At 40.4% G+C, this 63,650-nt stretch overlaps 3 protein-coding genes across 3 annotated transcripts; 2 read left to right on the forward strand and 1 right to left on the reverse strand.

Moving 5' to 3' along the window:
• Positions 1 to 3,403: 3,403 nt before the first annotated feature.
• On the reverse strand, positions 3,404 to 10,809 carry nmbr (neuromedin B receptor). The gene is made up of 3 exons (XM_018742396.2): positions 10,394 to 10,809; positions 5,523 to 5,868; positions 3,404 to 3,787 (listed from the first exon to the last, which is right to left on the reverse strand). Exons 1-3 carry the CDS (start codon positions 10,807 to 10,809, stop codon positions 3,404 to 3,406), a joined length of 1,146 nt encoding a protein of 381 aa, XP_018597912.1.
• Positions 10,810 to 18,078: 7,269 nt separating this feature from the next.
• gje1a (gap junction protein epsilon 1a) lies at positions 18,079 to 19,998 on the forward strand. Its single transcript, XM_018742456.1, has 3 exons — positions 18,079 to 18,117; positions 18,599 to 18,781; positions 19,603 to 19,998. The coding sequence occupies exons 1-3, from the start codon at positions 18,079 to 18,081 to the stop codon at positions 19,996 to 19,998; spliced, it is 618 nt and encodes a 205-aa protein (XP_018597972.1).
• Positions 19,999 to 27,424: 7,426 nt separating this feature from the next.
• On the forward strand, positions 27,425 to 60,120 carry vta1 (vesicle (multivesicular body) trafficking 1). The gene is made up of 8 exons (XM_018742544.2): positions 27,425 to 27,638; positions 36,845 to 36,939; positions 45,447 to 45,574; positions 47,145 to 47,220; positions 49,420 to 49,531; positions 54,971 to 55,156; positions 57,031 to 57,108; positions 59,580 to 60,120. Exons 1-8 carry the CDS (start codon positions 27,548 to 27,550, stop codon positions 59,723 to 59,725), a joined length of 912 nt encoding a protein of 303 aa, XP_018598060.1. The 5' UTR covers positions 27,425 to 27,547; the 3' UTR covers positions 59,726 to 60,120.
• Positions 60,121 to 63,650: the final 3,530 nt, after the last annotated feature.

Here is a 63,650-nt window from a genome sequence, read left to right on the forward strand (position 1 = left end):
ATGCAAAGGACAATGCCAGAGGGAAGTTTAAGCACAGTTGCAAAACAGCCCCACCTGGCAACAAATACATCAGACAACAAATACACCACAACTACGGTGAGGCAGCTCAAAGATGATCGGATGTTAACTTCAGTCCTGACCGGTCATGCGCGTGGCCCAGTTAAAGTAACATCATCCCCTTTTAAAGAAAACAATAAAGGGATGAAAAGCAAGATCTCCCAAATGTTATAGCCCTCATTTTCAAAATCAAAGAGAAATGAACAAATGAAACAAAAACAGTTGTTTTTCTTACTGAAAATGTTATGTAAATGAAAAAAAAATGTTTTGATTAAAATAATGTCATGGTACATGCAGAACTGTGTCTGTTTTCCACAGCAACGAGAATAAGCCTTTGTTGCTGCACAGTAAAAAGATGAAAAGTGAAAAGGTCTGCCTGCTTTTCAATTATATTAAATTTTTCATTTTTTGTTGCAGAAAAAAAAAAACCCAGCTGTGCATTCCACTGTTTCAGCATATGCAGCACTTTATGGTCTGTATATTTGCATGGTAGAGTAGAGACCATCTGCACCTAAATGATTTTTCACCCTTTAAAACAAAAATAGATTAACAAATTAAGCACATTGAAAAGTTTGTTTTTAGCAATAATCAAAACTGAGCAGAAGTTAAACGTTTTCCTGCAAGGAAGAATTGTATAAGAACCAAGAATCTTTACGGCAAGATCAAACATTTTTATTAATATATTTACTGATTTCCAGTGGTTTTTGAATCAAGGAACACCAGCTACATTTCAGTGTCCTGTATTAGAATTATTGGAATATATTCAGTTGAAGGAATACACTCCTTTAAAATCATGTTTAATAAACCTTTCCTTTTAAATAATAAGACATTTAAAAACAAATTTTGTAATGGACAAAAATATTTTATTAATGCAAGTTATGAGTTTATATGTTACAGTTTCAAAACCATTTTTTTTTGTATTTTTTATAAAGTCTACGAATCATAGTGATAGTTTGTCACATGGCACAACAAGTTTATGATTTCACAGACAACAGGCACTTGCAAGAAAAACACAGAAGCATTTAATTCAACATATAAGGATGTTCATATGAATGTAAAGATGTATAAATGCATAAGTATTGAAGAATATTTTAATATTTTATTTTAATATCAAATCATGCATATTTCTCTGAACTCTGAAAAAAAAGCAGACAGAAAGCCTTGTATTAAACTGTCAGTTGACAAACATGAATGATTCAACACAAGAAAATATTCAGCAAGTGTCAGCGATGGTTCTGAGCACAGTCCAGGCAATACAGCTTTTAATCACGGCTTGCCAACTTTGAAGAAATATTATGTTATGAACTTAGACAACACAGTATGCATCAGAACATTTTCAAAATGCTGCCAATATTTTCTATTCAGTAAGAAGTCTATGATTAATTAAAGTCTCCTCCTCAGTGTTTGTGATACCAGACAGATTGGCACCAAGCCACTGTGAACACTGTCATGAAAATATATCCTCATTTTTCCCCTCATCTGAGTCATGCTAAAATGATACAAGGTCATAAATTTGTGAAGAAAATAAATGACTTCCTTTAATAATGGTAGAAATTCAGTGACATCTCATTATTTATGTCGAGTAATGATATGTCATCACATTGACCTTGGTTACAGTTGGTGGAAAATGGAGAGTTACATTTCCCAAACTTGATGAAATATCACTTGTTCCTCTCAATAACACACACGAGAACAAAAATGAAAATGGAAAGCATTTATGAAGATTGATTTCTAATGGTTCTCCTCTCACGTTGCTACTGCGTTGCTGCTTGATGTATTTTGATTTGCAGATGCATGAGAATGAGAAAAGAAAATCTCGATCAAGGAACATGCTACACAAAAGCAGAGGACTGTGGATATGCTGAGGACTGTCATGATGGCAAATCTGATTGTCTTTGCAAATCAATAAGAGCAAGCCAGCTTGGATCTTCATCTGTATAACAGAAGTAGAGGGTACGTGTAAGCAAGACATTTATTATTTGCATGCAAAACTACTCTGCATAATTTTTGAGGATCGTTTAATTCATCCTTCCATCCAGCTGTCTGGTGTTTTAAACCAGACCTAAAACATATCTTACTTACTTACTAACTCATACATTTATGCAGTGTTATCACACTTCACACCTTTGTGAAAGTGAAGTTTAAGAACTCTGAAAATAAGTATGGTAACATTTATCATAATGCATGAAAAGTACACACTGTAGCATTAATTAAAACTTTAGGATTTAAAAGGAAAATGTATATTGTGCTCTAGCATGAAAAAGCAGCAAAATATCCCAAAAGAACATTTGTACATGCATACAGCTGCATTATAAATATTTTCTGACATGTTACAGCAAGAAATTGTTTTCAACCATCTTTCCTTAACACAAGCAATTTTATCAAGGCAGGAATTATAAGACAACAATTTCATTTTTAAAAGTAACAGGAACCAAATATATACACATGTGCACAATGCATTGTGTCTACAGTCCTTTCTTTAAATACTTTTAAAGATGCTGATTTTAAAGGTGTTTGTACTGGTTTGTACAGAGAAATGGTGAAAATTCCATAAATCACTTATACCTTCCAAGGTTGTATAAACGGCAGTGACAAAGTACCACTGTGCGGGACGGTGTTACTTAAAGCTGTTTACAGAATATTTTATCTCTGGCTGAAAAAACATTTCTCAGCCAGTATCTCCAGGCATTTGCATATAAACATACTGCTGAGATTCAATGCTGGTGCCTCTGTGAGCTTATCTTACACACGTCATGGTCCTTTCTGGGACATCGGTTCAGTCTCAGTATCCAGAAAAGTCAGCAGTGTTAAATCCACACTTGCAGAGTCAATATAGTCTCTGCCAACTCCACTCAGAGTTCATTAAATACCTCCAGTTTTACTGCATACTCTATGCGGTGTTCTTCTAAGGCATGAAAATGGTATGTCCTGATGTTACTGACTTTTTTCCACTGTTGATGGTGAAGAACAATGAACGGAGCAGCCGCACACTTACACACGTGAGTGTAGAAAAGTGGTAGGAGAGGGAGACATATAGCCCCACGGCTGTACTTTAATAAAGGGGTCCCCTGCTCCACTGTTGATATGAGAATTGGCGCCTTTGCTGTAAGCAATCCATTACTTCCTGCTTCTGGTCATGGCTGCTGGTCATGCTGAAGGTCATGTTGATGTAGACATGCTCTACAAGTAGACGTCCTGCTGACTGCCATAGCCATTACCAGTGGTTGGGGCATTGGAGGTAATGAAGATGCGAGAGAGGTTTATAAGGTACTTCTTGTTTATTACCCTTGACTCTTGACAGTGGTTAGGGTATTCTTCAAGGAGGTCACATGGATGTGAAGTTACTCTACAGATAGACTTCCTGTTTCCCACCATGGCCATTGGCAGTGGTTGGTGTATTCTTCTTGATAGAGGTCATTCGAACAGCAGAAGTGCTCTGTAGGTAACTTGTGCTGCGCTCCCGCTGGGGCCTCCCACGGCAGCAAAGGTGGCTGTTGAAGTGTCGCCGGAAGCTTTCGCTCAACAAGTACAGTGCAAACGGGTTCACGCAGGAGCCGGAGAAGCTGAGAACACGTGCCACCAGCGTGACCACAAGGTGGGGCAGTGATGAGTCAATGTGTCGGTAGTTGAAGGAGCGGTACAGGTAGAGTACATGGTTGGGGAACCAGCAGAGTGCGAAGAGGCCCACGAATACCAGCACGATTTTTGCCAGGCGCTTCCTGGTCTCCATCTTGAAGGGGAAAAGAAAAAAAAATATCAGCTCATGAAACTGATACCAATGTTCTACTGTTTTTTGTGTCACCCACAACATAAAGTGCTTATAAGCTACTTTCATGAGAACCCCAGTGCTAAGATATGACCATGGATGACCCTGTTGTCAAAAATCCTACAGGAGCCATAATCTAAAGGGCAATCAACATATGCGGGTTCATTAGGTCCAAAACAGCAAATGTAAGCTCATTACAGACTGTCCAAGCTTCCCATTCAAACCGGAGTGCTCAGGCTACCCCCACACTGAGACAATCTTTCCAGTGTAGTATAAAATGAGGAGTCCTGGTGCTCAACTAATTCAGACCCAGCTTTGTATCTGACCATTGTAATGCAAGAGGGACATTGTGTAATGTAGGGATGTCGATGTGCAGCTTCAACAAAGTTCTTTATTTCAAGAAAGTCTTATTTGGTTTAACATTCATAAGAAGACGTTTAATAACATGTTTTCATATGGCCTAATATTGTATAAGCCTTATCTGAACCGTTCTCTCATTTTATTTGGTTTTCTTATTTCAGATAATCAGTCACTTCCAGCAACTGAAGAACTGGAGGTTATGGAAATTAGATCTAAAATATTGCATAAACGTTTTTCTTCTCACAGAAAAGTTACAACGCAGTGTATGCCATTACATATAATACAAGTAAATTTGCTGGTTTTTTGCTGATTCACTGTATCTACACAGTGTCAAATATTGCAAGGTATTTATGACATGTACTGTATCATTAGGTATAACATAATTCAGTAAGATATCCAATATTTATATTAGAGAGAAACAGAACACTGTGCCAGTAAATTCTAATTTGTTCTGATTAAATGAATCAAAATTTAACCACTTTTGCTGTCTCTCCTGTGTGTCAAGTTAAAAAGTGTAAGGAAACAGAAGCCTTTTTATTCCATTTGTTTCCATGACACATTGAAATTGGCTGCATTTCCCTTTAATAAATCGTGAAATTTATATTAATAAATGTTGTGTGGTAGGCTTCCTAAGATGAGAGATATAAAAATCTGAAGGTTTAACATTCAAAAATTAACTGTAAGATGATGGCTCCAAGGCTGTAGTAGAATTCCTATCTTTGCCACGCTGCTCAAAAATCCACTGGATTTTATGTCCAAGGTCAATGTTGAATGTAGAGGTAATCATCAGAGAGTTTATCTATTGACATGGTAAGCAAGAAAAATGTAATTAATCGCCCGATTCAGATTAAAACCAATTTGGGAAGATAGACAATAAATTAATTTTCAGTGCAGTGATGAATGGAGCACACTGTAGCAGACTGTGAGCATCTATAACTTATTTAGCATATTGCTTGTTCTGGCCACGACATTCATAATATAGTGTGGTCCACAGTGGTCTGCTTGGCACCCTGTGCTCTGAAACTAGACTTGCTGAGGCCCAGATTTTTTTTACCCGTGAAGGGGGGGCACATCTGCCAGAGAGACAAAGTAAATATAATGAAAATCACTTCTGAAAATCCATGAAAAGCAATTTTGTGTGAACCTGAATATTTTTTAGTCTCTCCGTGGTTGATCACACCTACAATACTGGACTGACACCTTTGAGAAATGAAGTCATCAGAGTGATGTTTGTCAGTCAATACTCAATACATGCATTAAAGAAAGTGGTGTATTATATGGCAAGGACTCTATGGGATACGCATTTACTCTCAGTGAGAAGTGCGAGCTGGGATCTCACCTGTCTTTTGGTGTGTTCGCTGACTTCGCCCGGCATGTCATGAGCACTCTTGATGAGCGTCCTGGCAATGTGGTAGTAGTATATGGATATGACCCCCAGGGGTATGAGGAAATAAACAAGGAATATCATGACGGAGTGGATCTTCGGATGCATCTCATTGGAGAGGGGATAGGGCACGCAGGCTGTGAACGTGACATTCTTGTCCTGGATGTGGACTACTTGTGAGAAGATGGCCTCTGGGATGGCCAGCAGCACGGAGATAAACCATATGGACACAGCTTTCAGACAGGTCCAGAAGACAGCGCTGGAGGTCTGGATGTCCATGGGGTTCACGATAGCTTTGTACCTAAGAAACAACAAAAGGCAAATGAACCTCTTCTTTATTGTTTCTTCCTAGTGTAACAAGCCATACGCGGACCAGGTTCAGATGAATCATCGGCACCAAGACAGAAGTTGACATGCTAAGCAAGAACTGGATCGATGCATCACTCAAGAAGAACAAAGGTTCTTATGGGGTTTTTGTAGCAGACCCTCCACCAGTTTCACAGAGAATTCCAAATCACATTTCAGCAGTCCTGCTCAGTCTCAAGTTCACCTAGAAGCTACAGGAGTTCTAGTGATTGTTTGGTTTGAAAATATAGGTGTAAGTTACTGAGTATTGACTATTTTAAAAAATAATCATTACTAGTACACTGGCTCCTTAGCGAACAATCAGGTTACAATTTTCTGAAGATTCTCCTATTTATTTATATAATTTTACTTGCATTTTCCTTGCTTAAGCATTTTCCAAAACCTCTGCTTGTACTGGAGCAAGACGAGCTGCATACTTAGCCAAAAAGCAGCAGTAAAGCGCACTCAAAAGATTAGGAGAGTTGCACAACCTTGATTCAACTCACATTCACAGTGTTTACATGTAGGGTCAAGTGTGGCGTTAAATTACGTTACGAATGTTGCTCATGTTAATGGCATGAATCTACACAACGTATTTTTACTTTCATTCATTTCAAATTACTCTTAATTTTCTGGTGGTTAAAGTTACTAAAAATATTAAAACAAAAAGACAAAGTATTTTGTGTTTATTACATCTACTGTATATGGAATTCTTTAAAGACCTAAACAAGTAAATTATGCGACTTCTTGATTGCAATGGTTTTATTGATTATGACTTAGGTGCTAAAATGACTTGATTTACGATCACAAATGAATCAGAAGGAGATTTCAAATCATACAAAATATTTTTTTAGGTTGAAGAGCTGCTTGATTATTATTCATCAATCCCATCAAAATATGGTAACACTACATACAGTTCATTGGAAGTTGCTTTGGAGAAAAGCATCTGCTAAATAAATGTAAAAAAACACACGGTGCTGTACTATGCATGTGTGACAAGAGATAGATAAATGTGAAAATAAAATGATTGGTTTCTGCTTAAAATTCGTCCTGTTTGAATCTGGAATTTTTTAAAAAATGTTTCTCGTTAAACTTGTACAGTCTCAGTAATACTGGCTTTTCAGTTGCTGTTTCTGTTTGGGATGTTCTAGTTTACTGATGTTGGGGTTTGCTGAGTCATTCAGAGGTGCCTTGAGGACAAGGCACATCAAGCAGGAAGTCATGTAGCCTCGCTGGGCAGTAGAGGTGACCGCTGATCTTCGGATCTCCCCACTCATTGACGTGCAAAAAGCCTGCTAAGGGCTCCACGTCAGGTGAAGCAACTATGTAATCTCGCTGACGGCGTGCTTGAGCCCATGCTGTGGTTCAATCTGCCTGAACTCTTCAAACTTGTGATGCTGTGGAGTGAAGACCCAGGAGGCTGAGGGGGCTCCTGCTCCTACTCCTGCTTCCACATATCTGATCACCATAATGATTTCAGGGCTGTGCAGACAAACCCCGAGCAATTTAAGCAGGATTTAAAATGAGGCTGGGCTAAATTCCCTTTGTGGGCTCGGGTAAAAATCAGGGGCTCTTAACAAAAAATATGAGTGCAGATTTGTAGAAAAAAGGAGGAAGTATTCTGGAAACATGAACGTTTTACCTACCTGTCATAAAGAACCGTTATTTAATGGGAATTAAAAGTCTTTCATTAATGCCAGTTTTTTGGCATATTGTAAATTGGGTGGCAATCTTTAACGGAAATTAAAAAATCATATTGACCTTTGCTTTGTAACTCGTCACTGAGTCATCGCTCACGCAGCAGAAGTCACAAAGGGCCAGGATCTGATCCGATCCCAATTCTGGTAAACAAGGGCAAACAGCATACGCATTCATCATAACGTGCGGATTCGCTCGATTACATTTCGTACCCGAGAGCACTGACCAAGTGAGCACTAATAAGATTAAATGTTCAGGACAGTCGCAAGGGTCAGAATACAAATTGCTTATTTCCAGACTCTCTCAGAACACAATTACGAGCTCAGATGGGCCAGTGGAGAAATAACGAAAATGGCATTGTGATTTACTCGATTCCCATGCCTCTCCCACTTCTCCTCCAGGTGAAGGAATTAAAAAAGACAAAGTCTTTAGGGGCCATGCAGACATTGGGGAGAAACAAATAACTTGGAATTGGACTGACATTTGTTTGGTCAAAACCTTGCTGATATCCAGGGATTATTACTGAATCATTGTGATTCCTTTATGGATACAAAACATTAGATTATTCAGCGATTTTCTGGAATTCTCTCTAAAACCATTTTTTCGATGAATTCCAAGTAATGTAACCCAGGAACTTATAGTAAAGCTTCCAGGTTCCTGAAAAGAGGGAGTTATATTGTCACTGTAGACCTGAACATAGCCGATGGAACCTTTTGAAAGTATGAAAAAACTCACAAAAAAAAAAAACACTTGTACCGACAGTCTTACTGAGCTTCTGATGTGACTTTCTCTAGGAGAGATAATTTGTTCACGGCACTCGATCACGATCACCCGGAGCCGTTTTGCCCGACCGTTTGAAGTGATGATGAATGGTTTGGGAAGCTCTCGCAGCCCAGTATTCCTCGGATACTATCGCTGTCACCATAGCATTTTTGTTCTGCCTCCTCCGAACATCTCCTCCAAAGCACAGCAAGCAACGAGACCAGAACAACTTTGTGCTGACAGTTACTGCAGCAAGTTCCTTTTCCACTGCCGGAAGTCTGCTTACGATATGTTATCATGACTGGCTTCTTCTGTTCTTTTTCTTTCCGTGCAAAGTGGAAACTGATTACCTGGACCAGGGGTACGCAGTTCTCATCAGGGCCATGGACTCTGCAGGTTTCAACTCTGTACCAGCAGTATTACCATCAGAAGTGACTTTACCTGGTCCAAGTAAAACAGTAATGGAAAGACCAACATCGAGAAGACCTTGAACTTCCTAAATCTGTAAAGCTCTTTCTGACTGAGTGACTCCTTCAGTGGTTTTCATAAGCAGGCTGACTGTGGATACTGCACAAGGCAGTTCAGAAGTAACTGCCATGTAAAATGTATCATGCTAATTATTAAAATGACTTTAGTCTTGTAAAAAGTAGAAGTCTAGTTAATGAACTATTTTTTCAAATTAGAAAACTTGAGGTTCTGGTCACTTTTGGTAATAAGCACAACAGTTCATTTAAAAATGTACATAATTTTCATCCACAACACATCATTTTAACAGAAATAGATCATTAGAAACAAGAGCGGTAAAGCGACGCAGTAAGTAGCACTGCTGTCTCACAAGATGGGGGTGATACTAACGAACACGGGTTCGATTCCCCACTCAGTCTGTGTGGAGGTTGCATGTTCTCCCTGTGTCTGTGTGTATTTCCTCCCTCAGTCTGAAGACATGTTGTTCAGGTTCCCACACAGTGTGTGAGTGACAGAGAGAGTGTGTTCCACTGATGTATGGATGAGTGATGGAAATTCTGCCACATGAATTGTATTTCCAAACTTCAATATGATTCCAACAGCTAGTGGTACAGGTATACTGTAAATATAATTTATAGGGGTTTCCAAGACCTTGGCTGTTTTGGGCGTTTATATGTAAATCACTGCTGACCAAGGATGAGAGATCACTTAGAAACGGATTTTGTCGCTCTGCGTACACGACTTACTCCTGTAATTCTATGACAAAGTGAATTACATATTTTGTCATGTCATTTTAAACAGTTATTTACTGTAGCAATTTTTGTATCGTGTTTTAAACAACTGTTTCATCGTAAACTATTTACTGTTGCTGTTATTGTATAATATCACTAAAAAATCATTTATTGAAGGATTTATTGTACCGCATTAAATATTTATTTACTGGAGCATTTTTGTACCATGTTGACGTGAACATGCATCCCTTTAGCTGTACACGCCTTGTTTTAGACAAACACCTTTCCCTAAACAAGTCAGATTATAAATTATGGTTCTATGTAATATCTTTATATCTGAGACACAGTTAATGCCAGCTTTATGGGTTTTGTGCAACAAGAGGTATAACGCTTCTTTTTTTAATTAGAAGCAGTAAAAACAGTGGGAGAAACGGGGAAAATGTGCCGTAAATAGTAAACCGTTTGTGCATCTTTAAATATATATCTATGTAGGATCTTGGTGATCAGGAATCTCTAATTCTGAGTTTTGTGCGCCTACTCGTGCGATGAACATCGGTGCATAAAGGGGGAAGAAACAAAGTTTACTTAAGAATCACGTCCGCGGTAAACTTTGCTTCTTCCTCCTAATGTAATGCACAAATTGTATTTTCTCCGAGATGTACGTCGCTTTGGAGAAAAGCGTCTGCTAAATGAATAAATGTAAAAAAAAAAAGGCGGGAAAATGTCGTGATGCGAAGGAGCGTTTCTAAAGGCTCTCTAGGAGGTTCTCCCAGAAGCACGATGGGAAGTGAGGAGACATTGATTGCTGGCCCCTCGCGCTCCTACCTGTCCGCACTGAGGGCTGTGAGGGTGAAGACTGACACCCCCACGGAGGTGAGCTGGATCACTGGGATGAGTTTGCACGCCAGGGTGCCGAAGATCCACTCCTCGAAGAAGTACCTGAAGGCGTCCATGGGAACGCACGTGACCAGGAGCAGGAGGTCCCCGGCCGCGAGGCTCGAGATGAAGATGTTGGGCACGCTCCGCATGGCGCTGTTGGTGATGAAGATCTTCACCAGGGTGATGTTGCCCAGCAGCCCCACGGTGATGATGAGGATGTACACGGAGGGTATCACGCAGCGGATGATGAACTCCATGGTCTCCCTGTCTTCCGCCGTGAAAACGTCCTCGGTGAAGTTGAAGAGCGCGGAGAAATTGCCGGGAAGGTGCGACAAGTTCTTGAGGAGCTCGTCCATGGCCATTTTGTCCGCTGCGGCTGTGCGCCTGCCTGGTGTCCTGGAGGAGAATAAAGGTGGGTCCTGCGTGGTGGTCCTTGCTTGTGGTCCTTGCTGCTCCTTGGTGACGATGATGCTGGTGGACGCTTTCCCAGCGCCCGGCGGCGCTCTCCTCCGGAGAAGGTGCTGAAACGTCCTCAACGAAGCTCCGCGACCCTCAGCATCTCAGCAGCGCAGGTCCAGCCGCCCACTTTCGGGAAGGATGGACGTGACAATCCTGCCCCCAAAATGCAAAACGGACCCACCTGTTACCCCCTACCTGTTACCTATTCCGGCCGAAACACCTCCACGCGTATTAGCAGAGGTTAAGGACGTGGTCTTTAGAAGCATCTAGACTAAAGGCGCACTTTAAATAACTTTGTAAAAAGTTTTTACTGAACATTCGACCCAATCGCGCGCCCAGCTTCACCTGCAGCCCTTATCCGCGCTCCCCCTGATGTCTTCTCCATGCGTCCCTCCTCTCTCCAGCTCTCCTCCAGCTCCCTCATCTCAGGGGACACCTCATTCCTGGGAGAGTTACAGGACGAGGTGTTCACTGAGTCGCGAGGGATGCGAGTAGAAAGGAAATTCAACAAAGCGCCGAGCCCAGGACTCGGGAGGGGGGGAGGGGAGATAAAGAAGTGAGAGAAGAAGAGGAGCGAATATTAAAGAGGATGGAGACGTGCGCTCTGCTGGGGGAGCTTCCGCAATCCTCCTCTCTCTGCTTCTACACGTGTCTCGGGGTAAAATCAATTACAAACTACGTAAAAAAAAAGGAAAAAAAAAAAATCTGCTTTTATTATGAATTATTCAGCGGTGTTCTTCTGGGACGGTACTCGGTCCGTGCCGCGCAGTCCGTTTTCTCCTTAGAGCTCATCATCTCCTGGAGCAGTTTGGCACCTGCACCTGTACAATCGCAAAACTCAAGCGCTCATTAAATATGCAAAACGAGTGCTCTTCATTTTCTCATAAATTGGATCCTGCTCCGCGTTCCAATGCGGCAACTTTGGCATACCTTCAAGAATAAATAAATAATATATGTATATATATTAAAGCCTTCAGTCTGCTAATGAGCTTTTCCCAAAAAACCTTCAGTTAAAATATTGCGCACATTTCTTCCGCGCCCTGAGAAGGATCCTGCAGGGTTGAGGTCCAGCAGTCAGTCATCCCGAGAACAGCGCATCCCATCCGTGAGCGACACAAGTGATCTTCATCCACACAAGACACTGCTCGCAATCCGAGTCTTGGCGGGGGGGGTGGGGGGGCACTGCGCTCACTGGAGCCGCAATATAGCGTCTACGCGTAGCGTTGTACTTTCACCAGCAGAAGGCGCTGTTAGTATCGGAGTCTTCCTGATACAGCATATTCATTCATTCATTCATTCATTCATTCATTCATTTCCAATAACTGCTTTTCCTATACAGGTTCACTGACACATGATATATGACAATTGCCTGTTGCTAATATATTAGTACACAAAGGGTTTACATAATTGGCTCTTGCATAAAGAAAAACCATTACAAGGGCACATGAAAATATATATCCTATTTTTCATACAACCAGAATATTATTCAGTACAACAGCATTTTTTGCCCTGTATTGGGGCATTCCACGTTCCTGACAAATACACGGCAAACAGCATCCACATTCAATCCGTCTGCCCACAATGCAGCTTCTACCCCCTGCTTATTGCTTCAGTCATTTGATACAAAATAAACAAAAATTAAACATAAATTAACTGCATACACAGACTGTACACTGAGGGCTGAGCAAAATGAGAGAATTAACTTCTTATACTGTAATTCCTACAACATCAGCAATCTCAGCCTGTCACAACTTTGTCTCATGCTCCTTGCTTGTGGGTAGGTTCCAGACCACTGCGGCCCTCCACTGGAAGAACCATGGCTGATGAATGAATGAATGAATGAATTACATTTTCGTCTGGGAACTTACTTTCTTCCCCATAAGAAATAATAGTAATTCAACCTCGTTACAATGAGAATTTGCCTTATAGGATAATATCACAGAACTAATTAACCATGTTCCGCGAGCAATGTGTTTACACAATGTATATTACGGTTGTGTACAATATACTGTATGTGATGTTTTTAAGGAGGAAATAAAACATGGGCAAAACCTCCAGATCATTTTACAGCTTGTCACCTTGGATGAAGGAGTTAGTTCTATAATCATATAAACATACATCCTAGCCTGACCTTTTTCTTTTCTGCTTTTTCTATGCAAAATGTTTATTTACTGACATCTACTGGATTGAGAAATATTCTCTTAGTTGATGTATTTATCATTTTAGCAGCGTAACATTAATGCATTCTGTTTTTTAGTAGGACCTTTTACCAAAGCAAGTGTCATAGCTCCAAACTTCACACACTACTGCCTTTCACAGTGTTTTGCAGAAGCAGGAAAGGTTCCTTTCCTCCTGGGCACAACAAGCATAGCCGGATGATTAGGGAAATACACATGTAAGTGAAAGGCCACAGATTTAACACCCAGGAGGGCCAATGCATGTAGCAAGGTACTTAATCTGAACTGCTGAGCTAAAATGTTTAGTTGTATAAGTGGAGGAAATCATAAGCAGCTTTGGATTGCAGTGTCAGCTCAGCAACATCATATAACTATTAGTATTGCTGCAACTGCAAGAAGTACTGCTGATTATTATTATTATCAGGAAAGCCTTCCTCCTCTCCAAGGGTTATTATTTATATTTAAATTCAATATCAGTTTTTGTGCCATTTTCCACACATTTTCAGTTATTACTTCTGTCACTGTGGATTTTTTGCATCCTGTAGGATTATACACCAATCAGCCACAATATTTAAACCATCTGCCTAATAGAGGTTCCGCTTATGCTGCCAAAACAGCTCTGATCCATCGAGGCATGGACTCCACAAGACCTCTGAAGGCGTCCTGTGGTATCTAGCACCAAGACGTTAGCAGCAGATCCTTTAAGACCTGTAAGTTGCAAGGTGGGGTTTCCGTGGATCGGACTTGTTTCTCCAGCACGTGCCTCAGATGTGCAATCGGATTGAGATCCGGGGAATTTGAAGACCAAGTCAACGCCTTCAACTCTGTCATGTTCCTTAAAACATTCCTGAACAATTTTTGGAGTATGGCAGGGCGCATTATCCTGCTGAAAGAGGCCACTGCCATCAGGGAATACCGTTGCCATGAAGGGGTGTACGTGGTCTGCCTTTACACAGATGCTACTTCGGCATTGTATGTGATTGTTTGTGTACCTTATTCTTAAAAAAAAAAAAAAAAAATTGGTAGGAGATCATCAGGATTCACCTATCCTGCGTTTTATGCACCTACTAAAGCGGCGAACATTGGTGCATCAAGTGGATAGTAACAGACTAGGTTTGCTTAAGAATCACATGTCTGCAACTGTCTCTCTTTCTCGTAAAGTAATGTACAAATTGTATTTTCTATGAGATGTACGTCGCTTTGGAGAAAAGCGTCTGCTAAATTAATAAATGTAAATGTATGCAATCTTTAGCTACTTGGTACGTGTCGAAGTAACATTCACACGAATGCTAGGACCCAAGGTTTTCCAGCAGAACACTGCCCAGAGCATCACACTGCCTCTGCCAGCTTTCCTTCTTCCCATAGTGCATCCTGCTGCCATCTCTTCCCCAGGTAAACGATGCACACACACTCAGCCATCCACACGATCTAAAAGAAAACGTGAATCATCAGACCAGGTGACTTTCTTCCATTGCGCCACGGTCCAGTTCTGATGCTCACGTTCCCATAGTAGGCGCTTTCGGCAGTGGACAGGGGTCAGCATGGGAACTCTGATCGGTCTGCGGCTACGCAGTCCCATACGCAGCAAGCTGCGATGCGTTGTGTGTTCTGACACCTTTCAATCATGGCCAGCATTAAGGTTTTCAGCAATTTGTACTAGCTCTTCTGTGAGATCGGACCAGACGGGCTAGCTTTCGCTCCCCACGTGCATCAGTGAGCCTTGGGTGCCCATGACCCCGTCGCCAGTTCACCGGTTCTCCTTCCTTGGGCCACTTTTGGTAGGTACTAACCACCACATACCGGGAACACCCCACAAGACCTGTGATTTTGAAGATGCTCTGACCAGGTCGTGTAGCCATCACAATTTGGCCCTTGTCAAAGTCACTCAGATCCTTACGCTTGCCCATTTTTCCTGCTTCCAACACATCAAACTCAAGAAGTGACTGTTCACTTGGTGCCTAATATAACCCATCCCTTGACAGGTGCCATTGTAACAGGATAATCAATGTTATCGCTTGACCTGTCAGTGGTTTTAATGTTGTGGCTGATCGGCCTGTACCTAGCAATTGTGCTCAAATACACTGCTTTCGAATGCTCTACAGCAGTAAGTTAGATGTGTACTATGGAAATAAGCAAACACCAGCCATCATCCTTACTAATGTCATTTATTATTTAATATGTGAAGCCACTTCCAGAACTTTAGATAGCGCAGAATTTTGTATGCAAGGCAGACATTAAGGTTTATTACTTACCTGTCTAAATGACACATCCTGACACTAATGCATTTGCCAAAGGCATTTCAGTTTTGCTTTGCACAAGGGAAATAAGAACATCCATCTTATATGCACCCAGAATATACTTTAAGTCTGCAAATTGAAGATAATTAACCGAAAGGGAAAGTGTGCTTTTTGACAAGTGAAATTACCATCTTTTCGTCTAGACTTTACAACAGCGAACAGTTTCTTTATGATTACGACCACAAACTGAACCAATATTTCACAAAATTGACAGAGAATAAGAGGTTATAAAGATTAAAATGAAAACAAAAAAGTGCTTTTGTTAAAACCCTACTCTGACATGTTTGAATAATGAAATACAATGTCGGGGACTTTAAGAAAGAAAACAAATTTGATGCTAACTGAAAGGAGCACACTGCTGAATCTTCCGATTACGCATTTTTCATGGTTACGAACCTAAAGGTTTGAAAGCAGCAGGGTCCTAAAATAATTAATGCTTTAACGATATTAAAATGTGCAAAATATTTGTTTACAGCAAACAATAAATATGTGTTTACAACATGCATTCTCCTAAAAAGAGTATTAAATTTGGTTATATACCTAATAGATGTGCATTAAGAAATAAAGTTGCAGTGTGTGAGATAAAAATGGTGCTATTAAAGGGCACAGTGAAGATTCCCGCTATGGATGCAATCAGCAAATGAACTAAGACTTGACAAGAGTCCATGTGACATATATTATATTAGGCGATTAACATACCAGGACGTTGCAGGGAGGTGCAGTTCAGTAGAACTGGGCTTGGTTATTTATTTATGATCCAAAATGCTTCCTGCCCTTATCAATAACACTGGAGTGTCTCATTTTTCACCGAGAAACCATTCTGATCACATGCCCAAAGGTGATGCTGTTTTCAACAATGTCTCATAAACGGCTTTGTTTTAAAGACAATTCTGGGGCCACTTGTGTCCAGAAATGTGAGTCAAGGGATAGTTCTGGACAACCCCATCCCAACTTTTTCGGAAACTTTTGCAGGCACGAATTCCAGAATAAACATACATCTCTAGAAAGCAACGCAGTTGATGAGGTAAAACCTCGTCTTTGTACTGTTTTCGTTTGAATGCAAGTCAAAGAAAATTTTCGAATGACTCCTTTTTGCTTTTATTCATATTTTCTGCACTGTCCCAACTGTTTTGGAATTGGGCTTGTATGAGGATATTGCTGGGAAGTGAACTGTAGGTATTCATGTGTAGCAGGATTGTAACACTGTGCTTATGAATAAAGCCATATAATTAGTGTTCCCTTTACACTAATATAGAATCTCTGATGAAACAATGGTTTTTACTGTTGTTTTTTAATATAGTCCAAAGTCTTTTTTAGAAGTTTTTGAGGCAGTACTGTACAATACTGTGTTTTGTTGTTTATTGCCTGCTGACAGTACTTCCCACCATATGGTACATACAGCATCCTGAAAAATAGCCTAATAGCACAATTACCACTTATTTCCATATCAGAATACAGATGGACTGCTATTAAAGGATATAATTATTGGATACATAGATATAATTGTGATATCCTTTTCACCAGACTTTCTTAGCTTGAAGAGGGTTTTTACGCATCTAAATCAGAGAGCGTGACCTCTGCCCCATCCCCCCAGCATCTGACGGGGCGTACCGCAAGGGGTGGATCACACAGGAGGGGGGGCACGTGCCCTGCGGGACCGGACAGCTGCGGGATCCTGGGTTTTCTTTGTTTTTTTTTTTTTTTGTGTCTTTATCGAGGTAACGAACCCGTGTCTCTACTCCGGAGCCCGGTGACCATGCGTTGCTCTCGCTGTGGCTCCAAGCCGTGATACCGGTGCCTGGACCATGGTGCTCTCCCAGCAGGTCTTTCCCCGGGGGCTCCAGTGTGGCATGAGGACGCGACCCACACTCTGAGTGAATGGGGGGGATCAACAACGCTCCGCCTGGACTACGGTTGGTGTGTGCACTTTGTTTCCATACCTTTTAATACGCATCGTATTACAGTTTTGTGTGTGTGTGGGAGGGGCAGGTTGCAGGTTCAAGGCTCCTATAAAGGTTGCTGGTTCACGGCTCATCTTGCGCATGGATTCGGGACTAGGAAGCACGTTTACCATCTCATAATTAAGGGCCCTTTTTTTATATCTTGCATTTTAGTCAAATTTGCACTTCTATATACTGAGCCTATGCTTTGAAAGGGCTGAAGCACAACTGAGCAGTTTTTCCAGGTTTATTTCTGGTCATGTTCACTTTAAGAGGCATTCTGTTTGAACATTATGGGAACTTTTTTGGACTGTAAATCGCTGTTGACGATGTTTGTCGTTACTGGAACTGTAAGTGTTTACGGCGGCGTGGCGTGTGGACACAGGTGCGTTTTCACAGCGCATGGAGTGTAATTTGTGCTCCTGTGAGATCTTTGCCCTGTTTTCCATGGAGTGTTTTTTTGCACTTCCCATTGTGTGCGAGAAGGGTTGTGTTTTTCGCTGACAGGGTCCGGGGGGGGATTACGGCGCGACCACATGTCCCGCGCTTTTGTGCCTCCTTTTTGTTGTCTTTTTTTTGTGCAAATCGATGAAGGGGCTGCGGATAAAAGAGAAATATGCACTGACAAGGGCGTTTTGCCCGGCAAAAAGGTCACTCGTGGGTGCAGGGTCGGGCGCCAGGTTCGCCTGATGCCAGCAGATTGGCGATGAGGGCCGCACGGTGCAATGTGACTGAGCTGGGAGAGCCGCGGCCAAGCCATGTCTTTAAACTATATCAAGAACTTTTATGAGGGCTGCGTAAGTATGCGACGGTCATGGGCGAATCTTTGGCATGTCTATACACTCTATACACCCGTGTGTCTGCGCTTCTGGGTTATGCGCACTTCGCAGGCCATTTGGGGTCATCAGAATCCAACATCATAACGGAACTGGGGGGGATGAAGGAACGGAGCATCCGCTGGGGGGGGACATCTACTGCAACAGACGTGGTTGAAGAGTTTAGACATAAACGGCTCTCTTCTACAGCAAGGCTTTCGAGTTACGCTAACCTGAACCCCAACTCTCCAGGTGTATCACAGACACCAGGTGGTGAAGTTCTGAAAGTTTCTCCCTGGAAGGGATTGCGTGCCAGAACTAAAATGATGAATTAATATTAGAAATGGACAGTGCGTGCACAAATACCATCATCGGAAGCTTTTACAGCGGTATTTTCAGTGATTGATTGTCAGTATCAGTGCAGAGTTTCCCTTTTTTCGGTCTTTTTTCGTCTCTCTCGTAGCTGAGGCCGCCGACGGTGATCGGACAGTTCCACACCCTGTTCTTCGGTTCCGTGCGCATGTTCTTCCTCGGGGTCCTGGGATTCGCCGTCTACGGCAATGAGGCGCTTCACTTCAGCTGTGACCCGGATCGGAGGGAGCTGAACCTGTACTGTTACAACCAGTTCAGGCCGATAACCCCTCAGGTAACTTCGGTACCGGTGGAGTACAAATGTGATGAGTCATGAACGGCACAACTCCCATCACACATGGAATGGGGCTGAATTACATCCTCAAGTGTCACTTTCATCTTTATTCTCTTGCTTGGGGGCACGATGGGGGAAGATCCAGAGAATTTTTGAAAAACTCTTTTCACTTTCAGCTTCGCAGTGAAGGTTAGCCAAAGTCTCTGTGTTATGAATACCAAAACGGATCCATAATAAGTGTGCCTGTTCCACTGAGTTGACCTCAGAATATTTCATTTCTGTTATGATCATATGTTCTGTTTGCATTGATTATTCAACAGAATGGCCTCGAGGAGTCCAAATACTAATCCATCATGTCAGCATATAGTGTAACTGTATGGGTTGAGATCACCCAGTATGCCAGTGTCATATTCATAAACTGGATGTTCTGACATGCATGAAATAAGTTACTTCCACTCCATAGGTTCTGTATTTTAATGGGGCTGGATGGATGGCTGCATGGATGGATGGATGGATGGATGGATGGACGGATGGATGGAAACACAACCTACACAAATCAGAACACTGCTCCATGGTTCCAAGTATGCTGGTCTTTAACAATATGGACCTGTAATGTGAAGTTCGTTGGTCCAAGTCTCCATGACAACGTAACCTTTTTGACTTGAAGTGCTCCAGTTCAATTAACCTTCTTTGTTTGGGCAAAATCCTTGGCTCTGCAACTAAAAGTTCATACAGATAAATATGTTATGATCTGACAGTTAAACGTGTGCTTTCCATGAGGCTCATTTCTGCCTTTAAGCTGCACCTGTACACCATTGTAGGTGTTCTGGGCGTTGCAGCTTGTGACCGTTCTGGTTCCCGGTGCTGTGTTTCACCTGTACGCCGCCTGCAAGAACATCGACCAAGAGGAGATCCTCCAGCGACCCGTCTACACTGTCTTCTACATCATCTCTGTCCTGCTCAGGATCATCCTGGAGATCGTGGCCTTCTGGCTCCAGAGCCACCTGTTTGGCTTCCAGGTCCACCCCCTGTTCATGTGCGACGCCAGTGCCCTGGACAGGAAGTTCAACCTCACCAAGTGCATGGTCCCCGAGCACTTTGAGAAGACCATCTTCCTCAGCGCCATGTACACCTTCACCGTCATCACAGTGGGGTTGTGTATCGCTGAGATCTTTGAGATACTCTGTAGACGGCTGGGCTACCTGGCCAATCAATGACATGCGTGTTAAATCCCCACAGAGGTTTAGGTCAAATAATAAATCTTTTTGTGCTTTTTTGTGTGTCTAAGCCAGGTCTTTCCATGGACGGAAGCCTTCGGACAGCTTACCTCCGCCCTTTACCCTGTTGAGAGCTGACTTACACTGGCCTTTTATTTTTCTTGCTGTGTTCCAACGAACCATGTTTTACTCCTCTTATCGAAACAAGCCGAAAATGTAAATCTAAACAGAACTGGGAAATTTTAAGAACTTTTAAATTTGAAAAGCAAATATAGGAAGTGTTATAACAGTGTTCATTTTTACAACCTCAAACACAGTCTTGCTTGTAATCCCATTTTTTTTTTTCCAGCTGCATTTTTTTGTGTCCTGTAAAGACGGCATTGTGTAATATAGTTTGGTAGCCTCATTGCAGCAGGTAAAATTAATGTTATACGAAAACCATTACCAAAATTCTGTCCCTACAACCGAAATTAACTTCTTTTTGTATTATACATTTTTAAAATTGACATTAGTGATTCCAGTGAACTGATTCATAGCATAAGCTAAAAATTACTTTAATTCAAGAGTGGGGTTTTCTGTACTTATCAAACTGCAAACTGGAAAAGGCCCAAAGTGAAACTGAACCAAAATTTTAAATTATTCATGAGGCATTGAAAAGAAAATGTTGCATGGATATTACTTTATGACATATTCGCTCCACTTTTTTGGAGCCTGTAAAATATGGTAACTGTATAATTGGTTATTCTGCATTTGGAAGAGCATCCTTTCTCAGAAAAAGGTTAGGAAGGTTTACAGACGATACCAGGTATTTAAGAATTTGGTGCTTCATAACCCCCCAGTGTTGCCCTGGGGTTCCTGGCCCCTCATTCCCTCACACCAAAAAGTGCTGGTCACTCTGTATTTGTGTGGACGATTAGAAGTTTGACTGTATTTTGACATTTTTCTTTTTTTATTTCCTGGCCCACCTTGTGGACTGCAGTTCCCACATAGTGCTTTTGGTTTACCGAACGTGTAGTGGTCAGTATGACGAAAAAAGATTACCTCTTACTTCGTTTTCTGGACTTTTTGTTATTAATTATCAGGCATCCATCCAACTTTTGCTAATGATTTCAGCTGAATGCATGATCTCAGGTACAAAAATGGCTGTGGACACGTATTTATACCTGTGGTTTGATGCAGACCCCCTTGATTTTTCGATACAGTGCATCTTCTGAGTACTAGCAGTGTTATGTTGGTCGACTCGGGCCGCCTGGTCTGTCCAAGCGACTGTATTCGTGCTTCTGCTCCGCTGTTCTGTATCTCGGTTATACGGCCCCCGGACCGCACTGCCTACCTGTACACTCCTAACACCGTCAGGAAAAAGGGGGATGCGTTACAGTCACCTAGAATGTTCCGACCATTTGTTTCTTACAGCTTTTATTTCTAATTCCAGTAGTGCTTTCATGTCTGTTCTTGCAGCTTTTTAGGCAACATCCATTTTTCTTTTGTGTACAAAGTGTCTGGAAAATTATTGATTAATTAAACAAATATTTATTAGAAACGGACCGTGTACCACTTTGTTGTGATGATACCTCTGTGCTGTGTATCAGCTAGGATTTTGCACCCTGTGGTCCTTTAAGAGGTTAAAATGTGTTCTTTTCTTGCAGACACAGTAGAAGGGGTTTCGTATTTATATACCTTTGAAGTGCTCCGGTTTAAAGGTGTAGTCCTCTGCCTCTTTACATTGTATAAATGTTTCACGATGTTACATATAGCTTTGGAATTTCGAATGAGAACTTTTTAATTATTAATTTAAATTTTTGTCCAGTTTAATTTAACAGAAAGGTTTTCGTTCTTTCTTTGGAAAATGGTACATTGGTTGACTGATAGAACTTATTATTGCATTACATGGCCAGCAGGTGGAGTAGTGGTTAGGGCCATTGCCAAGCACTCTGCAGGTTCCAGGTTTGAATGACTCTCCTGTTGTTTTACCCTTGGTCAAGGTACTTACCTTGAGCGCATACAGCAAAAATACCGTGCTTTATAAATGGGTAAATCACTGTAATGATAATTATCTGCAGCTGAAAGTTAAAGGTGCCAGACAAATAATAATTAATTATAACAAAATGAATAGCCTAGAACCAAATATTAAAATTCAGAACAGCAGAATTTGTGCTATGAAGCGACTGGGATAATAACTTTTAACATTCAGAAAGTGAAAATAGTTTATTTTCATTAAATTGCAGTTTAAGATTACCATTGTTTGCTCATAGCAAGACAACATTCAACCCGACAATGTTTTATAGTGTTTCAGTCTAAATTTGCCCAGATGATAAACAAATACACAGAGCCCCATGGAAATTATTTTGCTCATGAGCACTGTAAAAATAGTTTGATTGCAATGGAATCTGACTAAAACTGGATATTTACGAGTTCATGATTCAATTTTGAGTCTCGGCTTGTTATTCCTCCTTGGGGAAAAACTATTCTTGACCTTCAGGAAATGTAGCTGTGGACATTAGAAAAAAATGTGTTATAAATGTAGATTAAAAATCATTATGTCACAGAAACTGCTCTTTATTTTTATTTTTAGTTATGTATTGTTTTCAAGAGACCTGTGAAAGGAATGAACAATAATCCTTTGATCCATCAGGCCAAGTCTGTATCAATAATGGAAGTCTTTTTTCAGTAACAGGAGGCAGTCATTGGATGAACACAAAATATAACTACACAAGTCATTTTGCAGCACGGCAACAGTGTTATTAATATCCCGCTGTGCAATTTTATCAGCAAAAGGCAGCATGCGAGGACACACAAGGCCATTAATATATAGGCAGATGAGTTATTCCAACAAACAATCTGGTTTCATCCAGTCATTGGGCGAATCAGTATTATATGCTGGCTTCTCCTCTTATGAATGGGCAATTTGTGACTTTTAGAAACATGAATACAGTCCGGTTTATTTATTGCTAACTGAATTTTTGCGCATCCAGTTTCTAAAATCTCTACCTAGAGTGAGCGTGACCTTTCCTTACCCTCCAAGTCAAAAGACAGAGCATCAGAGCACACTAAAACATAACAGAAGTGTAGGACCGCTTTAATTCAACTCACTTCCACAGTGTTTATAGGGCTTGTTTACATTTACATTTACATTTACATTTATTTAACAGACAGGGGTGCAGGGATGCGATGGCGCAGCAGGTTTGGCTGGGTCTCGCTCTCTGGCAGGTCTGGGGGTTTGACTTCTGTTTGGGGTGCCTTGCCACGGACTGGTCCCCCGTCCTGGGTGTGTACCCTCCCCCTCCAGCCTTTCGCCCTGTGTTGCCAGGTTAGGCTCCGGCTTCCCGTGACCCCGTATGGGACAAGCGGTTTCCAATCATATATGTGTGTGTGTGTGTGTGTGTGTGTGTGTGTGTGTGTGTTTCTCCAAAGTGACTTCCTGTCAACCCTATGTAGTGTTATTAACCCACACACCTTATTCTCCAAGGTGACTTACACTGCAGTGTAAGTAGATACACTAGATGCACTACTTACACTGGGTCACTCATCCATACATCAGTGAAACACACTTTCTCTGTGTCACTCACACACTACATGGGAACCTCAACAGCACGTCTTTGGAGTGTGGGAGGAAACCAGAGCACCCGGAGGAAACCCACACAGACATGGGGAGAACATGCGAACTTCACACAGTTTGGTAAATCTGACTCTCTGCGATCAATAGAAGGAAGACAAACACTGCAAATGTTTATGGGATTAATTAGTCAACAACTACCAATGAATAGGAGACAACATATTTTTTTTACTTGTGGTGATTTTAAGTGAATTTTAGTACAATATAGCTCAGCTTAAAAAATTAATAAAGAAATTTTTAAAAAGTCATACATTTTTTTTTAAGTATCATACAAATGTCTGAGATTTTTACTGAACCTGAACAGGAAATTAACTGGGGTACATCTGTTTTATTAAGCTCCCATTGATTGTGACTTAGCGGTAAGTGTGACTGTGGGGTTGCAAACAAAATAAGTCATAAACAAAATCCCAGTCCCAGTTTTTTTGTAACTTGAAGATTCGATGTATCTGTAATGTGTAATGTATAAAAATCATCTATGTGTTTTGATTTGTCATTCACAAAGTACAATCTGTGAGAACATTAAAACGAGCCATGTGGTTTTTAAATTTTCTCATAGGGATGGAAGAAAAAAAGTCTCTTTTAGCATGCATCACTTCTCGATATGGTGTCAAAACTGGACTTGAGAGTGTCCATTTAGCAGTGGGTACTAATATTTTAGGATGCCTGAAGTTGTCTGACCCCCAGCTCTGCAGGATGCAGGATGGCAGAGCAGAGCAGGGTGTCGCAGTCCACACATCCCCATTTCTCTGACACCCCCATACCAGGTGCCACACTCGCGTTGCACAACACATGCTGTGTTTCTACCGGCATCACGCTCCTTATCACGACTTGTCAGTAGGAAGAAACACCGTGTCGCTGGCAGCTCGAATTTCTGCAGGGCGAAATATAACAGTGCGTACGATGTGCCACCTAATGAGGTCATCTTAAAGGCCGAATGAGCAGACAGGACACATTTTACGAGTTTCCAAGACTTGGCTTGGATTAGTATTGTCTAATTTCATATGCTTAAAAAAATTAATGTTATTTCTTTAATCAAATTAGTTACCTTTAATTAAAGTGTTATCTCTAATTTCATTATATCCTGTCAGCAGTAGTAGTAGCCAGTCGTGATCACATTTATGTCCAAATCAAGAAAAAATCATTTGCAAAAAAAAACTAACAAAATTTTAATAAAATTAATATATCAACACGGGATGCAAACAATGAACGCGGGAAGTCAGTGATTCTGACGTATTATGAATTAATGTTGAATTAACTTGAATTGACATCAAATTATGTTCATCAAATAATAGTGAATAAAAGTGATCTGGGTCCATGTATGGATTCGTATCACAGGGTATAGCTGGTAGTGATGGATTTTGACGCCTGCTGGAGGGTCTGCTGGTCACAGCAGAAGCTCAGGTCATATCGGTGAGAATATTTTTAGTTTCTTTTAATGTCACTGCAGTTTAGGATGTTAATTCTCAGAGTTCCACCATATCTATGTAGAACTGATCATGATCGATCATTTGTTTCTGGTTTTTGCAGGTAAAGTGTACTTACATTCTACACACATCTTAAATGGCATAGGTGTTGCAAGAAAAAGGTGAAAATTACTATTTGGGTTTTTGTGAAATAATGAAGCACTTGTGATCACGTGCGTGTTTACGCAAATAAAAACCATATATCGTAAAAATACGGCTTATGCTCTAAAAGCTGAAAGCCCTTTGAAAACATAAAGACTGTTTTATTACTGCCGCAAATCTAATGCAGGAGTGCATTCTGCTCGTGATCTCGATTTAAAGGGCATTCAATTAGCCACACAGCTAAAAGGTACATAAAGAGGTGAGAAGAGGTTATGTTTAGAAAGATGATGTTTAGGAGGCACAGTGTCAAGTGTGGCCCAGTGACGCTCCGAGATTTAGAAGGAAACAAGCCCAGAATGCCAGGTGTAAGAAAAACCACGGTATCCTGAAATCACCGGTCAGCCTGATTCTGGCATTGGTCCTCGCTGGCACATGGTCAGAGGGTGATGACCACCTCCAGGGAGGGTCTTCGTCAAGGACAATATACTGTGTGAAGAATGATTCCCGAAAAATCTCAGTGAAACTGGATTGGGGCCATTATTTCAGAAGTACGCAACATTCCTGCTGAAAAAAGTATTAATAATTATTCACATATTTATCAGATGTTCTCTTCTCGTTATTCATAAGCTGATGGAAATCTGAGCTGACAAGCAAAGTGATCTCTTAGTGTGACTTCACTGGCTGGGAATTAAGGACATGTTAATGTAATGTGATGTTAGGGTTACAATGAAATGCATGTTTTAGTTTGTTGGCCATAACTTCTGGGGGTAGCGGGAAGTGTAGAATATGGATTTTATGGTTGCAGATGTGAATTTGTAATCATGATGGTTCATATTTGAGGATCTTTTCTAGATATTTCATCTGTCTTCCTCATATCCCTCCATCGCTAGATCCTCACTGTCAACTATTTTTATGTCCTCACCACCAGCACTGAAGTGTGATGCCTTGCTAGTTGTAATGATTTATTAATGATACTTCTACTCCAGTTTTTTACTCTGTTCTTCCATTGTTGTTTCAACAATTTTAAGGGCTGTATCCTGTGCTATTTGTGTGGTATTGTCAGCATATCAGAGATCATTGATGTTCCTTACACCAGTTTTACATTTACTCATTTAGATGACACTTTTCTCCACTGCGACTTATAATGTTAACTTAGCTACTGTTATTTACCCCTTTTTACAGCTGGGAAATTTTACTGGAGTAATTTACGGTAAGTACCTCGCTCAAGGGTGCCACAGCTGGAGGTGGGATTCAAAGACAGTAGCTCCAATCACTACGCTACCAGCTGTCCCCATTTTAGAATACAATTCCAAAAAAACTGGAATTTCTGTAAAGGTTTTTCATTTTTGCTTTTTATTTTGTTATTTATTTACAGTGTTTGTCAGTATGACCCCTTTGTTGTTATGTGTGATGTTGAACTGCTGTGTTTGGATTTCCCTGCAGGGAATAATAAAATATTATCCTATCCTTTCCTTCCTATCCCATCCCATCCCATCCCATCCCATCCCATCTCATCTCATCTCATCCCATCCCATCCCATCCCATCCCATCCCACCCTACCCTACCCTCCCCCATCCTATCCTATCCTATCCTGTTCTGTCCTTTCCTGTGCTAAACTGTACTGGACTATTTTGAATCCACTAGAGAGTAAACCAGTGCAATACACAATGCTATTTATATTTATATTTAAAACTATTTATCACATCATATCTCTTACTCACACTCCCTTGCATTTGTAGCTAGTGACTATTTTTGTATACTGGGTACTTTATATTTTTATAGAGTTTTTACAGGGGGTGTGGTGGCGCAGTGGGTTGGACCAGGTCCTGCTCCCCAGTGGGTCTGGGGGTTCGAGTCCCGCTTGGGGTGCCTTGCGATGGACTGCCGTCCCATCCTGGGTGTGTCCCTTCCCCCTCCAGTCTTACGCCCTGAGTTGCCGGGTTAGGCTCTGGTTCCCCGTGACCCTGTATGGGACAAGCAGTTCAGAGAATGTGTGTGTCTATATTTTTTATTCCTTATTCACATACTCTATCTTCTCATCTGTCTTGTCACTGTCATTCTGTCTGTGCTGTGGAAGTTCCTGTCACCAAGACAAATTCCTGTATGTGTGAACATACTTAGCAATAAAGCTCGTTCTGATTCTGATTCTGATTCTAGTCCAGCTCAAAATTGTGAGTAAAACGCAAACACACGTTTGGCTTCCCGACCGACAGGGGGCGCTGGAGAAATACGCGATGACGTCGCGATCCCGGAAGCGGAAGAGTAGAAGAGCCGCAGGTGTGTTTTTGTCTGGATTTCAGTATTGATGGCTGAGTGAATAATCACTTTTTCTGTTTTCCTACACGTTACCATTAAATTGTCCGCGTTGGAAATGGCTCTCCCGTCACAGCTAAAAGCCATTCAGCACCACCTCCGGACGGCGCAGGAGCACGACAAACGAGACCCGGTTGTGTCTTATTACTGTGAGTTAAGTGTAAAGTGTTTTGTTTCCGACATCAGATCTCCACACACACACACAGACAAGAAGAAGAGACACAGAGAGACTCGTCCGAGAGTAAAATACATAATATATATAGTACCGCCCAAACGCGCCTGCTGTTCTCGGTGTATTTCACTTCAACGTGACGTTGAATAAACAAGAAGACGTTGTTTTTGTGGGTGTGTTTGGAACTGACTTCTTGGTAACAGAATATAAAGAGTCTAAAGAGAAAAAGAATCAAGAGCGGGGGGGGGGAGTTTGTGTGTTTGTATATAAATATATGATTTGGGGAAATCACGGTGATAGCAAGGTATTTTGTTTTATGATGCTCTTTTGTTTCTGTAGTTTTTACACGTGTGAAGGCCTCGCTCAGAATTCAGACGAAGCATTTCTGTGGACAGATTTATTGTCTGTAGTGGGAATTATTAGATCAGTTTCACTCTGCAGAATTAATCCTGTGAGCAGTGCAGAGGTGCTGAGTTCAGCCCTGTGTCTTCTTCATAACTTGCTCACTTCCTCTTTTGCCTGATGTAAATTCTGCCTTATTAAAGCTGCTGCTTTCCTTTGTTAGCTGACACCCTTCAAGGTAACTAAGCAGTTATTAAGCTGTAATTATTTTTCCATCTTTAAAGGTAAGGGCCAAGTGCCGTTGAGTCAGATTGGACTGATGGCGAACACTCGTGTGGTATTCATGGTAAGGGAGGGGTACGGAAGTGGTGTACCACTGCCTTCTGCCACACGTCTTTTGAACTGTAGTAGGAAACCAAAGTATCTGGAGGGCACGCAAACCCCACGTAGACAGATAGATTAAAACCTTGATCTGAACTTCCTGGAGTTGTGAGGCACCAGTGCTACCCGCTGCACCTACGGGTCTCATTGCTTCTTGGTAAAAGTTGGGTAAAAGTTACACAATTGAAATTATACCTATTCTGTTATAGCTGGATATCTTTCCAAGCCCAAGACAACGTAGAATCTTTGATACAACAACAGTGATGATGAAACAGCGGTCTGTAAGAGAATTCCATAAAAATTGTCAGTGTAATGGTAAAGAACAAGAGTAATATAAAAGATAACTCTTCGTCAGGTCAGCACCAGAAGGTTACAGGATCCCTGACTTAACTGCAAGTGTTTGCATATTCACTGTTTGTTAATAGCCATTTAATTTAATTTAAAAGTTTAAAGAAGCCATTCAGTTAAAATAGTACCATTTAATTCTTAGTAGCAATGTTTGTAAGGGACAGAACAGCTTTTCTTATCAACCGTTCAGATAATAAACCTGTGTGCAATGTGTGCTTCTATAGTATGAGCGGTCGATAAAAGGTGGTTCAGGTAATTGCATGGAATGTGTAGGGCAGTAACAGCCGGCACAGGGTGTGGTTTGTCCCAGACATACCCAGCCAACAGGCCTATAATGAGGGCAGAATCACGTTCTGCCATCAACGTGCCGACTATGTGGACCTTCCTGTTTTTCTGGGCGGACCAGCGGATTGCTGCAGTCTTTCATAGTGAAATCATTTGCGTAATTTTTGCACATGCCACCGACTTAAAAAAGAAAAAAAATAAACGCCCTACTTGTATTCAGACTTGCTACTGTTTACTCATTTATGAGGCACACACCTTCATTCTGAGTCACTTCTACAAGTGAGCTAAACCTGAAGAAACCACGGGTGGTGTGAAGGTCATCAGTGCAAACTTTATTCAGGGTTTCTTTGGATGCCTTTCATGCTCTGTGGCCAAATTGTGTCGTTTGGAATTACAGTGGGATGTTATATACTGTTGCTGTGTTTAGGAAAAGAAGGAAAAAAAAAAAGTTTTGTGAAATATCCATATTTCTCCTCTTACTAAATCAATGAACATTGTCTTATCTGTGCTTGAGAAACTTGTAACTTTTGGTTTCTACAAATCAAATCTCAGTTCCTTTGTCAGTGTGTAACTGGGGCAGTGTCAGTGCATGTAGGTTGTCTTTAATATTTTGAGACTTTTTATTCTTTTGGTTTCAGAATTTTATTTTGCTTTACAGTACCTCAGATATTTACCTTCTGATTGTGTGGAGTTTGGTATTTAAGTAGAATTCTTCTACATAACACCCAAAATTACCAGTGTTGAACCTTATTCATAAATATGTGCTGTTCTGCAGTTTATTCTGTGTCCCTTTTTTGTGAAATTCACCATTTTACGTAAAGGAGCAGTGTACCACCGGAGGTCAGTGTTGATGTGTTTTTGAAAGACGTGAGTGTCAAGTGTCTTTATGCTCATGTCCTCCTCCTGAAAATGGAACCAGAAATGAACTGACAGCTCTGCATGCATCGGTGTGTTAGACATCCAAACAGAAGACACGCACTGGTACACAGGTCTGCACAGGTTTTCACTTCAGCTGTCCTGATGATAATGTTGGCTGGGTAAAATTAGTCATGTTCTCAGGAGGAAAAAGAGCCAGTACTGTGCTTTGAGAAATTGTAAGCTTATAGTGAATTATATCGGTCAGCCTTAAACCACGTCACACTAATTAACGGGAGTGCCTTTGATAAAACCAGCCATACATCAAATTTAGCTTGTTTGTGTTGATTGGATAGAAGCAGTAAAACATTTAGGGTTGGAGGCCTTAAGTGTGGTATTTAGCTCCCAGAGGACATTGTTGTGCGTGAGCTTTTCAGATACGTTAGTGTTATCAAGAAGCAGACCCTTTTATTTGCCATTAACTGGAGGCATTTCCAGTAAATTGCAAACTTGATTCCAATAAAGGTACAGCTTAGTTTTTTCTTCAGCTTTGTCCAACTTTCACACTTGGCCTGACTCCAGGACCATATCCAGTGTAGAATTTATACATTTATAGCATTTTTTTTTTTTTTCCATCATACTATAAAATACAACAGTGTTCCAGGTTACTTTCATATACAGTAAAAATAGAAGATCTGCTACCTTATTATACTTTGTCTATTCACCAGGGCTGTGGAGTCAGTACATAAAACCTCCAACTCCAGTAACCCAGTATCTGCTTCCGACTCCACAGCACTTCCCAAAAGTTGCACATTATTTTGGGGTCAACTTATCCGGTGAATATAGGCCTAAACCTATATTACACCTCTAATTTTTGGGGATCGACTGACTTATATGCCGCCATAGACGGTATATTTAGTCGGAGTCTGTACATTTTTACCGCCTCCAGTAACCCAATAATTGCTTTCGACTTCACGACTCCAACTCTACAGCACTGCTATTCATAGATCAGTTATTAGTACTTTTTCTGCAACAGTGATTGACAGGGCACACCATGAGTCTTGTGTACACTTCTTCATACCATATCATGTTTCCTTATTGTCATGCAACACAGCCATTCATTTTTTGTCCACAATAAAATACAAAAAGTTTGAAATGTATTTTCTTACATGCTTTAATGCAGCGCCCTAATGCACATTATAGAATACATGCTATGATTGTGTATGATACCACATGTCTAGGGGTGGGGTTCAGACAAGTATATCCAGTTTTTTTCTTTCCTGGGATATCCATCGTTTTAACACCAGCATAGGCAACAGATGGGAGTGGTTAGAGCTGTTGCCCTGAAATCAAAGGACCTGGGTCAGAATTTGTGCTTCTAGCATAGCACCTTTGATCAAGCTTTTTATCCTGACTTCATACAGAAAAAATTAACCAGGTACATAAATGGGTAGATCGTTGAGTATCTTAATGTATAAACTTGACGTTTGAAGTTGCATTACAGAACACCATCAGATGAATGAATAAATAAATAATACTAAGGCCACAACAAGGCTTGTTCAGTGGCCAGACCAGATTTATGCTCTTTCGGGAAATGGCCATTTCCAGTGATGCTGTAAGCATAGTGTAATTGATTGAGGTGACAAAGACCAGAGCAGAGCTTCTTTTGAATGTCCACCTTCTAGCAGGAACTCGGGCTGCTTCCCGCTCCAAGTTGAGGCACAGGGCTGGAGGCCTTCAGAGAAGGCGCTCTTTTGACATTGTTCTCCCTCCCGGTGGTTGGATCCACTCCAGTCTCTAGATTCAAATGGAGGCTGAATAATGACATCCTTGTGGAGCAGAGGGTCTAGTGTGCGGGCTGGCATTCCGGAATCCGCAATTCCATCCTTGCTGCGCATGACGGCGAGAAAACACTCAGCTGAGCGTTGACAGAGGCCTCGATTCTTTTTTTTTTTTTTTTTTTTTTTTTTTTTTTTCTTCTTCTTCTTTGGTCTAGATGACCACTTGCATCAACCCACCTTTGGCCTTAAGTCTCTGTTTCTCATGTTTATTTGTAGAAAAAATTAGCTGCACACCTCACATTTTTTAAACTCACTGTATTTTTTTTTTTTTTTTTTTTCTTTTGGGACTTGGACTAACTAAAGGCAGATGTTTGGACTTCAGTTTTTTGGATCATATTGTATGAGCTCACTGTAAGCCACATTAAAAAAAAGTCTTGGAGCACACTCTTGTGTGAGAGTTGTGGAAAGGGGGAAAAGCTTTCAAATTTCACTTACAGAGTCTGCACTGTCTCTGTATTGTGTATAACATGAAAAATACTCACTTTTTAATAGTTTGGCCAGTCAAGATGTAATGTTTCAATGGAGAAACCAATACAGGCTTCCCTTTTATAACAATTTGTTTCTGAAAATCTGCTTTTATAATAAATACTCATAAGACAAACTTAGTTACCATTAATTAACAAAAAGTTCATCCTTTTACACTCCAAAACGTGTACAATTCCAGCCTTATGTTTTAAGCATGAAAAAGTCTGATTTAGAAGTCCAGAATATCAGAACCTGACAAGGTAATTCTTGTAATGAAATTAGAATAATCGCTTATAATTCTCATAACCCCTCTCTGCGAATGTATTCATAAAGCAGCATTTGTGATCCCTGAAATTTGCCAACAGATTTAAATTTCACAGCTATTTGTAATGATATTGCCTTTCAAGACAATTCTTTTTTATCAGTTAAAGTTTTAAATAGATGGGTAAGGCTGTCCACCCCATTTTTCCTTTTCAACATATTGTGGCATTTTGTTAAAAACTTGCATTAGGGCTCATAGTTATTATAGATGAAGAGTTGAGAGGTGTGTGAGAGATGCTTGCCAACAGGCACACAGCTGCAAGTTCCTCACTTTTTGTGTTGCTTGATCTCACCCAAAGTTGCATTTTGAAAGCAAATTTGTGTTATCGTTTCTCATATATGTAATATGTTTTTACTCTGAATTTGCAGTGGAGATTACATGTCCTTGAAAGTATGAGTTCTCCCATCCCATGGGAAAGTATGAGTTTGTAGTGAAGATTATTACTCAGTGACTAGTTGCTTGTAGGCTGGTCATGCTCTACAGCACTTAAGTCTCCAGACATTGTGCTGAAATGTTCAGGGCTTAACATTTACATTTATTTATTCAGCAGACACTTTTCTCTAATTTCCGATGTATTACTTTCCACCATATGAACCATGTACATCAAGCAAGTAGCTGTATAAAGGTTCATTCAAATAATCGACAATTCCTAATCACAAATTTGTATAAATATTTTTAAAAAATAAATATTTCATGAGTAGCTGCATGAAAGTTTATCCATTATTTAACAGTTATGATGTCTAAGTTATAGAACATGAATGTTTACTAAACATTGCATGTACTTAAAAGGTCATGGGAGAAGTAGGTCCGGAAAAGGTGAGTTTTAAGACCTTTCTTAAATGTAGAGAGAGATTCGGCAGTTCTGAGTGAGAGGGGGAGGTCATTCCACCACATCGGAGCCAGAACCGAGAACGCCCGGTGCTTTTGCTTTTGGACCTTTTGTGCATGGGACCACCAAGCGGGGAGAGGAATTTAGGAAACCAACAATGCCAGCCAACTTGCAAGTCTGCTGGTTCGTGACAAGAGTGTGGGGGAAGAAATAGCAGGAAAGTATGGAAACATGCAAAGCCCATATACACAGTGGCCAATCTCCGTTCAGCTAGTATCGCTGCTAGCATAGGCTTGTTTAAGAGCATGTGACTCCTTCCTTGTTGCACCTCTACTATCAGTTCTAGGAATTAGAAATTAGAAAGGTTTTTTTTTCTTCTTCTGTCTTTCAAAGTATGTTTTAAACATTTTTGAGCAGGATGTTTTTACACAGTCTGAACTTTAGCCTTGTCTGTACCGATCATTGTGATTCAGGTTCTGGGACCTTGTACATGGACTCCATGTTGAAGACCAAGGTTGTGGGAAATGGCAAAAACACACACTGATTTCAAAGCTGGGCCCTTCTACAGTTTTACTTTTGGTTGGATCTGAAATTATTGGATGTTATCTCTGCCAAGACGGAGATAAGCACTGTATAGGTTGACTGTGCCATTTACCCTCAACGTTACTTTATTTCCTGCTTCGTGTTGTTAGATTCTTCAGCCAGGGCTTTGTGGATTTGCAACCGAGATGGTGAGCCTTTTGACCCTTGAGCAGGGTGTTAAACGTTGGAAATAAGACATTTAATTCTGTAAATAGCCAAATGTGAAGTCTTTCCTGAAGAAGTAGCAAACTGACCTCCCCAGATCTTGTACAACCTGCTGTGGGTGTAGTAAAGTGCTATGACTCAGATACAGGCCTCAACTGGCCTGGGTTCAGCTCTGCAGTAATGTGATCTAAAGTCTCCCTCCTCACGACTGCTTTGCTATTCATTATATGCGTGTTGAATCCCTGTCAGTCACAATGACGGCTTTTGTGTTACCTTTGGCACGGACGTAAAAACCCGCACCGCAGCCATGCACGTACCCGCTCTTCAGGGTCGAGCTGCCGTACAGATGTCCTTTATTAATTTGTGACCCCTCACGTATTTTCTGCATCATGTTCTATGCCTTCGTTGTGTGTGTCTCAAAGTCAGTGTTTTCCTGCTTCCTGCTGGAAGTTATAATTGCCACCTCCGTGGGTTTTAACTACTGTGAAACTGGAATTGAGTGATTTCCAACTGAACTTCTAACAGCAATTTGCTTTACACTACGTGTCTTATTTAAAGTAGCAAATGGGACGTTTGCTTTTTCAGTATTTTTCTTTTATCATTGTTTAATAGATGCCTTTTCCCAAGGAAGACCCCAGTGTTGGGTAAGACACTACAGTGTTTTACCCATTAATACAGCTGGGCATATTAGATGCATTAGTGTGGGTTATTACCTTGGTCAAGGGTTTTATGACGGTGGGGATTCAAATCCAGGACTTTCAATTTACACAGCAACAGCCATAACCACTCTGACACCACCTGTACCGAATATTTTAAGATACCTTGATTTTTTTTTTTAAGAAAGAAAATTGATTTAATACCAAACATTTATCACCTCAGAGATTTAAGAGATTAGGGTTATTGAAAGTACAATATCATTTAACTGCCTACATAGTTTTTTTATCAATTTTAATTTCTGTGCATTAATGCCAAATAGTGTTTCCAATCAGAGTTATAATCTGCATTTTGTCTAGTGTAATTAACTTATCCATCTGCCTCAGTTCAGAGGGATTTCTGCATAGAATGTTAATGAAATGCACACATTGTGTGAGGTGGATTATTAGCATCTTGAGATGCGCCCCCACATCTAACAGCATGCAAATAAATATCTTGGCATTTTGAATGTGTATTGAAATGATTAAAAGGTTGATGAGTTGATCATTCCTGATACACAGGAAACCATAATGAAATTTTTTTTGTTTTGTTTTAATTATTGTCCCCTGCAAGCCCAGAGCAATGAAAGCTGTCACAAGGGCCTGTCCTTTCAGTTCCCTGTGGTAAGGAACAGCGTGTCTCCATGACTCTAAATTGGCCCTGTGGGGATCCGTGTTGGGGGCCGTGCCGTCATCCTCATTAGTCGAGGGCACCTGCGGGAGAGCCGGCCTTGTGGTGCCTCATTTCCCTTGTACCGTTGCATTACTGACAGCATAATGGATCTTCTGCCTCGGCGGCTCCCCACCACATGGGAGACAGCACTCATTTCTCAAGGGCATGGCTCTGAACCTTTTGAATTTACAGTGAAAAACATGCCATGTTTAAAATTTTGATATTCAGATGTTTCTTTTCTGCCTTCCTTCAAGCCTGCTTGTCCTTGTCCCACCCGAATCCCATAATGCAGTCATGTCTCTTCCAGAGGAGACTGATTGATGACCTTTGAGAATATATGGGTCAAAGTGTACCATTATTTGCTATGCAAGATGCTTTGGGTGAAAACATCTTCCAAACAGTTCTATAGTCTAAATCAATGCAAATAATATTTATAACTTCATGCAGTCAAGCAAAATTGAACTGAATTAACCCAACGTGCAGCAGTTCACTGCCAAGTGCTCTAGACCAGAAGGAGCAAGATGAGTGTTTTTGAATGATGCAGCACTCCTTTCAATAAAAATAACTTTTAGAAAGGTTTCTGTACTTGTAATGGCTTGGAGGATAGACCGTTTTCACTAAATTGGTGAATATTAGAGGAATTGTTCAGGTGGCCAGATCCAGTTAGACCAAAAAAAATGTACTGTAGACATTAACTAGATTGAGAACCACAGATGGATACGTTCTGATTCCGTTCTGCATGTGTTCTCTTTTTAACCACTGAATGGGTGACAAATATCCCTATTTACATATTCGTCAGTCCTTTTATTCAGTTCCATTCATCCATTACCAGGACCCACTTGTCCGCTGCAGGGTTTGGTAGTCTAGAGCGTATCTTGGAAGTAGAGGGTGTGAAGTAGGGTACACCCTGCATGGGATGTCAATCTACCACAGCAATCGCACACACTCATTCACTGACACACACCAAAAGCAATTTGGAATCAACAATTCACCTGAAACACATGTTTTCAGGCTCTAGGAGAAAACAGGTAATTTTCCTTTTATACATTGAGCACAATATGCTGAGTGGGTCACCTTCACAAAGACCGTGTTAGATATTCCTGTTATATTTGAATATAGCCTTGATCCAGCACATATTCTCTTTTTGTCTATAGTCACCTGTCACAGGCATAGCCAAGGACAAAAGTGACTCCATTGTTGTTTAGAAATTATTCGCCACAGGAACATGTATTAGAAGGATAGAGAAGTTAAACTTTTCTGTTATGATTTAAATAATCAATATTCAATGAAAACTAAGTAAAAAAAAAAAAAAAAAAAAAATGAACTTAACGTTTAAAATGAGTTTGTCTGGTAACCTTCAAAGTTTAGTTTTCTTTACCCGGCATATTCTTGCTCTTTTTCAGGCCGCCTCTATGCCATGCAGACCGGCATGAAGCTTGACAGCAAAACCCCAGAATGCCGAAAGTTTCTTGTGAAACTGATGGATCAGTTGGAGATGGTAAGTTAACAGAAATGTTTTTCTAAAACACTGAGTGTGAAGTTTGTACACGTGAGGTGTGTGATATCACAGAGTCCATTTTCCTTATAGAACATGTACAATAATTTATTGAAAACAGTACCGTTTGTTGTTTGATCTTGAAGCCAGTTTGTATACTTTATTAGTCTTATAAAACATGTTATACAACTAAATTAAATTGTTGCAGTTACTTTATTTTAAGCTCTTCTACTCCTGTAAATCAGAATACAGTAATTCCTGTTTAATCAAATTTTGCCCTGTATACAAACTTATTAATTTTTACATATCAGTAGAACACTGGTTGTTTGGCAGAGGGCCACAGATAATGTTTGCTTGATAAATCTGCAGGCCTCTCACAGACTTGCCTGCACTGAACCAGTGGTCGTCATGATGATTGTTCTTATACCTCAAGAGGGTCAGAGTGAAAGAGGGCTGGAAAGTGAGTCCTGTGTACTGGAGGTCCAGGCTCTTCGTAGAGCACACGTGCCTGATTAAAAACTGATATCAGTCTAAACCATGGTGCCATGAAAACAAAAACATACATCCAAAAGTTTGAGCCATCTAAAAAAAAGTCCATATCTACAGTCAAGGAGTTGGAGGTGATGGATATCATCTTGCGGTAAAGCACACATTTTTGACAGCTGATTGATGGTGTCTGGAAATCTATGGATCTCACTGTATTTGAAGCCAGAAGGAAGAAAGAATTTAAGTTTCTTCTTTCCCTAACATGCCTGGTTAAAAAACCCATGTTTATCTCTTCTAGTCACAGAGCAAAACGAACGTTTCTGTACTTGATCACTGTTATACAAACTTTCACTCTTTTGATACTTTCGTGAAGGTAGTTCCATTTACTCTTTAACATCAATTTGCATTCCTGTAATTCCTGTATGTGTAGTGAACAAGGTAATACCTTATTCATTAATTCAGCCATTCATTATCAGTAACCGCTTGTCCACAGTCACGATGATCCAGAGCCTATTCCAAAATAACAGAGACATGAGGCTCAGTGCACACTGGACGGGATGCTACTCCATCACAGGGCAATTACACACAATCAATCTATCACACATACACACAGTGGACAGTTTGAAGTCACCAATTTAGAGACAGTTTAGAGTGTGAACCATGAAATTGTTCCATGTAATTTAATGAAATTGTTAAACATTCTTGCAGATTTCTACTTTTCCCCATTCCCTTTGTGTTTCTAAGCTGTAGCTGTTTAAGGCTGTGAGGGCTTATATAGATTTTTAAAATAGTTAAAGTTTCACACAATGCAGCATTATTTGTGTTTTAAAAAAAAAAAAAAAAAAAGCAAAACATTTAACATAGATTCCTCTGGCAACTCATGAGATGGTTAACTTCAGTTATTTATGATGCCCTGTGTCTGCAGATTTTAGAGATAAAATAAAGGAATCACAGCCTGGTCAGGCTGAAGGTAGGAGTGACTTGTGGTAATAGTTAATAGTGGATTTTCATGTTCAGTTTTTCAGCGACTAATAGCCATCAAGAGAAAAAAGGAAACATTTTAAACCAACAGTCAAAATATTAGCTTTTTTTATAGTATATTATCTACTGAGCTTCAATTCTTGTTAATTTCTATCTACTTCAAATGTTCAGTTCTAGCTGGATTTAAATCTCACCTGAACAAATATGTAATTGCAGGACAAGGCAATAATCCTGCCGGAAAGCATTAATGTCATTCCAGTTATGCACAGGATCACATTTACAAGGTCAAAAATAGATTGTTATGCAGAAAGACAAATTTAATTAATGTATTTTGGTGATTCCTACTGTTTTATTCAATGTGAGTAATGACCACTTTTGTATCCTTATCAGTTCTACTCATACAATTACATTCCCGTGAAACTTTTCCCCCCACATTTAGTGAATTAGTTTTAGAAAAACAACTGTTTTACATATTCAGACATCACAAGTTTTACATTGTTAATTTTTCCCAACATAATCGCCAATACTTCAGTAGGGTTAAAACTTCAGCTATGGACATGACGGCTTCTCTCTTTTGATGAGCATGTACTGCCATTTATAGCCCTCTTGATTAGTAAGATGTTTCCCCCTTGTGTTCAGTGTTTACAGATTCTCTCCATCAATAACGTGCAGTGAAACATGTAGCCTTCTGGTTATTTTAATCAAGTCAGTCTAAGAGTGAAGGGAAGCACTCAGTTTTAGTGGTCAGCTGCGTGGATGACGGAATTTGTTGCAGCTCTGATCCGGCTACGCTTCATCGGGTTTCATCATTTTCACAATTAAGTGCTGATGAAAGACAAGTTAGGTCAGCGTCCTTATTGCCAAACCTGTTACTGAGGCTTTTTAATAGAAAACATAATATTGCAGAAAATGATAGCGCGGGTTAGACTGCTGAGATTTTTGTGGATATTTCAGGTGCAATTAAAGAAGTCTTACATTCTTCCTCCTACATACCACCTTGTGCCAGGATTTACTGTTTCGTGACGAGATTAGTTAAATTTTGCAGGTGCCGGATGTCTCTGCCAACAGAGAATCCTTTGGTAATGTCATGTGTGAACATTGCAACAATCAGATGGGAAGACATTGAGCAGACTTCAATTTACTATGTTTACTATCTGATTGTACTTTTTTTTTGTAGTTCTTGTTGTAAGCACATATATTGTCTTTATATATTTTTGTATGAAATAAGAATTCCTTCTAAGCCTCAAGGTGGTCAGCTGATGATATTGTGAGAAAATAATTACTTCACAGAATATGAACACAAAGAGACTGGTCCAGCATACATGGTCGGAGTTGCTTGAATAGTGTTAGCTTTCCATCACAATTATATTGCTCTTCCAAAGTTATCTGTTTTTTTTTTTTCCCCGTGGGAAGGAACACAAAGCAGAATAGTGGAAATCAGTCTGCTGTGTTTTCAGCCCATCATGGTTCTCAGCGTCTGGTGACCAGGCAGGGAGGTGTCCATCACTGGTAATCTGTCATTGGAGACCGGAGGAGGCCGATCAACAGTTAATCTCACCATTTCAGTTTGAGCACAGTGTGTTGTTGATGAGTATCTGGCCAAATACCTTTTCATAACCTGATGGAAGGTCCCCTTGGGTAAAATAAACCATGAACTACACTCAGTAAACCGGTTTCACATGTTGCAAGGATTTATTACACATTTTCCAAAGATACACACTTTTTTTTAGTTCATTTATAAATTTCTTTGCCACAAATTCTCAGTTAATGCTGATTTTTGACTGATTCATCTCCTAAACATCTGCAGCATTTGTCAACAACACTCATAGGCACCAAGCACTAGCTGGAAACTCTAGAATTGTCCCAGACTGTTTAGATGCTCTTTACTTCCAACTAATGTTTAGGTGGGGAAGTGCAGTTGGCGTTTGTAGCACAACAAATAATTTGAAAATGTAAGCAGAATATAACTTGAAAAAATTGTTGGACATTCGTCTTCAAAATCCTCAACATTGAACATTCAAAAACCACACTGAACATTCCTAAAACATTGACCCACTGTATTTCTAACTGTTTTACATCTATATAAATATTATGGGCTAGATGAGAATGTTTCCACTTTCTATCAGATTCATGGAGTCCATGACTTTGTGAAACACATGGTGAATATATGATACCCTTTGTGTGGTACGCTATGTATTTCAGCAAAGCAAACCGTAGGCTCAGTCAGGTCTGGCCACACCCCCACCTCTGTGTCTGACAAAACGAGAGGAAACCAAAGACCTGCTGCCAGCATACGCTTCAGCTCAACTGACTAATCTTTTCCAGAAGAAAGTACAGCTCTAGGTTTTTATGTAAAACATCATTTTCCCTGTCTGCCTCTTTACAGAATAGCAAGTTTGATGTTCAGTTCACCTTACTGTGTTGCTAGCCATTTAAAGAGACTGACTTCTGTCTTGGTTACTTGTGTGGTGACGATGACCATCATTAGTTGATGTGCAAAATTGATCAGGTATAAGAACTAATATGCAGTAAAAACAGTCACAATTGGGTTTTCTGTTGTGTGGACCTCAAGGATGTTTCCTAGCTGAATTAAGATAACTAGTAATTTTCTAAATGTACATTTTATTTTGGCTCTGAGTAGGAGGAGTAATTGTTTTTGGAACACTTAATTTAAAAAAAAAAAAAAAAAGAAGAAAAAAACATGTTTTCAGTACAAGTTACATAGTACAAGCAGATGGCAGTGTAAAGCAGATAAAACCAATTGTCTGAAAATGTACGTCCAATTTTGTGTCTTTGTGTTTTCCATACACTGTACAGTTCTGCCTGAAAATATGTGAACCCTATGGTTATGGTCATTATTCTTGTATAAAATTTTAAACTTATAAAATCTAAACCTTAAATTAAACTAAAAAAATTAATGAATGATTGATTTATACACCTGATTCTACTTACCTATTTGGTTTAACCAATGCAACTTGAGGTTCACTTATTTTCGCACCTTCATTACTTCTGTTTTTCTACTAAACATATGATTTCCTCTAAAGCAACATCTGTAACTGGTCATTACACACCTATTACTATGTGAAATGAGAGACTGCTTCTGATTAAATAACTATTTTGTGGTAAAACTAAGGGACACAAAGGGTTCACATGCTGTTGAAGCAGTATTGTATATTCAGTTCAGCTTATTTTTATAAAGTGCTCTTAGCAATGCACAGTGATATAGTGATGAAAGAAAGTTTACATTTCTTAAAGGTGATGTGCCTAAGAAAACAATGCAACAGCACATTACAGCAACAGACAGAGATCTAAATGCAGACACTTGATTCTTGAGTGCATTCGATTTGTCTCATACCACTGTATCAACTAGTACACATCACTGGAGTGGTTGCATATATAGTTTTTTTTAAATTAATAGATAAAGTAGTACATGTTTATCAAGCACATAGGAAATCAGAACAGAAATTAGTCAGAAAGAGGTATTTTGAGAGCCTTCTTGAATATTGAGAGAGATTCAGCAGTTTTGAGCGAGAGGAAAGTTATTTCATCATGTCAGAGCCAGAACCGGAAACCTTTTTGCATTTGATTTTGAATCTCTTGTGCATGACGCTACCAAGTAGTCAGAGGGGCATAGGGAGCGATCAGGTCTTGTTGGTATCAGGGAGCAGATCTGTTCAGGGTCTTGTAGGCCGTAACCAGAGTCTTGAACTTGATGCGGGCGGCTACAGGAAATCAGTGGAGAGAGTAGTAGAGAGTATCTACAAGCAGTAGATACAAGGCGTGTGACAGACAGACATCTTGGGAACTATGAATAGTTTGCTGTTTTGTGAACAAAGAGCACAATTTGGTGTGATTTTGGTAATAAGCTCAGAGAGGTAGTCTAAGTCTTTTGAGCATCTTCACATTTTATAAGTGTTTTGAAATCACACCCATGAGAGGCTGGTAAGCACTGTGGTGGAGGAATAATGGGAGCAGTGTGATTTGTGTCTTTTTGGTGGCTGCTGAGTTTTAGACAAATGGATGTCACAAGGCCCTACAATTTCAACTGTGACAATGAGCTGCTAGAAGCAAGATCTGTTTTTTCTAGCATTGTGGGTGACATGACTGGCACCTATCCAGTCCTTAATGTCTCTAAGACAAAGAGCCAGGTGCCTCATGGGGAGTATGACTGATGCCTTGATGATCAAATAGAGCTGCGTATCATTGGCGTAGGAGTGGAAATGAATGCCATATTTTTGGATAATATCCCCTAACGGGATAGTATTATTAATTTGTTTAGCTGACATTTTTTTTCCTCACAAAAGCTAACAGTTTAAGGTATGTTTACACAGGCTTTTCATCCACTGGGACCGGATGTTTTTTCTTAACTTGATTTGTTGTTAACTCCAATATAACATACTACTGTCCCCAATAAATTAAATAAAATAAATAAATTCAATAAAAGTTGTGTAATTAATAGGTTTAGTTTCTGTAAAAACTTTTGATAAAGCTATAATAAATTCTCTGTAACCATTGTCCGTCCATCCATTGTAATTCAAGTGACAGCTCCAACCACTACGCTGTATGCCCATATACTGTTAATGCGCTCAAGATGGTCACGATCCTCTGTTTTCCACAGAGGATGCTGAGCAATAAAAGTTGCTTTTTATTCAAAGGTAAGTAAAGCAGGTGAGGTCTGAAGCCGAGCCCCGAAGCCGAGCCCCACTGCCTGAGAGGGGTGCGCTCTTGGCTGTCGGCTTGCTACGGGCTGTTTGCCAAGGGCCATTGTACAATCGCACAACACAGACTTCATTAAGAGCTCCATAATAACCTCTTTTCACGCCCTTTTCCAAGTAAACTTTGTGCAACAACAAGATAAGGGAAGCAATGCAATTGTGGAGTATTTTTAACTATTTATTTGAAAGGAAGGAGGAATAAAGAAGCGGTAAAACTTGCTCCTTTTATTTTTTGAAGCACAACAAATAATGCTTGTTAGTGACACGTTGCTGTCGGTGATTCCTTGAATGAGGGCCCACAGTAGGTGATTCCAGCAAACGGCGGGGGGAAGACGTGACAGCGCCGTCACTGAGCTCGAGCACTCCGTTTCAAATAGAGGCTGGCAAGCAGCTTCCATCTCACCCTCAGTAGAAGGTTCACACACTTTTCTCTTTTTTTTTTTTTTTTTTTTTTTTTTTTTTTTTTTTTCCCCTCCCTCTCCTCTCCTCCCCCCTCCACTTTCCTTTTTTCCCCCTCCGGCTTGGCCCAGCACAAGCGACACACTGTGTTGCGTGTAACATTTAGGCAGCGGTTTTCATTAGAGCGGGAACAGAGGCGCCATTCAGGAGACAGCGGTCCACCTGCCGAAATGTAACCCGTATTATTTGCTTTTCTGATTTTTACAAGGGAACCTGACGCTCCCCAGCAGACCGTGAGGACTCAGAGCCACACTCTGTTCAGCGAGCTGAGTCGCGGGCGCCGCTTTGGGCAGCCACTACCGCAGACCATTAGCGCCAGCAGTGCCTTCACTTCTGTGGCCAGCTCAGAAATTCACACACCTCACCAACACATGAATTGTGACTTTATGACTTTGTGACTTTATCAGTAGATCATTAACAACTGCTTATCTGTTAAAATGTTCTAAACAGAGTATTACCCTTATAGTAAGGTGATTATGGTATTTCCCTTGGTTCATTAATTTTGTTTATATAATGTGATTTTGACAGTGAAGGTTTAACGTACCATAGGTCAGCGAGATATTTATTGTACATTTTGTTAATTTTTCAGCCATTTTTCTCTAGTTATCCCGCTCAGAGTATGCTAAGGTGCATTGGACAGCAGGCAAAGAGCTTTAGGTAGACACATTTTGTTTGCTTGATTGCTTGTTTCGCTTGCCAGAGATGGTTCTGAGACCCTTCTTGAATGTTGGAAAGGATCCAGTAGTTCTGAGGAACAGTGGGAGTTCGTTCCCCTCACTAAATTGTTCACTACCATTATATGGGAGTACTAGCCAGTGTACCACCAGGCTTACTTTGTTGCTTACATGACTTTCTGAACTTGTCATTGTTGGTGTTTGGCCACCTAATTCATTCCAGGTTGACACCCATCTCCCTACACTTTGCTGTTACAGCCTTCCAGTGCTCAGTTCTACAGTAACAGTTGCTTGTCTTGTAGTTCAGTATTTTCCACTGATGATTTGTCTGTTGTGATTCATCTATTAATTGTACTAATTTTTTGAGCTTAGTGCCAAGGGACCAATCATGCGGCAGTCTTCTCATTATAGGTGTGTTGTAGAGGAATGAATAAGTGTTTGTTACTTCATGGAACTAGGTTTTCTTATCCCGGCAAAACAGGCTGTGTCACCTTTTTCTGATATGGCGACAAACCGTTAAATACTCCCAAAAAGAGGATTATGCTGTCTCACCACTCCTGTACTGTTCCTCAAGGCCTTCAGACTTATGAGGTGTGGTTTGTGTTTGAAAACGTTAAAGATCGGTTCCAAAGAGAACACCCTACTGTGAAAAGGTGTTCTGTTTGATCCTGCTGGGTTTTGCTTTTGTAACCCTCTGTCGCATCACCTATGACTCTAACCGTGGCACAGTGACATAGCAAGTAGTGCTGGTGTCATAGCGCCTGGGTGGTGCAAGAGGACGTGGGTTCGATCCCCGGTAAGTCTGTATGGAGTTTGCATGTTCTGCCCATGTCTGCGGGTTTTTTCCAGGTGGTCCCGTTTCTTCCCAGAGTCCAAAAACATGCTGTTCAGGTGGATTAGTGACTCTTAAGTCACCCATAGTGTGCGAGTGAAACAGAGAGTGTGTTCCACTGATGTATGGATGAGTGGCCCATTGTAAGTAGTGTATCTAACAGTGTAAGTCACCTTGATGAATCAGGTGTGCGGCCTGATAACGCTACATAGAGTTCATTGGAAGTTGCTGTGGAGAAAAGCGTCTGCTAAATGAAGTAACATAAACGTAAATCGACAAGGTGGAAAAAGCTCAAAACTGTCAAAAGTTATTTCTGTGTTTTGCCCAGGATCAGTGACTGATGTGAACCTGGTTTTCTTCCAGATGAAGAAGGAGTTGAGTGATAATGAATCCATCTCCCAGGAGGTGGTAGGCAACGCCCACATTGAAAACTACGCTTTAAAAATGTTCCTGTATGCCGACAACGAAGATCGAGGTGGGAGGTTCCACAAGTAAGATCTGTTACTCGTTATTTATAATCATTCCTCTTTTCAGCACGTTTCCCTCAGCCGCAACAGGTTATTGCGTTTTAATAACTGCTACGTTTCTCACTTTGTTCCTGTCGTCGTCTTTGGTCTTCTGCTCACTCCCGTCTTCCAGTTGTGGAGTTGCTGCTCTGCCAAATAACAAGTCAGATCTGGTACATCATATGTCATTGGTATGCAGTAGACCTTTGTGCTAATGACAGTTTATTTTGCTGTGTTTGGGTCACAAGGAAATATCAGTGTTCCAGATTTTCATTGTCGGACACGTAGAGTTGTTCACATACCTGTTTGATGGACAGGTGGGCAATAAATTGAAATACAGCCATCATCATAATAAAGAAACCGTGATGTGATTACAGTTTAATGATAATTATACATTTAGTGATAAGTGATTTGTACAAGTTTGCAGAACATAATTTTCCCTGTCTGTGACATTGATGCTTAATATATCAGTTACCACCATATTTAATATTGTTGATAAAAATCTAGAAAGAAGTAATGCTTTCTTCAAGAAATTGTAATGTGTTAAAAGTTCACACTTAAAGTAGTATTTATTGTTGACCTAGCTGGTAACCTTTGACTTAGAGGGCAGGTGTCAGTTTAAAGTTTTCCAAAGAGATGTGACATGTCTGGCACCCCCCCCCCCACCCCCAACTCATTACTTACTAATATTTGACAGGACAGATCTGTTAGTTTACCTTTTGGACAGAGTCTAAAATGTATAGCTTTAAAAGAAAAGTCTTAATCTGACAAGAAATATGAAAAGGAAATGTACAAATTTATATACTGTATAATACTTCACGTCTTTAGTTGTAATATATGCCGGGAGAAAAAAAATCAGGTACAGATGATTTTCTGCATTAAAAAAAGCCATATTGAGGGATTAAAATTTTAAAGAAAAGCTTTCCGTACTACATATCGGGGCTTACAGCAAGCGAATATTCACTTTCCGCTCACAGATGTAAACTGACTCTTCATTTACCAGGAACAGTGCTTGAATAAACAAGCAGCTGATGGCACGTGATGTCATCGCACAAGGTTTGTAGCCAAGCATTTATGTTGAACAAACATGGAGTTTCGAAATGTACATCAAAGCAGTGGCCTACTTTCCACTGTGTCAAGCGGAGTCTCGACAAGTGCACGATTGATGAGGCGGCAGTTCATGGAGCTGGAACCCACCTAAACGAACCACAGTCCTCTCTCTAGACTGCTATTTTTACTCTCACCTTGACTTGCCATGCATTTTATTAGTCAATTTTATTGGATTGTTCGCCTGTGCAAGTTACTGAACAGAAGAGCGGTTGTTTCTCATTTAACTAAATATTTTGCTCAGTTTATTTTCTAAGAATTAAAGGGTTATTCTGTATTCCTGAGGGCTTTCCCAGTGACCTTGAAAGGGTATTGGGAGTAGAGGATTGGTGAACTTTCAGAGCACTCACATTACCTTTGTCTTTCCTGTCAAAGTAAAAATGTTGTTTGTTTGTTGACAGGTTTATTTTTTAAATCAGTGTATGATGTATTTTTCTTCCCTCATCAGGAACATGATCAAGTCATTCTACACCTCCAGTCTCTTGTACGATGTGCTGTCAGTTTTTGGCGAGTTGTCGGAGGAGGTAAGTCGCGTTGTTTCCAAACACTCCGTTTCACACATTGTTCTATATAAATTCTACATTTCCCTGTTCTAAAAGGCAAGAAATAAAATGCACAGTTTGTAAAGGCTAAAATTTAAGGTTGCACTTCACTGAATAGAGGATACGTTGAAAGCTACAGATTTTTATTTAGGTATTAACGCTGATCATGCAGATCTTGTGGACTTATTTATGGGATTCATTCGCAAACCACAAAATTTAAGAGATTATTTGAATCTCTAAAAAGCCAGGCCATGGAAACAGTCTGTGATGGAAGTTCTCTTGTTATTTGGATGTTAAAACTGTTGCATCAATGTGCTTATCGAACTGTCTACATTTGTCTCAAGTTGACTCAGATGTCTTTTATATGGAGGGAATTGACCTGTGTCAGAAAACGAACAATGTTTCATTGAGAGTGCTTTTCTCCCTAAGGGGAAGGCATTTCCCTGCTGCAGAAAGCCCATTGGGGAATGTTTTTTAACACTGTGCCTTCTTTCTGTAACACTGACTTAGACAATGATCCCTCACAATCACCCCCCAGTTCGGCTGCGTTGCCATTTCTCAAAGAACAGCCTGATGAATTGTGGGAGATTAGATTACTGGTAGAGAATGAGCTTCTTAGTGGTGGAGCGAGCAAGTCCCTCCTCTGGTGTGTGAATGAACATTATCAGGAAGGAAGGCTTTCTGAGTTCCCTGGAGCTGTTAATGATAGCAGTGGTCAGTTATAGCTACCGTCAAATCTTTCACCGGAAACCTGACATTCTTTGTGTGTCCCACCCCCTTGCTGACCAGGTGCATATATCTTTTTTAATTGTTATTTTAGCTTAGAATGAAAGCACCGTATAATTTTGATGTTTTTTTTTTTTTTTAAATAAATGTCATAAACACCATTGAAGTGGTGGGTGAGTTCCCTGGAAAGGATGTGTGAAAGTGCACAAATTCTTGTTATCCTCATTGTGGAATTTTTGCAGAAGCAAGGTTAAAACCCAATATCATTCATATACCTGCAAATACTTCGGATGACCGGTACTCAGGATGTTTAGTTTTGCTGTGACCATGATGTGATTTCCTGTCTCTCTGAGCTGGCCAGTACTGCTCCACCTTATATTTGAGCATTTGAAAAGTTTCTGAAATTTATCAATGGTTTATCCATGAAGAACAGTAAAAGAGTAATAAATATTAAACACAGAAAGCTTGTGCTTCTGTGTTTCAGCTTCCTTTGTCTAAACAGCATGGCGTTGCTACATTAAGATGGGGACTAATGTTATCCAAAAATAATAGTCATTGGTACACGATAAGCTATAATAACACAACGCATCAGACTGTCTTTTTTGGAATCTCTTAGTTATGTATATTTTTCCGTTGAATGTGATTATAGTTTCCTGGTTACAAAAATACCACTGGTTCTTCTAGAGTGTCAATTTTAGTTTGGTACTTTACAGCCAGTGAAAGATTTTAGAAGACACCAGAACATTATAGAAAGCATCACATCATAAAAGGTACTGAAATATTTGGTGCTTGGAGCCCGGGGCCAAAATTTGCTGCTTTCAAGAATATAGAGAATTTTTTCTGAAAAATTTACATTTAGTACAAACTAACATCAAAAGTATGCTTAATCTAACAAAACTGGATGGAATGTGCAAAAAAGTACACAATAAAATTTTGTTAAATTGGGTAACCAGATAGCCAACACTAGAAAAAATTCACATATACATACATTTATTCACATATTTGCTAGTGACAGAAGTGGTTTTAGTTCAGATATGATACAGTGGTGGTGTAAAGTGTCTTAGTTAAACTTGAAGCCTTTTAGCATTAAAACCCTCTTATTTAAACATGATATTGCTTCATCATTATTAAAGAAACAATGTTTTCACACAATGTGTGTTAGCACGCTACTATACAATGGCAGCTGATTAAGCATACATGAGACGTGGTTAAAGTCATCATTGGCAAAAATTGTGGAAATGTTCCACTGGGAAGCTGAGTAATTTCGATAATGTTGTCCCTGACTGTTTTCTTCTAGGTAACCCCACACTTATGTTACACAAAAATAAATACCTGGAACCTTTTTCCTTTTTTTTTTGAATTCCGCTTAATGCTGCACAGTGAGTGATTTGATTCATGTTTGTTATCTTTATTTTTTGTATTGACTACAATCCATCCCCACCCCTTCCTCTGCAGAATATCCAACACAGGAAATATGCCAGATGGAAGGCAACGTACATTCACAACTGTATGAAGAACGGCGAAACCCCGAAGGCTGGGCCCATTGGAATGGAAGGGGAAGTGTATGGTGAGGCCTGATACCATATCAGCCCTAAACAAACTGCAACACCTTCTAACAAAATACCCTTTCTAGAGCTAAGAGGAAGAGGAGCTTCCTTCACAAATACAGTTCTGAAAGGTTACTGCATTGTGGGTTTCTTATCAGACCCAAGTTCGGGTCTCAGTCCAGGACTAGAGGAGCCCTCCTGGAGTTTGCTGTGCAACAGCTAGTATTTGTTTCATGAGCCTTTTTCTTGTTTGATCTCTGAAAACTCCTAGGTGGGACAGACTGCCCTTTAATGGTGTGAAAACCATTCAACAGTGGATTGCAAACCAGAAATTGATTAAATAGGTCGTAAAGGAAGTAACGGTACCGAAAATAGCCATATGCTGCCTTTGTCTCTTTTGTACCTGGATGTAAAGTGATAGATGGGGAACCAGAAATCTGATCTGTAAAGTTTGTGTTTAACTGGCACTCTTTAACCTGCTAATATTTACTGCACAGATAGAGAGAATGAGGAACGAACAATGTCAGTTGAGTGGTGCACCGCTTAGGTAAAATTGTCATATTTCATCCTTCCCAGGCAAAAACCATAGACCCCTGGGGTGGGTTATTAACTTCAGTTTTTATTTCACTTCCTTTTATTTAGGTTTTTCTGCATTTAGATATTGCCCTCAGCACATTTCTGAAGCTTCATAAATAAATGCAAGGTAATTCCAGGCAAAGCCTGAAGATAAAGCTGTTGAGGTTGTGCAGTAGAGCCTTTGGTTTCTCTCTTTTGAATTTCTTACCCATTATATGGTATATCTTTACAAAAATGTTAATTTTTTAATGAGGTTTTTTGATCTAAAATGGCTTGTTTTTGGTGGTCTATCACTTAATTATTGACACCGCCAATGTGAAAATGCAGGTAAGTCATGGAATACCCCTCATGCCTCAAGGATCTTTATTTGGCAAGCCCTGGTGATTGATTTTCTTTTTTATCTGGTTTAAAAATTAAAGTTTTACACTCTCACCAGTCTGATGCGAAGCAGACAATGTTTTTCCAAATGTCTAGCACCCACACTCCTTTCTGAACATCTGCTGGGTGTGTTTGACCTGACCCATGTCTGTTGGAGATGAAGTCATTGCACACATCTTCTCCTTAGCCTGTGTCCTTCAGCAGACCTCTAGACTGTACCCAAACACAGCTCAGCTCCAAATATGGCAGGCTCGCATCCATGGTATTGGTTTAAGCTTTTTTTTTTTCCTGTTTTGTCACTTGTTGCAAGGTAATCTTTGAGTTTCCTTTCGTTTTGTTTTTGTGGAGAAAGTGGTTCCTGCTAAGAGGAGATTGTACCTCCTTTTCAGAACGATAACATCATGTTTCACTGTTCCCCCTGGTGTGCCCCATAGCCAAGGGAAAGCTGATACTAGGGTTTTCCCTTATCACCTCTGCTGGGTCTTGTGCTAAGATCTCACCAGGTTTCCTCCTAACTGGTGTTCATTTATTGGTTGTGTTCTGAAAGACTGTTGAACAGAACATGCTAACACCGCTTTCTGTGTTTCTTTGTTTCAACCTGTACTGGGGCAGTAGTTGAACACAATCAAAGTGAACTTAGCTTCCTATGACTTGGCCTTTGGAAATGCCCTTCAGTGATTGAACATTTTGTACCATGGTTGAAGAAATGCCTTGCCAAAGTCTCTTCCCAGAATGTGAAGCACAGATCCATAAAAACTCTTCATAGAAACCTTGGCCTGGGGAATTCTGTTGCAGTGGCTGTCAACTGGTCACCCCCCCCCCCAAGTCATATCCTTAGAATCTAAAGGTCTCAAGTCTGAATCCCTGCTCCTGCTGTAATTCCCTTAAGGTTAGGGTTAGGTACAGATGGCCCCAACTTGCAAACCTAATTGGGACCAAGAGTTGGTTCATTTCTCAAAAACTCTGTAAGTTGAACATGGCACGAAGCAAGTCAGTAATTAGTTCTGTATGCAGCTACCTATATAATGCAAGGAAAAACAAAACAGTGGTGTTGCAGAAATGGGTAATTCATTAAGAGTAGTTTAATGTACAATATTATTACCACTACACAGTTTTTCCAGGGCTTCTAGGACTACCTTTACCCAGGGCCAGAGCGTCATCCTCCTTTGTGAGCCATTGTGCACTTTGGTTTCATGGAGAGATTCGTTACTCCTTATCTGGGTCAAAAATTAGGAAAAGGGGAAAATTCATAGGTCAGTATGTTAGTGTTACATGAGCATTGAGATACTCCTTGAATGTATTCACCGTTCACTTCTCTTGTAATTACTTGTGTGTTTGAAATGGCTTCAGTAGTTGGCAGGAAAGGACATCATCTTCCCTGTTTGCTCTTTCACGATGTCTACAGAAAATATCCTTGCAATTGTTCTAGCTGCACTTTTTAAGAAATGTTGTAACTATTGTCTCACACAATCATGTCAGTAAAATTTGCTTTAAAATTTTTTTAAAAAGTCACACAGAAAATATGTGTTAGAAAATGTGTTACTTATTCTTGGTACAAAACTGCATTAGAGGAGATTATACAGACATCTGTGCTTTCCCTTCCAACACTTGTGCTCATTCTGGCAGCCTGAAAGCTCATCTAATTCTTTTAAATAAAATGCTGATATAGATGAAAAGTTTTCTGCATCTTGTTGTACCAGATTTGGAACCGTTCTTTATGTTCTGCAGTTTGTTTATTCTTCATACTGTACATGCTGTGTCCAGTGTCTGCTATAACATTACATGCTTTAAACTGTAGTGGAGTACAGCTCAGCAGGCTTAACATCATGAAATAGTTTTTATCTGAGTGTTCCTTATCAACATCAAATAAACTTCAGTAATGCTAATTGTGTTGTATATTAGACGGCTCCACTTATTTTCTTTTAACTTTGTATTCCTCAGTCGTTATCATAGTGGTAATATTACCAAGATTTGTGGAAGAAACTTTTTAGGACCAGAATATATATGGTTCTAATATAATTATTTTTTGTATAATATTTAAAAAGCAGGGTGATTTTTACTTGTATCAATTCAGGTTAAGTACCTTGATGAAGGTACTACAGCTGAGCAGAGATTTGAAACTAAGACCTTTAATTGAAAGGTGACATTTCTAACCAAGACACCACCTGCTGCCCCATATATGTCAGCTTTCTAGAAAGTTATCTGAGTTTTTTTTGGGTGTTAGTTTTTGTCCATCACAAATTTGCAAGTGTTTTCAAATTCCTCACAAATTGACTCATCCAGTATGTAGAATCATACCAACCAAGCATCACCCTTATTTAATCATGTGCAAAGCAATAATTTCAGGCACAGATTATTTAAGTTCTTGTAGCCTTGGTTTATATGACTTTCATTACTGAGCAACAGCAATTATAGGCAATTACTATTTCTTCAGATTTGTTACACTAATTGGCAGCAGTTAATATGACACCCCACTTGACTTTTCCGTTTGAATATCTTTATTGTTGATCCATTTTTTTAATTTATTTTTTTTAAGCAAGTCAACCTGCTCTGAAGTAGGTCATTGAAACATTAGATAAACTGCGTTTTGTTGGGAACCACAATAAAGCCCTTGTCCCCAATACACGTTTACTTGACTTTTCCGCTTGCAAGGAGATGACGATGAGCAAGGGGAAAGGAATTGGTGATGGTGGGGGTCTGTTTCAATGCAGTAGAGCCAATCAGAAGCAGCTCAGCTGATTATCATATTTTCCTAGAGTCTCATCCGTAGCGCAGCGCTTGTAGTGTGGGCAGCAGCACCCTTTCACCGTGCATCTGGAACATAGCCTTCTTCAGAAGCAGCCTTTAGCTCAACGCGGATGTGCTCGTCGCGCCCGTGCCACCAGAAAACACGGATAACTTTTCTGCGGCTAGTCGGCTCATTAGTGCAGCCCAAAAATGTCTGTTTCTATTTCATTAGTAGAGGTGTAGAGGGCAGCAGGGGAAAACACACTTTCACGCTCAAGTTTCTGCCTTTTCAGCAATGAATAGTCACGTTTATTTCCCTTCTCTTCAGTTTCTTTTTGTGTGTGTGTGGATCTGGGTGCTTGCTTGAATATAATTATACATGTGTACCTTAATCCTTGAACGTGTATTTATACAAAAGCGAACTACGGCTCTCTGCTCCATCCAAGCAGGAAACTCCATTGATGATGTTGGCAAGACTCTGGTTTTGTCCACAATTGCTGGAGAAGTTTATAGTGAGCAGGTCTACATCACAATAAGCTCTTGTAATTGTCCACCGTGTTTCATAAGCTGAACGGTTTGTAAGATCTGCAGTCTCTCTTTGCACCAGTTAAACCTTCTAAACCCTGGAGCAGGACTCATTTTTTAAAATGTTTTCATGAAATTGCTTTCCGTTCTGGCTTCTGTTTGCTGCACAAAGTTTAAATGGGTTTAACTGCGTGTTGAAGTCTGTCCTTGAATGCGTTAACAGTAGCTCCTTGTCCTGTTAGCATAGGGCTTGGGGCAGGATACCCCATGGACAGGACTGGAGTCAATCGCAGGGCAAGCGTTGTTTTTGCCTGCCGTTTTCACGTAAATCCGTTTTTCACCCCCTTCCCCAGACTGTAGTTTGGATGCAGGCCTTAGTTAAGTACTGTGGTTTCACTGAAGTCAAGTGTTAGAAGTTGGCCTGTTTATATTGGATGGGCAGTTTACAGTTTTGCACACCACTGGTTTTATCAACTTATTGTCTTGCCTCAAAAAAAAAATTCTTTTATTTGGCACAGATTTTATCATATATTTCACCTTGTGTTTTCTGTCTAATATTGACCTTTGTTAACGTAGGGGGTCAGAGTAGAGTTAGAATAAACAAAATTGTTGACTTCGATGTGAAAGTGAAACTTAGGAAATTGGCATGGAGAGTAAATTACATCTCTCCCTGTATTTGTTATTTATTCCAGCATTTTTGTTTTTCTTCCAATTATGTAATCTGATAATGGCTCCACCATTTTTCAAAATAAAGACCCAGGTGTTGCAGAATGTTAACATGTAGAAAAAAAAAACACACTGAAGTATAAGCGAGAAATGTTTGCTTTTTACATTTTTAAGCATGTCTGCTGACCAGTAAGTTTCCTCAGGTTCATGGTGATCAAATTCAACACTTTGTTTGCTGCATGGTAGCAGTATTATGTAAATATACATTGTGTTATAAATATACATGTAAAGATTACTGTCAACTCAAAAATAGTTTGTTACACTGATATTCAGAAAATAGTGGGTAATGGGAGAAAATTAGCTCAACAAGATCTTTGCTTCTCTAGCCATGTCTGCAGAAATCAGGTCCATGATGTAACTGTTGTTTTCACTTAGGCTGGAGATTTATTCTCTATGTCTGTCCTCTTGAATGACTTGATGTATAAGGGTGTGATAGAATTGCCTGTTTAAAAATTAAATAAATGGTGTTTTCAGTGCTGGTGTTGTGCTTAAGCAGCCTCTCTGCATGTGCTTGGCCCTCTTCCCAGATGACGAGTTTGGCACCGAAGGTGCTGTGTCCTCCCTGGAGCCCCATTCTCAACCCCCTGCCCAGCCCTTCGTGCCTCACACAGACCCAGGGGCCATGCCACCCCCCAGCAGCTTCAACAACATCCAGATCCCACCTGGCGCCCACGCCCCAGCCAACACCCCAGCAGAGATCCCGCCCCCCACAGGTATGGAGGCACACAGGTCATGGGCTGGGGTATTTCGCCACTGGGTCTCAACCTGTGGGTGGGTAGACTGCAGGCAGCTGCAATGTGGAAAATGATATTAATAATGTATTAGTAACTGTAGTTCATTAAACAGTTCTTGTTTAAATCGTTTTACCGTGGAAGCATATCATGGATGTAATTCATTCAAAGTATTTAAGTACTACTATAATGCTCTTTTTCTGTGGAACTTTGGGCATTCATTTAAAACTTAAAGAGGGCGATCAGAATGACTAAACTTAGTGGGACATATTCTGTAAATATAGTGTTCATTTTGGTGAGTGGTTACTGTAGTCATGTTGACCGGACAGCATCTCCCATCCAGTACTCCTCCCTTTCACTAATGTCCCAACACCAAAGTGTGACTGACATCTTGGAGGCATAAAGGACAAGGATAAAGGCTTTTCTGTCGTGTTTTCATTCATGCATAATTACTTATATTTTTACACAGTTATTCATTTATCTGACACTTTTCTGAAAGCATATTACAGCATTTGGTTTGGACACTAAGCTACCCTAGAGTTCCTTACCAATTTATATAGCTTTGCAACATTTACTGTGTCCATTCAGGGTAAGTACCTTGATCAAGGTTAGTGCTACAGGAAAGGTGATGTGAACCTGTGTCTCTTGACTGGAAGGTGTTGGCTGTAACCACTACTTCACCCACTGCTTTCATTTTGATTTTTATCACATCAATATTCTGTCTCTCTCTTTCTCTCACACACACATGCGAAAACCGTATCCGACTTCTTTTTAAATTTCAAGTTAATGGTGACACATATAGTAAGGTATCAAATTCAAGCACCATTTGGAATGTTGAATATGATTTTGACATACATTATGCATGCATATACTGTACATTTTTATGCTGCACTTCTACTTTTTTCACTGTTGCTTTCTTAGGACTCCAGAATAAGAAAATAATACCTGGGGAAAATATGCCAAAATGGGGAAAATATCACATGGAGAAAATCTTGATAAAAGATAAGAATAATGGAGGGGGATGCCAGTATAACAGCTTTACTGACTTTGACTCACAAGAAATTGGATTGCTCATTTCTTCTTGTTTTGTGACATTTGGAATCATTTTTGCTGCCGTTATTGCCATTATCAGTTAGTTGACCTACAGTGTACTGAGGAAATGACAGCACCTCTCAGAAACATCTGTTAATTGCTTCAAGTTTGAATTCACACTGCACCCTTCCACAGTCTCATCACACTGCAGCAGGTAGCACAGTAGGCAAGGCTTCAGTCACAGAGGGGTCCTGATGTTGGACCCTGGAGTACTTTGCTCCAGTTTATAAGCAGAGGCAGATCTATGTGATCTGTCATTTCCAGTGGTGCAAAGTGTCTCCTAAACAGCTGTGTAACTAGTGGTCTCCTAAGTGATGACCTTTATCACTTGGACACCAGCCTAGCCTCGGGGAGTTTTTGGTTGCCATCAGTTCATTGTGTCTCTGACCCATGCAAATGACTCATCTTTCGTCAGTTACCCTGAAAGTGATGTCCCTCAGCCAAATCAGAAACAGCACAAAGGCCTGACACCTAAAAAGCAAATAACATTTACAAAAGTGTGTTCTTATATATTCTCTGGGACCACAAAGTACTTCATTTGATTTTGATATAAGACATAATTAGAACAAAACTCATTTAACAGATGTCTGTGACCCTCAGTGCAGTTAGTGACACCATACCATTTTTTTGTTGAGAAGCAACTGTTTAATTTTTGTTGTTCAACAGCAGCTCTAAGAGGCTTAGGCTACACATCCACATGTGTTTCTGGGAAATAGGATTCTAAGAATATGGTGTGTTCTCTCTCTCCCCTGTGTCCCTCACAGGGGAGCCAGTCAAGCCAGTTCCTGTTCCTCGCACAGTCCCTGCGGTTGACCCATCATTGCTGAACACTAACCAGCAGGGTAGGTAACCTGCAGCAGCGCTGGCGCTCACCTCTCCAACCGCACCCGCAGGTCACAAACGCCCACTGCCCCCCTAACATCAGTGGTATGAAAAGAACCCGCAGCCAGAAACCTCACATCTAGCTTGCAAGCAGCTGCTAGCCACCACACTGGCGTAGCCTCATAGGAAATGGACTCGCGACTCCACGGCTCCAGCACAGGTGGGAGGAACGTGACCACAGATAAAACCTAAATAATCAGTCTCTGGCTGCCATGGTATCAGCTACACAGCTTGCGGGGGGTGGTTTTGGTACAGTGAACTGTGGTACATAGAAGTGAGAGTCTAATCACTTGATGAGTGTCGCTACATTAATACATGGCTTATTAATACATATGTATTTTCCTATTTTTTCTTATCCTATATAGAAAAAGCAAAAATGTTTCAACTGTGATTGAGACTATTAAGTTAAATCCTTATTTGGATTAGTTTCCTTATGATGGCACTGTTGCCTTAAATTTTGAAATGCTCCAGTAGGTAGACACAGACCAGTGACCTTTTCGCCATTTTTTTTTCCTAGAAGTGGGCACCATACATAGTGTTTGTCCTCTACACAATGACCACAGCTCACTAATGCACACAAGAGTGAAAAATAATAGTTGTATCTGATTGCATGAAGAAACAAGAAATGTGATTTAAAAGACTAGCTGTGCAATGGAATGGAGATATTAAAACATGATCTGAATATGTCAGTTTAATACAGACCTGTTATTTAAAGTTTTGTTCAAAGTTGTTTTATTTGTTATTGTCAACACTTCCCTTGAATTTTCCCTTGATTTTCTCCCATTTCATATGTTCTGCAGGGGCAGTATGAAATATATATATATGAAAGCTCATTTTGGTGGATCGCAGTTTAATTCATTTCACACATTGGAATAAGCCCAGCATCACAATATTTGATAAAAGAGCTCTAGCAAGATTCATTTTTTTCATTTTTCCAGAAAAATCAGCTGAAATTTTCTGGTTTGGAAATTTTATATATGTTTTAATATATTGTTATACAATACAAAATATTATAAATCAATTCCAGGGCTGTTGGGTCCTTAAGTTAATAGTTCTTTCACAGCCAACAATAATAGGAGCATACTAATTTAAACCTCTGGTTGAGAAGCGTGTTTTATTTTTCTCATCATGAAGACTAAATCCATATTTATTTTGTCATAAAATTTTGACTTGATGATAACTATCAGGTTTAGGGATATTTCACATATACAGGCAAAGTGCCGTTTCACACGATACTTCAGAGCCAGTCTGGAAATCCCTGACATGGTTAACAAACCTTTTGTTTTCGTTGTGGTTGATTTTGGCAGCAGCCATCGTGAAATTCCTTAATGCCTACGGGTATCTGACTTGGCTTCACGCAAATGTTCAGATGTGACCCAACCTCAGATCAAGCCTGTAATTTCGATGGCTGGTAGCAAATGGAGGGCCTCTTTTCGCAGACTGCCACTGGTGCATCTCGTTCCCGACACCCAGAAGCTCATTTCCTTGACGGGACACATGAGTGCGCATTGCTTAATTTGTTTCCATTTTTGTTGTTGTTTTTCTTGTTATTGTTATTTTAGAATTTGCCACCTAAGTTTTATGTTCTTTAAATTATGCTGTTTTCAAGTTGCTATGTCTGTGTAGTCGCCATGTTCGGATGAGACGTAGAATTTATAGAAAGTTTAAGGCCAGGCAGCCGTGTCGGAGACGGGTGGGAGTCGGGCCACCGAGTCACGCTACATCAGCTCACGTGAGTCAGATTGTTCCACCATGATAGTTAGGCCTTCAGACATACATATCTGCGCATCTCACTCCATTGGCCTGTTTTCCTGAACCTGTCACAGATTGTTGCATGATATGTATTATTTTTCTTATTCATTTAGCAAACACATTAAAGTTACTGCTTGCAATTATTTACTTGTTTATACAGTTGGGAAATTTTTGCTGTATCAGTTCAGGGTAAGTACCTTGTCTAGGTGTCCTTGGGAGTCCAACATGACAGCTGCAACTACTATGCCACCTGCTGGCCCTTCATTTATTTATATAGCTGTTGTTTCTTGTCCAAAGTGTCTTTCGATTCAGCTTTATTTGTATTGAAAGAATACACTTGTTTCAATTTGTAATTATTTTTATGTCTTGAAAAAAGAAAACCTTTGTCTTAAGAACAGGTTGCTTTTCTGGGTTCAGGACAAGTTTAGAGTCACCCTGTCTGGGTAGTGCAGTAAGATCAGCACAGGATGTTGACTGGCTGGCATTTAGTCAAAGTAAAACGCACTTCATCCCACCATGTTAAGGACTCTTAAGATGGTATAATATGTGGTTTGAAGCACTTTCTGCAATCTGCATCACATAGCTGTACATACTTGTAGCCTCGGGACAGAATGCCGCCACAGTAATGGGCTGTTCCCTCTATTCCTTTGAGTTCTTTAATGTTGACTTGTCCCTATAGGTGATGTCCGTCTCACTCCAGAAGATTTTACCCGGGCCCAGAAATACTGCAAGTTCGCGGGCAGCGCCCTCCAGTACGAGGATGTCGGCACCGCCATTCAGAATCTGCAGAAGGCCCTCAAGTTGCTGACCACGGGAAAAGAATGAGGCCTTTGTCCCCACGCACCACTCTCCCGTTTATCTGCCCCAAGGAACTAAAGAGGCCCATTGCTTCAGCCTGGTTCTGTCAGAAGGAAGCGATTCTGCTGAAGCTCATCATAATCACTGTAAACAACAATGGCGTCTGTGTCTCCATGTTGGATTCTGTCTGTAGCGCTCACATAGCAGTCAACTCCTAGAGAGAGAAGGTTCGAGGTAAGGTTTAGTCATGTCAGAAAGCGGCCTTTCTGCAGAAATCTTCATTTATACCTCTTCTTACATGTACATTTTGTAAACATGCTGGGACTTTGGTAATTAGATAGCACTTGATTCAGAGATTTCATTTTCTTACTTAAAAACTAACTTCAGTGTTTCTACAGACAATAAAGTTTGGCAGAAGTGGTGTTCCATCCACTCGCGTTGTTCTTTCAGCGTTTCTTCTTGTTGATAAAGGAATTCTGTCCTTCATTTTATTGTGTGCTGAAACCATGAATTTAAAGCTCAAAGAATAGAAGGAAGCGATTGCATTTAACACTTGTTTAATGATTGTTTAGGCTTGCCTTGTTAATGGCAGTTTAATGTACTATTTAAACTTTCAAGATCTTTTTATACAGTCTTGTCAGCTTTGATATAAGCAGACCGGACAATGATAGACTAATAAAATCTAAAAAAAATAACTGGGCTTTGTTTCCACACTGATAAAGTAACTTATGTTGATACTCGGAAAACATCTTAAAAAAATACTATAAAGGTGGAAAAACGCTTCACTGAGGACAGTCTACATCAGAGATCCTCACCATGTGGTCAAATCTGAGTCCTTTTGTCTTCAACCTTAATATGTGTGTGCTAACTCTGTGACCCTTTAAGCATTGCATCCAGAACTCACAGAAGATGTGATCGCTTAATGAGTCTTGTTATTAATATCTTCCTGTCCGCCACATGCTATCAGTGGTGATAGTTAAAATCCAATAAAATACCTCAAAAAGGCAGTCATGGTCTCTCCACAGCCGTACGTGTCTCTCTCTTTGGTTGGCTCCATAGGACACAAGCAGTGGGCTTTCTATTTGTCATCATTTTTGTTTTAACCTTGAAGACAATAGTTTATGAATTATACAATAGCACGTCTCACACTTGATGAACCACGGCTAAAAAGGAGGTAAACTCATGCAGCCGTCAGTGTATGACTGCTTTGTGTACAAAATGAAAATGTAGCGTTATGAAATATTTTTTATTACTGCTACATCCAAGACTTTTACAGATCCTAATTCTTAAATGCAAGGATTTCAGTATTTTTAACTTTTGATTGTGCTTTAATTTTGAAAGTGACTTTGTAGTTTCAGCCAAAACAAATCATGAACAGACTTCCAGTCCTAGTTGTTTTTTGAGCAGCCTGTGAACTGCTGTTTCATGAGGAAAAACAAAACTTGTTTTCTGTGATATACTGTTTTCGGTGTCAGGCAGCCTATATATCACCATGCTATGTGTGTTTCTCTGTACACAATGGGAAAAAATAACTAACATACAATATGTGATGCTTGTGATGAGCTCAGCACTTCGACCCGCGACTCTTTCATAACGTATGACTTCAGTACAACTGAATGTGGCCTAGAGAATCCGTGCACTGCAAAGAAACAAAAATTATCAATAATGCCTCATACATTTGGCTTCACGCACATCTCGTGTACTGTAAAATTGAAATCCTGAAGATGCTGCAGATCTGACGACTGTAAAAGGAGTGAGCAGCGATGCAAGAGTAGCAAGTGAATACACAAAGCAAAATTAAATTTTCTGCATGGAAGCAATTGTCTGTGAATCATGAATGTATTTTTGAGATGTGGCTAAGCTGGGCAGAGACGCCACGACTGCACGACTATAGACGGGTAGAACAAACACATTTATCAGACGCCAGCTCTGCACCCTCTGCTCTACCTGAAAGCGACACACTTGCAGTGTTTAACTAGTCACGGTCAATTAGTGTAACCTCCAGGTAGCCTCCTTCCTCATCATCATTATCGCTTAACGTCCCCTTCATGGCTTCTGATAAATATAATTTACTGCCGTTGGCAGTTATTGAAATGTGGTGAAACACAAGCAGCGAAGCGAGGTGAGCCTCACCGCGGAAATGTTCCTCGCTGGATATGTTCTACTAAGCAAACATCAGAGCACAAGCTTTGGAGATTCACCGTGACGGTGAAAACAACATGAAAAAAAGCGTGGAATACACCAGTAAAAGATTGAAGAAATAGTGATGTAGCGCCAGCGTATGTACGAGGGCTTCAGACACAAGTCCTGCTCCTAATGCTGCTTGAAAATGGACTATAATGTGTCAGAGGAATAGGCGTTTTCTCCTAAACCGTGGATTAGCGCACAAATGGCTTTCCTGGTAAACGTCCCAATGTCTGATGAGCATTTTGGCAGAGGAACATGGGAAATTATGCAGCCATTAGCGCATGGCTCTGAGGATGGGATCCTGGGGCGCTGACACACTGACCCTGCTCTCTACGCCCTGCTGAAGTGTGAAGAACGGTTCTCTGTCACTCACCTTCTTTTCATTTGTTTGTTGCTTAACCGAAACTTTTACCCACTCAGCTCACAGCATGTGGTCAATACAAAGTGAATATCGATCATTGTAAACGGTATTTTTATTGGCTCAATTCAGAGTAAGCACCTTGCTCAAGGGTACCGCAGCAGGGGTGGGATTTGAACCTGCATCCTTCTGGTTACAATATGCCTTTAAGTGCTATAGTCCACTTGCTGGTCCTACTTAACAGTGTAAGTTTCACAGAATGATATTAACAGTGTTGGCAGCAGGTGGCGCAGTGGTTAGTGCTGTTGCTTCATATCTAATAGGACCTGGGTTTGAATGCCTTTGATCAAGGTGCTGTATTATATATGCAATACTGTACCTGTACAGTAAAAATTACCCTGCTGTATACATGGAAGAATCATTTTAAGTACCTTTAACATTGTAAGTTGCTTTGGAGAAAAGCATCAGATAAAAAGGATAAATAATAATTCCATTAAATTCTAAGTAGAAGGATTTCATCAGATGATGCTGTTATGAATATTTTGGCCCAAGGGGTGTTTTTTTTTCCCCCCCTGTTCTTCCATCGCTCCCCCTGTTTTGCGTAAAACGCGGTACGAAGCGCGATGGGCTTATCTGTCCGTCAGTCGGACTATCCCCGTGAGGATCCACATTTGCCTGATCCGTTTCCTTCCCCATTGTTTCAGAAGCTTGAGACTGATGCAAATGAAAGATTTATATTCTTTTCTAATGAAGGAGGTTGTTTTTGCACATTATTTCGATCCCAAGGTGAGCGTGGGTGTCTAGGCATCCGCCCCGGGTCAGTCTGTGAATTTCCTGAGACGTTCCCGGCAGCCAAGGTGTCGGCGAAGGTCGAGTCGCATGTAATGCTGAGCAAAGAGCTAAGCACGCATCTGACACATGCAAACACCCCGTGTACAAAATCTGCGAAGGAGTCCATAGATGTGCCGGATCATTTATCGGACACCTTTGTCAATGTTGACTTAGAATGTTTGTATATTGAGCTACTCACAATTATTTGCTCATTTGAACAGCTGGGTAATTTTTACTGTATCGGTTCAAAGTAAGTACCATCATCAGGAGTACTGCAGCAGAAGGGGGATTTGAACCTGGGCCTTTTCAGTCCGCGGTGATAGTTCTCTGTACTGTGCTACTTGCTACCCTGAAATTAAGTGTAAACATGAATTAATGGGGGAATGTGGTGGTGCAGCAGGTTTGACCAGGGGCCTGCTCTGCGGTGGGTCTGGGGTTCGAGTCCTGCTTGGGGTGCCTAGGGGTGGACTGGCATCCTATCTCGGGTGTGTCCCCTCCCACGCCGACGCCATGTCCTGCGTTGCCGAGCTAGGCTCCGGTTCACTGTGACCCTACTCGGGAGAAGCAGTTGTACAC

This window comes from Scleropages formosus, chromosome 1 (assembly GCF_900964775.1).
Source record: "Scleropages formosus chromosome 1, fSclFor1.1, whole genome shotgun sequence".
In the NCBI taxonomy this organism is placed as follows: domain Eukaryota; kingdom Metazoa; phylum Chordata; class Actinopteri; order Osteoglossiformes; family Osteoglossidae; genus Scleropages; species Scleropages formosus.

What these genes read in the sequence shown, in the direction of transcription:
- nmbr (XM_018742396.2), bottom strand. Translation starts at nt 10,809, where the DNA reads ATGGCCATGGACGAGCTCCTCAAGAACTTGTCGCACCTTCCCGGCAAT. An exon ending in ACAGCCCTCAGTGCGGACAG is followed by an intron (nt 5,869 to 10,393) that starts GTAGGAGCGCGA and finishes GTTGTTTCTTAG; the next exon opens with GTACAAAGCTATCGTGAACC. An exon ending in GCGAACACACCAAAAGACAG is followed by an intron (nt 3,788 to 5,522) that starts GTGAGATCCCAG and finishes TTCCCCTTCAAG; the next exon opens with ATGGAGACCAGGAAGCGCCT.
- vta1 (XM_018742544.2), top strand. Translation starts at nt 27,548, where the DNA reads ATGGCTCTCCCGTCACAGCTAAAAGCCATTCAGCACCACCTCCGGACG. An exon ending in TGATGGATCAGTTGGAGATG is followed by an intron (nt 36,940 to 45,446) that starts GTAAGTTAACAG and finishes GTTTTCTTCCAG; the next exon opens with ATGAAGAAGGAGTTGAGTGA. An exon ending in AATGGAAGGGGAAGTGTATG is followed by an intron (nt 49,532 to 54,970) that starts GTGAGGCCTGAT and finishes CCCTCTTCCCAG; the next exon opens with ATGACGAGTTTGGCACCGAA.
- gje1a (XM_018742456.1), top strand. Translation starts at nt 18,079, where the DNA reads ATGTCTTTAAACTATATCAAGAACTTTTATGAGGGCTGC. An exon ending in AGAACTTTTATGAGGGCTGC is followed by an intron (nt 18,118 to 18,598) that starts GTAAGTATGCGA and finishes TCTCTCTCGTAG; the next exon opens with CTGAGGCCGCCGACGGTGAT. An exon ending in TCAGGCCGATAACCCCTCAG is followed by an intron (nt 18,782 to 19,602) that starts GTAACTTCGGTA and finishes ACACCATTGTAG; the next exon opens with GTGTTCTGGGCGTTGCAGCT.